This window comes from Apteryx rowi, unplaced genomic scaffold, assembly GCF_003343035.1.
Source record: "Apteryx rowi isolate R43461 unplaced genomic scaffold, aptRow1 scaffold_48, whole genome shotgun sequence".
Lineage (NCBI taxonomy): Eukaryota > Metazoa > Chordata > Aves > Apterygiformes > Apterygidae > Apteryx > Apteryx rowi.
The window spans coordinates 385,426-457,514 of record NW_020450738.1 but is presented as its reverse complement, the minus strand read 5'-3'; the positions used below and the strand labels follow the sequence as shown (position 1 = coordinate 457,514).

Here is a 72,089-nt window from a genome sequence, read left to right as displayed (position 1 = left end):
CAAAGTAAATGGGAAGACAGTTGATTTTGGTAACAGTCTTGCAAGAAATCAAACATAAAGAATCTTAGAGCTTTCTGTGTTTGTAACCTGGTAATGGGAAGTTTTAGAGGCTATTTCTATCTTGGAGACCATGGTCAACATTGCCTTACTTTTCATTTAAACAGCCATTTACAGTACTACTCAAAGCTTGCATGCACTCAGATACATGGTGTCTGGGTAGGGGAGCGTATGAACTAAGGCACCTGTGTGCTAATGATGACTTAGGTGTTTGTCCCAGCAGAAAGAGTCCTTGAATAGCCCAGTTAGTTTAATGATTTGAGGATGAGTTTAACTAGAGATTAGACTTTAACAGAACAAGATCCTTAAACACATGTGTGTATAATAAACTCAGTTTACTGAACAATTAAGACTCAAACTTCACATCTGTTTCTGTGTGGTTACCTGTGCGCTTGGTTCTGAAGATTTTTCTGGCCCATAGGCTAACACTTTTCAGGTGCAGTGCTGTTGAAGAGGGCCCATCTCTTTCCGGGCAGTTTGCGCGTGAGCCAACAGTGTGCACTGGATCACTGAAATGTTCAAAACAGAGGGAGAGGGTTTTAATTCTGCTTAATTCATCTCATCTGTAGTAACATGGAATAAATAGAAATAAGAACCTAGTAATGCCTCAGTGCTCAGAGTATTGTTTCCAAATGTTTTTTTTGTGGAGGCAAAACTGGTTGACTGTATCAACTAAGGAACACGAGTTGAACAGACRCCAAATAAGGCTTGCTTAAACCTAGCTTGCAGTGGTAGGAAGGGAACATACAGGGAGGTAAAGGATCCCTGTGGCCAAGAATCAGAGGGGTTTCAAAGGCATTCCACACTGCATCAAAGATAGCAAATACATTGGTAGCCTTCAGAGTGGAAGAAGGAGGAAAAAAATTAAGCTAAGGAATAAATCACAACACACCACCTTGTTGCTGTCCTTTTCAGGATCATGGAGGCCATGCCCAGTAAATGCCCGCTGTTGGTATCTTTAGGAGGATATTTGCCAGGGTCCAGGACAGTCAACTGAAATCATCCTTACTGGGGACATTTTATATGACAGCAATCTAGTTTTGTGCTCACATGTGGGGTGGGGGAGAGGGGGCACCTCTGTCCCTCAGGAACCACAAAGAGCTCATACGCTCCTGGAGAACGGGTCCATGGTGAATCCTGATTGCAGCCACAGGTCTCCCTGCAGAGCCCTACCCAAAATCAAATGAGGAGCCCAGGGGGAGTCAGGGGTTGGCCCGTGTGATTGTAAAGCTCTGGCCAGCATTTGTGCTCAGAGCCCCTTTCCCAATAGCTGACCCTGACGCACTGCAGGTTGGGGGGGGGGGGGCCATAAGCAGTGGCCGTGTCTGAGCCTGCACTGGGGAGCTTTCAGGTGAAGAGCCAGGAGCCCCAGAGGGCTCCCCCTCCCCCCACCACCCCCGAGCACCTGGACAGCCTGACTGCAGCTCCCAAGCTCTCTGCCTCCTCATGGCCTTCAGCTTGCTCCCAGCTCACACCATGACGTTTCAGGAGACAAATACAAACTGTTTGGATTTGTCAGCAAACGGCTACATCCATGGCAGTCACTGCTGCCAGACTGTAAGCTGGAAAAGGTATTGCTTAGTGTTAGAAGGAGGGTGCCTACTCCTATGCTGCAATCACAACACATCATTAAACAGCAGCTGTTACAACTTAATGCCAACCATTGCTGCATGTTGGTTTGGCAAGATTAAAGTGTTAATGATTATGTATGTGCCCTGAGGAACTTGTCTTCTCTTAAACATGTAACATAGCCTTTAGCCTCTATAACTGTAGAGAAAAGGTTGAATGCCTTATCAAGTTCAAATAAAAGCAGCCATGCAGTCAGGAGCAGCTATCAATCAGACATGGTTAGGCAATAATTCACAAACAAGGGGTTGGGCTGTTTACCACAGGCAGAACAGGCCAACCTCATGGCAGCGAGCAGCAGTTGTTAGCTGAGGGGAAGCACTGGGCACACCATGCACCCCTGAAACACGGATTTAAATGCACCATGTACGGGTAGGCAGTTATAGTGCCAGGTGCTCAGTTTCATGACAGGCGCACAGCTGATTTTGGGAGCAAGGGCTGGCCATCATCATGGACATGATGGGTTAACCGGCCGGGCTGGGCTACAGGCTTCCAGCAACACTTCCTGGTGGCTGAAGCTGCTGCCACCCCTCAGGGCCAGCCGGCCTCAGGCAAGAGCTCAGCAGGGGTCAGCAGTGCTGCCCTTCTGCACCAGGGACGCCTGAGCCAGGCCGGAGGGATTCAGGGAGGCAGGAATTTYGGCCTGCCAACAGCAAACAAGTGCTGCTGCTGGCCTGCTCCCCCACCCCACAGGACAGGGCTGATCCACACCATGGCAAAGGCCATTGCAAAGCTCACCAGGGATTCCCCTAAATACATAACCCTGGGGCTGAAGTCTCCAAAAGTGTAGCAGCAGCTCCCAAATCTTAGGGTGAGCCAAACAGCTGGCGGGGGGGGGAAGTGTGCTCATCTTATCCTGGTCCCATTCTTCCAAATTCCTATAGATTAACTTGCTAGATGCCTCATGTGGAAGCATACCTGCGAGAACAGAGCATGGAGTGTGACTCCCCTCGCAAAACAGGTTGTGATGTTACACACAAGTTAGTTAAACAAAAGCGTCCTTGGAAAAAAAAAAAAATCCCCTTTCTGACACACTTGCTCCTTTTGGCTGGGGTGCTGCTATAGTGTGCTAGAGGCATTAAGGTGAAAAAAAAAAACCCGCAACACCACAGATGATGATACTTAAGTTTTATTTCTACCCTTCAAAATGTTCTGCATGTCTATTCACCATAAGACATTTTTTCACTCTGTGGAATCAGGAGAGAATTGGGGAGGAAAGGAAAGGAAAGGAAGGGGGGCACACAGGAGATGTGGTACGCAGCAGACAAAGAGCACCACCCTTTTGCAGCATGGGTAACGAGCTAGAAGGTGAAGGCCAGACAGCTCGTTCCAGCTGCACGGGAGCGGAGGGAGTGATATGAAGGTATCACAGTCCACCCTTGACTGCAAAGGGTTGCATACCAAAAAATAATTGCTGCTCACAGACTAAGTGTTGACCTATAGTACCTCCAGCCTCATTATCCCTGATTACCATATTAAAAAACATGCCCTTTGCTGCATAGCGATAGGTAAATAAGGGGGGGGCATACCCCCAACAACCGCGCAAATGGCAATCTAGCCAATGAAGTATGACTGCTGCGCTTCCGCATCCCACCTCAGCAACTATAAAGGAGAGGACAGTTCACTGAAGTTTTTGGAAGGGAAGAAAAGTGAGCCCCCGACCTGTTCACTGGAGACTGCTGACGAGCGAGCCACCTCCTCCCCTCCCCCAAACAGGGACACCTCTTTGGTAAGACTCGCACCTCCGACAAATGTCGGACGTTACCCGGGGACAGATATTACTATTGAAAGTGCTTAATTGTYAGTTTGAGCTCATAGAAAGAAAGTTTGTAGCAGCAAGCGCATTTATCAAGGGCAATTCTGAACCTGTTACCAAGATAAGGAAGGGCCTTCCTTCCCTCCCTTCATGCAACACACTCGCTTTAATTTTCTTTTTTTTTAAATCCTTTTGCAAATATCTTAGGCACTGCCAGGTCAAATGTTACTTTTTGGCAATGGGTGGACTCCAAGGAAACCCAAGTAGTGCCAGGAATCTCCCCCCCTGCACATGGCCCTGCAGCAGCTGGAGGAGAAAAATGTCTCCAAGTGCTGTTGTGCGTTTCGGGGGGGCGCAGGGGATCCTGCCAAAAGGCGAGCCAGCAATAAAAGCCTCCTGGGCAGATTTCCCCTGGCACTCTGTGGAACATGACTGCCTCCCATCAGCGTGTCCCTGTCACAGGCGGGCTACTCTGCTCAAGGCACCTTGCACTCRCTGCTGTCCAGCCCTGGACACAGATTCCCACTGCTCCCAGCTCTCGGGTGACGCTCCTGCAGCGGCTCRCTCTGGCCCCACGCCAGGACTCTCACCATGCTCCCTGTTGTCCCTAACAGCACCAGCCTGCGGGTGTTCAGGGTCCACAACTGGGACTTTTTTAATACTGGGGCTCAGCCAGACTGAAGGCGGCTCCTCTCAAGCCTGCTGCAGCACCTGCAACAGCTCTTCTCAAACTACATGGCCACCTCCGGAAAAGTAAGCACAATTCATTTACTTCTTTTCTTTCAAAAGTATTCTGTTCTCGGGGGAATAATCTTGAAATGGCTCACGCTGCAAACCTGTAGTGCTTACGGTCCTTTTCCTACACTTACTCCCCTAACTCATCCAAATCATGCTGAATTACAATCCTGTGCTTTCGTACAACTGCAGTTTGTCAGTACGTACGTACTGGATTCCTCTTCTGCTCTATCATTCAGCTCACCAGTGAGAATAGTGAATAGTGCTGATCTGAAAAACAGACTCCTGCTGAATCTCGCCTTGTGCCCCCACTTTGGCAGGGAAACACAGCTCTTTAGTGGAAGGGTAGCCTACTGCATATTCCCTGATCTGATAACAGCTTCATATTGACCTGCTTTCTGATAAACAACTGTCACAGGAGACCGTTTCTAAAGCCCTGCTACAGCCAAGACCCAGGGCATTTCTCTCAACCCAGCACAGAAGGGTATTTCATTTGATACAATTCATTCCTGACAAATCCCATTTTTACTTGCAAGGTGACTGACTACAATTGCTTGTTTCTGACCACACATGTCCAAAGGAATCTTTTCACTCGGCTCCACTGAGGCAGGGGTACGACAGCCACCGTCTCTAAAACAACACAAACGGCAACGGCAGCTGCTGGAAAAGGGTCTCCTGCCTACATAAGCTTACATGTGATTTTTCTAAGAAGTCCCATGTCAGCACTTGTGGCCCAGCCCTAGCACCAGTGCAAGCGTGACGGTCAGTGGGAAATCCAGGCTCTCAGTACTTTACAACAGGAGCTGGAAAGACAGCCTGGTAAACTTCCGAGCACTTTCAGAGACTTGAAGACATYTGCCTAAATTAGATTTGAATTCTGCAGCAAGCACCTATTTACCTGCTTCCCTTCACTGCCAGACAGGGCAAAGYTTCCTTAACATGCGTGAGCTTTCAAGCAGCCTTCTCAAAGAGAAAATTTTGTAGCCAGTTTACTATGAATACTCTCTAGGTGACAGCAGCTCCTCTGCTCCAGCCACCTTCACTAGAAGCAGGACAAGGGATTAAGTTTCCTTCCAGACGAGCCGTGGCCCTCTTCTCGGACTGGAAATATCATCTGGGAAACAGCTTGCAACAGGCTATGGTGCAGCATGGAGACTTGCAGGATTCCAGCAAAAAAAACCCCACCCCACTATGCTTCGCACACAACTGGCAGACAGGAGGCCTAGGCAGGATCACTGCTGAGTCCAGCTTCCTTAGGGTCTTGCCCTAGCCATTGCTCCCACAGGCCAGGCCCACAGATACAAGGTTGCTGGATAATTTCAAATCCAGACTCCTAGGGAAGGCACTAGCCAAATCCTCAGACTAAGGGTTCGCTTCACAGTTTCACAGCTAAACCCACTCACGCCCACAGCTGACGAACCAACCGCTATTGACTGCAAAGACCGTCAGAGGTTCATAGAGCAACTGACAGGCATTAACCGATCAGATCTCACAGAGCCCAAAGGAACGAGAGAYGGAGGGGTCCTTGCTCCAGGAAGACACACAGGGACACGGAGCTTATGCTGTTCCCCACCTCTGCTCACAACAGCAGCAATAAATCAAAGGAGAACCAGCCGAGCCCTAGATTTATGCTACAGGTGCCAGGCCAGGCCCCAAAAGCAGTGTGCCTGTATTAGCTGTTCAGCAGGAGCGATCAGCCCAAGCTGACCCATTTTGGTATCCGACTTACTCATTCAGAGCCGACACAGGTCAGTGCACCAGCACGGCTTCGTGCCACTCCACTGCCACCCGAGGGCACTGACGCACCCCCCTGGCAGAGAGGGTTGTGCTGGTGAACGCTCCTGGGGCTGCCCTGCGTGCAGCTGCCACCAGCCAGCCCTGCCGGAGGCACGCACTGTGCCAGGGCATGGAAAGAGCCCGTACACGAGTCTCCAGTGAGTGACACTCGCCATTCACGGCACCTTCTGCTTGTTACACCAGCCGTGTTCGGCTGGGACTCCTCATTTCGCAAGGCAACGCTAATCTTTCTGCACTCAGCACGGCAGGGAACCATTCATACAAACACCCATGAAAGGTGATTTCACCAGATAATGCTGTAAGGGTTGCATTAATAATGAGAAAAGCTCATAAGCTGCTAGACAACAAGTCTGTTTGTTAGCACATGACAACACTATGAAAAGTCCCCAGAAGCCAGTAAAAGTCCAGTCATTTCCTAATACTATAGCACATACTCTTCTTCCGGCAAAGGAGAAGTGGCATTTCCTCAGACCTTAAACTATATCTGTATTTATTGACCATCACTTGGTTTCATTTGTAATTCAGCACTGCCATGTTTCTGCTCTCCCACCTCATCCCGCATATACAGGAAGACCCCCATGAAACACCACAGGAAGGTTGTCCAGCACCTGTAGCTCCAGCCACACGTGTGTCAGTGGGGGGATGCACACAGTATAGCTCTATTTTATACAAGTGTCAGAAGCCCTACCCTGCTTATACTTCAAAGGCAAACAGTCCCACACAGCATAATCCCCTCTACTGCTTCCAGGTTATCAGATGCAGAGCTGCTGTTGCCTGGGCAGCGGGCAAACCACTCTCTGTTGAGGAGGTGGAGGTTGCACCTCCGAAGGCGCAAGAAGTTCGTGTCAAGGTAAAACCCAAGTTTCACTATGTTCCTTCTCCCTCATGGGAATTATTGTTCTTGTGGGTATGCATTGGATATACCATTTCATGTGTCTTAGTAGGAGAAGATCAGGGTTTTGGAACTGAGTCTGGGTAGTCAAAGCTTTACTTGACATTAAAAAAAAAAAAAGGCTAAAAATCTTCTCAGTTCATCCTACCTGATAGCTGTTGAAATGGGCACAGACATCTGCTAAATGCACAGAACTGGGTACAGCAGTGCGCTGAGAGGGTGGACTAATATGCCAGAGTGCTACTGGCAAGTCATATGGAATAATAAATGCAGAAGAGCTACTTGCCTATGCAGATATCTGAATGACATAGCCAGTTTATTTAGGGACGCCATTTTAGCCTTTATTGCTTTTTAAGTGGACACTTAATCTCCTTGAACTATCTTTTTTACACATCTCCTACAGTTCCTGGCCCTGATGCTATTCTGTTCAACAGTAAAGGAAATTGTGCACTGGATTATCAAATTATGTGGCACACCAGTGGACAGCAAAACTCTGCTCTCACCTGCTAATCTACGCCATGTTATTTTAGATACCTGGGATTTTTGATTTTCAGAACTCTAAAAACCAGTGATGCTCCATAAGTTAATTTCCAGTCCCCTCCCACACAGCGCAGAGTACGATGGGAAGCATTCAGTGTGAGCAAAAGGGAAAGGCTGGTCTGGGCACAGACGTACTGGGATGAGGCAACAGCGCAGACCTCTGGGAGTCTAAACACACCAATGAAAATTACTCCCAGAAACAGGGTTAAACAGAGTCCTGAGAGTTTCTTAGGCTAATCTACACCTTCATCTCCAAACAGATCGTGGCCAGTGGGATCTGTCGCACAGATGACCATGTTTTAGGAGGTTACTTTCCTAATATAGAATTCCCAGTTATCCCAGGCCATGAAGGTGCTGGGATTGTGGAGAGCGTTGGAGAAGGAGTGACCTCTGTGAAACCAGGTAAAAGCAAACACACACACACATGCACGCACACAGAGGATTCAGCACCCCAAATGGACAGAGCAGCCCAGAGCTCAGAAATTCCTGCCTGTAGTCTGCACCCGTGATTCAGAGTCTGACTGCACGCTAGGACGGTTACTTTCTAATACCACAAAAACTTTCCTAGGTGTTCTCCAAGCACATGAGTGTGGCTCCAAACATTTCCTACCGACAGAGAAAGCAAAGAGCTCTGTAGGAGGCTGCCACCTGAAAGCTCAGCCGAGACACTCCAGCAGGCAGCACAGCACCCTCAGGGCCTGCTGAGTCAGAGGGGCGTAAGGCAGTGTGCTTTCTTTCAGGAGACAAAGTCATCCCTCTTTGCCTTCCTCAGTGTGGGGAATGCTGCTTCTGTTTGAATCCTGACTCTAACTACTGCATAAAGTCTCAGTGAGTGTGGTTTACTGTCCCCTTTATCCAACTGCGGTGGGCTGCCTAACAGTTCTGCTTGTGCCGCATTGCTGAACAATGCACTTGTCTCTTAACAGCTTCTCTGAATCACAGAATCTGATGCCGGACAAGACCAGCAGGTTTACTTGCAAAGGGAAACAGATTCACCATTTCCTGTGGACCAGCACCTTTGCAGAATACACCGTTATGCCGGAATATGCCGTTGCCAAAATAGATGCTGCTGCACCTCTGGACAAAGTCTGCCTGTTGGGCTGTGGTTTTCCCACAGGGTATGGGGCTGCCATCAATACTGCCAAGGTTGGTATTCAGGGGTTTCTAGGACAAGCGTTACAACAGYTGCCTTAGCACGCTTGTGAAGGCTCTGTGACAGAAACCTCCTCCTCACACTGGAGCTCTGTGGATTCCAGCTGGAGGCTAACAGGGCCTCATGTTGTGTAGGTAAAACCAGGCTCYACCTGTGCGGTCTTTGGCCTCGGAGGAGTTGGCCTCTCTGTTGTCATGGGCTGCAAGGCGGCTGGAGCTTCCCGCATCATTGCCATTGACATCAACAAGGACAAGTTTGCCAAGGCCAAAGAGCTGGGAGCCACCAACTGCGTCAACCCTAAAGATTTCACGAAGCCCATTCATGAGGTGTTGATGGAGATGACTGGCCTCGGCGTGGACTACTCCTTTGAGGCCATTGGGCACAAAGACACCCTGGTACGTGACCTTTTAGCACATGCCCTCCCAGCTCATTCACAGTCCCCTGTCAGGGCAAATTTCTCCAGAGTGGGTAGTTTCTTGCCTTGTGCCTGCATTTCTGGGCATGTCTTTGCATAGGAAGGCAGGCTACTTGGCTTTGGGAGAAAATTATGTGTGAGGCTTGAAACAGGAACAGAGCTTTCCGTGCCAGTTACAGAAGGGTGTAAGTGCTTTTAAATTACCAGCAAGGGAGAGAGAGCTGCATAGATGGAATGCATTATTGACAAACTAATCAGTGTATTTTCTAATTCACCTACCTGTCCCATCAGACTGCTGCCCTAGCCTCCTGCAAAGTAAGCACAGGTGTCTGCGTGATGGTTGGGGAACTGGCTTCTGGATCCGTGGTTTCCTTTGACCCTATGCTTCTGCTATGCGGGCGTACGTGGAGAGGGTCTGTGCTTGGAGGTATGAAACTAAAGAAAAGATGATAGCTATTTCAATCTTTGCAAACTTTTCCTTTCACTGTAATTCCCAAATGCGTGTGGAACAGTTACCCTTCAATGTATATGAAAAACCTCCCCTTGACAATTCATTTTCCCATGTGAGCAATGTATTCAGCTGCATACCAAAAGAAACATTTTCTGATAGTTGTTATACATTAACCTCCTAGTCATCAAGYATGTTTCAAGCTTGGCCATGTCCCAGGAGGTCTGTTTGAGAGACTTTTGAAGAAAAAAATATATGAAACTGCAGCTAAAAATGAGCACTGCATTTCCAGAATATGTAAGCATAAACATGCTAATAGTGTCTGTGATTGATACAGTTATATACACACAACTGTCTGCCCTAACTGTAGACTAAAACAAGGACAAAACCACCTTCCTGCCAAGTAGGGGCAAACTTCTCCTGAGACAAAGGCTCTGTTACTGATCGCTCAGTCCTGATCCTCATGGCAAGCCCACAAAATACCTCCCAAATGCCAGCCTGGGGACCTTCCCCCTCTCTCCCCTCTTCCCCTCCATTTCATGCATACCTACCACCTTGTCTTCCAGGGATGGCCACCCTCAAACACACTCCCCTCAACTCCAAGCAATTGGTCTCAACCTGCATTTCACTTCAAACCTGCTGCATCTGTCTCATGCCAGAAGCGGGTCTGGTGTGCCTTAAGGATCTTCTAACTCTTTTCAGCTATACCCTCAGCTCTAAGAAGAGACCATCTACCTATAAACCTCATCCTATTAATTATGACGCATTCAGACAGGTGGAGATCACATCTCTGGCTGAAATCTTTAGAAGCAGCTATTTTGGTTTTCAAGGACACAGTCTGACATATCTTTTACATGTGAACATAGCCTGGTAGAGATGCCAAGCCACTGACTGGCATCTATATTCATCTCAAAGTACTGCTGTCAAACTTCAGCACCAGSCAACAAGTATTTATGTTACTTTACCAATACAGCATTTCTTTGATTATTCACTGTGTGTACTTTTTCCCATTTCTAGGTTGGAAGACAAGGGATTCTATTCCCAAATTAGTTTCTAGCTATTTAGAAAAGAAATTGAACCCGGACTTGCTGATCACGCACACATTGCCGATTGCTGAAGTGAACAAAGGATTTGAATTGTTACGTGCAGGAAAAAGGTGAGATTTTGACCGACTGAAACTAGGGGTAGCAAATACCACCTCCATCTAAAGTTCAAAACAGTCCAAATACTCTGGCAGCCCAAATAAGGCAGCAGCATGAAATACTGCCCTATCAAAAAGCATCAAAGTGTACTGAGAAAGCAGGGCCCAGACTCGATGTTAGTGTGTTGGGAAGATCTGCCATAACTGAGACAGAAGAGCCAATACTCAGTAAAGGAATTCTCCTATTTATTGTTCAACTCATCAGAGATCCTGCAGCCCCCAGCAGCGGACTTAAGCCAGTGCAGACCCTCAGACACAAGATCTTATTTCAGTGTTTGAAAGCACAAGTGAAAGAGAATAAGGAGTAAGGGGCATCCCTGTGGTCAGAAGTATGAAAACAAGAGAAAAGAAGGATATATCTTAAGACTGCAGTACAAAAAAGCTTCAGGGAAGGGCAAGGTACCTTAGCTACTGACTGATTCCTTTCAGCAGATTTTTGAAGACAGTCCATTTGCTGCATGTCTCATTCAGCTGAGTTAAAACAGGCTGGATGAGAAACAAGGTCACCAGTTCTCAAATGCACCTGCCCTGTCCTTGTAGCAATTCATGAAAAATTTCAATACCAGCACTTGTAACTACTCACTTCCTTCCCATTTTTCAGTATTCGCAGTGTCCTACTGTTCTGAAAGACAAAGCCAAAGGAGGCAGAGTGGAGTTAACAGCTCAGCAGACCTCCTTCTGGTGCAGGCACGTCTCTCCTTGCACCTCATTTTGTGRGGTGCAAGGAGAAGAGGACGAAGAACTCGCTGACGATGGTATCACTGCCAGCATTCCCATGCCTGGGTGAAGCCTGAAACAACACCTCTCCACTTTTATAAATAAAGGGTTTCTTTTCAACTCATCCTACAGAGTGCAATGAAATGAYAGAGACCCCATGGGGCAGGAAGAGCTCTTCCTCATACCACAAGACCTTCCATTGCTCCCTCCACTGCTACTTCTTCAGACCTTCTKTTACCTTGCACAATTATGCACATGCATCTTCACCTTCGCCACAATCTCAGCTGTGTTATTGCTGCAGCCTAGACCAAAACTGCATAAGGAAACACAGTGCACTGCTCCTGCTGTTGTTCTTTGATCTCTCTCTGGGGAGCACCGTGTGTTTTGCTATACTCTTGCTCCAGCCCCTTCATCATTTACCTGACTGTCTGGAATCTCCCACTTACTGTTAGTGAATTGCATCCCATTTTTTTCAGAACATCCCCTCAAACTGTCAGAACCATTTTCTAATCCTCTCCTTCAGTGTGCTTGTGGCCCTACCACTATCTGCAGATTTAATGAGTATACTCTGTTCCAACATCAGAATTGCTCAATACAAAATACTAAGTAAACCTGGACAATGACAGAACCTTGAAAGACACCACTCAACGTATCCTTCAAGTCAGACTAGCCGATATTGAATAACTGATCTCTGAATATGGCTTACGAATCATTTCCCAAAACAGCTAGACTCATGACATAGGAAGCACATGCAGAGTCTTGACACAAGAGAGTACACAAGATGTACGTTAGGATGCAGATTACAGCACAGGGAGACACTTTGACTACCGTGTATCACATGAGAGGGTCTGATGGTAATTTCCCTTTGAGTTTTTGTAAGTCCTGTCAGAAAGCAACCTCACATTTGGTTGATCTTTTGCCAGTATGTAAGTTTTAGCTTTGGTTTTAAGTTAATACGTATCTCTCCATCATATTACATTTCTGCCAATTGATATAAACTATAATTACTATAACATTTCTTTATTAATACTTACAAAATTGTATATGTATCTGGACGAGAAAATTTAAACACAACATTATCAGAATATTCAGAGAAAACTTATTTCACATATTCTTACACATTTGTAAATAGAAGTGTTGTTTTTTTACTTCAGTATATTTGCAAACACTGCAAATAACGTTCCATTTTCTTAATCTGAAATAAGTGAGGAAGGCAAATACAAAAACACAAAATCTCCTTTAGAGAGCAAATTTCTCTTCTTTCCTGTGAAATCACCCATCTCTAACTCCCTCAGAGTCATAAGATTTAGCACATGTGTTTCTACTTAAAAATCTTAGCACAGAAAAATAATCTTAGTAATGAACTGGGACAAACAGTCCCAATTTTGGATCTGAAGTCCATTAGTTCTGTTCCCAGTGCTCTGCTTATCRGTGCTACTGGTCTGAACTTCAACTGGGAAAGCCTGGACCTACCTTGAGAGGCACTGTACTCCCAAGTAATTATACCATTAGCCTGCAAAACAGCAACTTTCTGCTGTCAAAATTATATTACTATTTGAGCAGGGCTTTTGTTCTTTGGCAGAGACTCACAAGACTGCTCAAATATAAAAAACAATAGAGAAGCATGCAATTTCAATCATAGATGCAATATGCCAGGCAAAAAAATAGATAAGCTTTTTCATTTGTAATTATTTCACCCTATGATCATCATGCCTTAAAATCTCTGGTCAGAGTTCATAAAGATTCCATACTGTACAGAGGTAGAAATTAGCTGAAGACATTAGAGCTATAACTCCATTCAGCATTTCACAAACGTTCAATTAACTGATGGCCTTACCAAAAAACTGCACTGTTTGTACATTAAGTATCAGACAGTTGCTGCACTTCAGCACTGGCTGCCTGTCTTTTTTATATCAACACAGTCTGTAGGATGCTTGCAGAGGAAAACATTTTCAAATGAAAAATAAAAAGGAATATTGGTTTTTAGTTATCACAGCCATACACTAAAACCAAGAAACAAGCAATTCAAAATAAACRCTATATAAGAATTTGTTGAAACATGGCAAAATTGCATTGTACAACCTGCTAGACCTTATTTACATAATCTACATACTGCTGTAATGTCTAATTCTCTAGCCTTTTTCACATCAGCAGGTCGAACGTGTGAAATTCGTTAACTGCTTGGATCTTTTTTACCATATTTTGTCTTCAAATTGTTCAGCTTGCGGAGTTTTTATTCATAAGATTTTTGAGCCACTTATCCACTCAAACATACTTCAATCCATTTCCCCCACTTAAGTGCTGGGCCCAAGTCGGAACGTCTAAATTCCTTGTGACCCTGCACCATGCCATAGGATAGGCTCACTAAGAAGAATATTCATCTCAAATAAGCAATCCTTTCTATGACTCAGTTTCAACAGCTTTTCTTCTGATTTCTTTCAGGGAGCACAAGTCATATAGTGGGAATATCTTGTTATCTACAAACTTTCAATGGGCCTTAACATTGAGTTCTTATGGTACCATTCAAATTGAGATCTCTCCTCTACAACTTTCTTGTTTTTTACAAAAAATGATCTTAGAAGTACACTCAAAACCATACCACTTCTCCTTCTCATAATCAATTCCAGGCAGGGAACCAAGGAAATCAATATTGAATCAACAAATAAAGCGTTAAGTCTTACAGCATACTGGACACCAAACCAGGCAATCACAGCAATTAAAAAAATCCATCTGAGTAAATAAGAGCAATATTTATAATAAGCACATTGTGACTGTGTTGCTACAGCAATGGCTCTCACGCCCTTCTCTTCATATACTTGAACAACAATGTCAGATGTCTCCATTCACATGGCATATGATTTGGTTAACTGCAGTGAACTACACCAAAGTATCAGAAGAGACTGACGTGTTAGATAGTCCCTATTTTATACCCTCACATCCCAATTTAAATTCCAAAATGCTACCAGTCACCCAGCTTATTCAGTAAGTGTATGTCATGACTGATGCAGCACTCAGTTCAGGGCACTATCATGTCAACATCTACTCGAGTTACGATTTAGTTGTTCACTCAGAGTTTCTCTCTTACACCATTGTAAATCTGAAGCTGAACTACAGTCAGGGAGAATGTACTACTGAACATAAAATGTGAATCAGTCTCTTCATATTCAAGTCTGTTTGCGGAGACAGCTTAGGAGGCAAAATAAAATAATTTAAAGCCAGGGAAGTTCAGTGGTCACTTAGCATGTATAGATTAAATTCAACTCCAGCAGTCTCATAAATATTCAACTGCACAGGGCTTGCCTATACAAGAGAACTGACTTACAGACACCTTCTTTGCTGTAACTATCACAGCTCTCCCAAATAAATGTTCAGTTTCAACTTCAAAATGTGTCACTGCTTCCATGTGGCAAAGGATGTGCTTCAGCATACRCACTCAGCATAGTAGCCGGGTAACCCACCAGCCTGTAGGCTGCTGCTGAAYCCTGTTGTGCTGTGCGATTGTTTCCAGAGTCCACAGTGGAAATTTTACTAGAAGTCACTGTTGCCTGCCATGGAGAAAAAGACAAAAGGTAGCAGTAAAAGTCCTGCAACCCCTCTCTCATTTCTCCACAATCCTATTCCTTTCTGATCCATGGCGCCATTTCACACTGCCCACATCAGTGTGATTGGCACTCCACCTTCCACGTTGTCATGCCATGGCAGGTATCTGATGCATCACTGCCAGAAAATCAAAGCTTTGCGAGATTAATGTTGGTATCTCCTTTAAAGCCCCTGTTACTGCCATCCTGGACGACTGTTTGCCTCAGATCTCTCTGTCAGTCCTCTTCAAGTATTCCTGGAAATGACAGCCACCCATCCCGCAACCAAGTCTGAGAGTCTTCTCTCTGACCTAAAAGTGCCCTGCTATCTGGCACACACATGGTATGTTGACAGGATAACTGAGGACATGTTGCAGAAAGGGCTATAACAAGTACTCGTTATCCAAATTTTCTTTCCTTGGACTGCATGATTATCAGGGTATTAAAAATTACTATTGTCTGTTTTGCACAGTATTCCCTCCCAACTCATAGCTGTGAAAAACAGACATTATCAGATCACCTCTGTCAAAGAAGTTTGCCAAATACTTGCACTGACTATGGATTGTGCCCAACAACTTTAGGGAGAGGAAAATACAAATGAAGTATGTTTCATAACAGGATGCTGATCTATTTTTCAGTTTTAGCCAATACACTGTGAACTGGATTTCTTATGAGAAATAAGTTTTCCTACAAAATACAAAAGGAGAAATACTTTTTATCACTTTTCTCTTTAAACACTAAACCGAGAGCTTGTTCAATATTACGTCTCCATGTGGAACATACTCAAATTTATTTTTTCTGTTTGTAATTCCAATAAATTAAGGCCCAGAAATGACAGATAAAAGAACCAAAATTACTTCCTAGCATAAACTGATGCTCTGCTGCAATCCCAAAATCCCCCAGCAGAAAAACAGATGTCAGTGGAGCAGCACCAACTTACATCAGTAGAAAAGTTGGCCATTGGATCTCATTCACTACTTCTTTATTAATCCAGTGAGTGATATCTCCAATGTTTAAGTTTCACACCACTAAATTAATCATAATTGGTGAAAGATTAAATATAGACTGGACAGCRGAGCATTGAAACAGTATTTCACCATAAACACTTCTGTCATGGTTCCTATAGGGAGGACTGGGTGCCTRCAGCTATGAGTAAAACTGGGAGAAAAACCCTCACTGCAGACAACGTCCATCTGATGTTGTGAAAGCTGTCAAAACCTGTCATGTCCACTCTACTTTAATGCTGTAAACTGTCAGTCTCTCCTCAGGGAATCTGTTCCTCAGCAACAACTTACCGACTGGAGTATTGCAGATCGTTCAGCAACAGTGAGGTACCTGAGATCTAGCAATCTTGTTACTCAATTTCTAATCCTCTTAGCACAGTCAAGGATTTTAAAACTACTGCTCCCTACACATGATATTCTTCTCTGCATATTATGAACCTGAAAAGTGATCTGAAATATGAGTGATGTGATGGAAACATTGGCTGTAATAGTTACTTAATTCTTCGATTTGGAAACATGCCTGGCTAAGAGTACACCATGCACAGAGCCAGAACGCAAGCTGCGTATATCCAGTGCATGTGCAGGAAGCACTCCTCCACAGCAGAATTGCATACCAGACAAAGCAGCTGGCTGAGAAAATTTAATGGAGCTTCTCTTCCAACACTTTTCCAACTCCCATGCCTCATAGTTAGCAGTGCTGCCTGACCCCATCTCTTCCTTCTGAATACGAACCTTGAGCACCTCTATCCCCCTTTCCTCCCACTCTGCCTTTCAGAGCTAGGGACTGCTTGCAACAGCAGAGTCAAAACATTGCCAAAATTCTCCCTCAGGAGTCTCTGCTTCTGAAAACTCCTAGCTGTCATAAATTAATTTCAGTCTTCTACAGGGGAAGAAAAGTCTGCTTGCGACATCCAAGTCATAAGCAAGAAGTTACTGATTGCATGTGTACACGGTATCTGTTACACAGAGAACATTTATAGAACAGGACCACAGAAACAGCCACATTATCTATTTTACAAAAGCTTCCAGAGAAAATGCTCCTGTGGAAATCCTTGGATATCTTCTTTTACATTTCATTTGTATGTAACATATTTTCTTCCCTGTAGAACAGGCAGCAGAATCCCTTTGCCATGCCTACTACGAAAGGCACAGCTTGGCAGCCCCGAGGGGAAACACAGGGCTTTATGCTCCAAGTGAGGGAAAACATCTCCTAGAGACAGAAGAATTCCCTTGTTTACCCAGCACCATTACCAGGCAGCAATAACAACATTAGTATGGAAACTGAGGCAAACAACATCCAAATTATTGTTATTATATTGTGCATGGATGGCTCACAATGCAGCTTCTGTCAGGGCTGCAGATAAGGCTCTAACTGGAACTGGTCTATCCCCAGCTCCTCCACAGTCTTCTGTGACTAAACCTCTAAGCCCAAACTGTCCAGAGGAATGAGATGCGCTGTGGCAGAAAGGCACCACAGGACCACAAAGATGCCTTTACAGAAGCTTTAAAATATCTTCAAGGTGCTGAGGATTTCCTTCTCAGTGAGGGTGCTCTGTGCCACTTTCTTTCACCTCAGACCCACTGCCTGGTTCAAGTCCCAACCTAATCGAGATCAGCCGCWGGACTATGATGCATATGTCCACACTGCAGGCTTCACAACAGCACATAAATGTGAGATCCAGGTGCTAACTGATCTTTAAGAGACAGACTCATTCCTGTGTTTTACTTCACCCTTCATTTCTCTTATGCTAAAAAGCAGCAAAAATTATAGCATTGTACTAATCCAGCAGAAAATCTAATGAGATTAAGGACAGCAAATCTTTTCAAATCTAAGAAATATCAATTTCACATTAGTTTTTACTTAGGCACCTTGGCACCTAGTATTTGAAGTGAACTCAAGGGAAAAAAATAGAAACTCACACTGAAAATACATTTTGCAATTACTCTGGAAGTACTATGAACCACAACGTTTTAATGAAGCTTTATTCTTTTCCTGTAGTGCCTGATTCCAGTCTTAGATATACTACTGTAAGTTGAGAGTAATTTCAGTGAAGGCATTACTGTTGTACCATTATCAGTCTAGCGTGAGATCAGACTGTGGCCAACAGTCATTGATACCATAACACCTTTTTATATGCTTTCAGCAAAACATGAAGGTGCATATTGTAGAAAGCATCCAATTAAAGCTAATATGATAAATACATAGCATACAGAAAGCACACAAAGCAGCTCATTCAGCTAGGTTAGTCATTATGCAAAGCAACAGAACAAGATGCATTTTTCAGTAATTTATTTCTTGCACAGACAAGTTAGCTTCAGTTTTCAGTTATCTGAGACATAGCTAACAGGATGAACAATGAATAAAGAAGTTCTGGATAACTATGTTCAAGGATGATGAATTCAAACTGGAAGAGATGCAAAGGGAGGCTACTAAAAGGACCAAGGGAAAAGATAGCCTACAGTGATAAAAGAAACTGTAAGTGCATGGCTCATCTAGCCTAACGAAGTGGAGGGTGAAAAGATACGTCTGTCTTCCATAAATATATTAACAGTACAAACACTAGACAAGGTAAGAACATTCGGAGGTAACTGGCATTGTTTGCATACGAACAAGTGAGRAAGAGTAGCCTAGAAATTAAAAGATGACTAATCAGACCAAAGTTTTGTAAGTGATCTTAATGGCTGTAAAAAAAYTATTTTTAAAACAAAATTTGACAGGTTTGTGATAAGGGCTACACAATACAGTTTCTACAGTAGCAAAAGATTAGACTCAGACTTATTGCAATTGCATCTTGCACTCATATAAAACATTTCATATAAGAAATCCAGCCAGYCCCCAGAAGCCCATCACTTGGTGCACAACACTCATCCAGAGATCTGCTGCTGTTCCAGGCACTGCCTCATTGCTCTGATCCTGCCTAAACAGCTTCACAGGATGACACATCCCTGGGGTACATGTGCCCCAGTGAAGGTCATCTCTGATTCCTGTGAGTTCAGGAAGGGAATATACTAAGGACACACTTATTTCTCCTTATTTCCTTTCCTTCCTTTTGTATTTACTGTGTGATTCAAGTTTTACAAAGCCTAAAATAAAGAGAAGCCTAACAACCACCTACATAATCAGCAGAAGCAATTTTTCCATCAACAACCATCTAAGCTGTGTATATGTGAATACACCCTTTGCATGTACACATTTAATGCAGATGGATTTCTCTAAAGGTGTCAGTTGCTCTATCTGGGAGAGYCCAGGCAACTTGTTAAATGAGCAATGCTTGTATGGAACAGAAGGAACAGAATTAAAAAGAATTAAGAGCAATCATTTGCTAACTTACTTAGTGGTACCAAGTTATTCTCACCAGAGTTTGTATTCAAAAATGCATTTGTTATGTGACCGATRTCTAAGCCAATGATCTGGATTTGGGTCTACAGCAAACAAGTCAAATTATAAGAGTTGAAATCTTGGCAATGTTTATACTTGAACTGGATTTCCTGCTCCAAAACTTAAGACTGCTTGGTTTGGATTTTTGTTACTGATTGTTACAGACAGTCAGAAATGAATTCTACTCATAGCCTGGATCATACAGTTTGAAGAACAGGATGGCACAGTGGGAACTGAATTCCTGGTCAGATCAGCACTCATTCCGAGCAATTCTCACCATGTGCTGGAAAAAAGTTTCTTTAAGGAAAACARTATCCTATGATGGTAAATATTTTCTTGCAGCATGGATAAAACATGGCACCATTGGGGGAATGGAAGGATGCTTTTATCATCATATATGAATTGCATGAAATGTATAAATAGTCACCAATTTCACTGGGAATTTACATGAACTTGATTCTTACAAGTACAATGAAACTATTCCCCATATATAATTACTCATAAGTATTTACCAGATTAGGACCTTGGCTAACAATTTTTTTTCAGAATTCTCCATTTCGTGTTTTGACATGTCCCTTAGAGGTATTCAATTATCTCCATCTTCATATTACTTGGAGGTAACAGTTCTTTTTCTCAGCTAAAGGGCCAGCATTTCAAAGAGGTGTCAGTAACAGCATTGCTAACAGCTTTAGGTTAGTACTAAACCAATAATACGAGCTTGAATTAGTCATTCTGTCGGGGTCTTATTTTGGTTTGCACAAACTGAAATGGGAGCCATACTCCAGAACAAACAAAACACTAATACGCTTTGAACATAATTAAAAAATTGCAATAAAGGCTGATTATCTCTTGAAAACATCCTTTGTAATAAACCTGCTGAGAGATTTTCTGCTCTGTAGGGTTTAATATGCACACAGGGTCTTTATTTTGCATTCATTTTTGTAAGAATTACAGGAACATACTTATTTCTGTTTTGGCTTTCTTCACATCCTTTTGGCTTTGCTTGCTAACACAATATTAAGACTTCTGTTTTATATCACAGTATCTGCTTTAACAAACATTTATTTCAATAGAAATACACATAATTTTTATCATCTTATCCTTGTTATCAACAGAATAGCATTCACTGCACCTCTTGCCAAACAGTATTTTGCTATTCAAATCTCTTCATTTGTAGTTCCTTTTCCTGCTTTGAGTAAACATTCATCCCCTTTAGAATCTAAGCCCTGAGGCTTATACATATGTACTTTATCTGTGTACACTTGGTGATAAGCACATGCTAATGTTTTAACTTTCAAATGCAAAACTTATTTTTCCATTACATTATATCTGTGCTTACTTTATTGAACCAGCTAATACTTTTAWGTTGGCTTGTATACATTTCTGTGTTTCTCACAAACACTAATTCTCAAAGAAATCATGGGAATTTTTATAAAGCCCTAGATTATTAAAAAAACTGTCAGAAGAGAGAGTTGGGTTACAKTGCCACACTCCAGATTTCTCAGGAGAAATCTGTACTGAGAAACTCAGTTCAAATGGAGAAACCTGTAACTGGCATCTCACTTGCAAAAAATGGCCTTTTCTCTGTTCTGAAGGACTTAATAGTAATAATAATGTATCAACAGCACACTAGAACCTAGTCATGTGACAGCCTTATTCTAATATTTACAGTAGCAATTTCCAGAAATGTGCTTGAGATAGCGTCATTCCTCTTGCATTTCTCTGTGGTTTAAACTAGATGTTTTTGTTAGTAAAGTAATGCCACAAGCTATCACTGACTTAGGATGAGATCCAAAACAGGATACATGCGGATTTTAGATACCTGCATTTAAAAACAACATCCAAAAAAACCCTTTATTCCATAATAAAGGATTCCACAATATTCAGCAATAAAGATTGGAAGAGCAGGTACCTAACTTCAGTAAACCCTATTCCAGTTTTCACCTGACAGTTCCCAGGTTCCCACAGTTGACAGAACTACCCCAGCTCCACAAGTACCACCACTGACTCTGATAAAGTATTTCTCTACCAAGATGATGTTATTCACTAGTACCACACAATAACTGCCAGGCCTTGTCAAAGACCAGGAGCTCAACCCGCTGGGCACTCTAAATACAGAACAAAAATGGATGCCYTGCCCTATGGAGTTAACGGTGTAAAACAAGAGATGACAGATGAGCACAGTCAGGCAGGGGAATGACCAAGAAACAGCATTTAAAACAGCTTAGTATGGCAGGCAGCAGCAATGGTACCTTGACAACCAATATGTTGTTGAGATTTTGTAGGCCTCAGAGCAAAGGAAAGTTTTAGAAAGGAATTTCAAGGACCGCAAGGTAGCACTGCAGACATTGGCAAGGATCTACTGCAAAAGAGGCAATAAGTCAGAGAGGGGTCTGCCTGAGAAGCTGGCAGGCAGCTGGAATCAAGGACCAGACACAGGTAGGAGTTTGCTTTTTGGTACTGAACAAACGGCAAAGGAGTGTGAAGGGCCTTGAAAGCACAGGTAAATCACTTATGTTTAGTGCACTGAGAAAAAGAAATCAACAAGTGTGATGGAGAGAGAAAGAGATGATTCCGTCAAAGTAAAAGGATTATAAAATTATTTTTGCAGCAGCATTCTGAAAGGCTCCCAACGAGTCAGGTCACATTTGTCAATACTGAGATGGAAAGGCCATAAGGTTGTAAAAATACTCCTGGTGCTACCCACTCTCATTCTCTCTTTTTTGGTCTGTAACAAACTACTGTAGTTACATATCCTAGATGGTCTGGGAAGCATACAAACCATGGGATAGGTTTAACAAAGTTGTATACATGCATTAAATGTTAACATTTGAGAGTACATGCTTCCTAGTCTGAAGGCTGGCTCTGTTCAAGTCAATGAGAATTTTATGGAGTAAAACTGGATATATGGATATTTAAAATTGGATATTTAATCCAAAAGAAATAGTACAGGACAAATAAAGCAGGCATAAGTGTTGTGAAATACCACAGTTTTTACACAGGATACAGTATATCTCTGGCATAACTAAATACTGCGATGACATTTACTGGGATGCAATTTATGCCACTTTTCTCCAGAATAATGTAAAGCAATCCTTACTTATTGGTAAGCTTTCAGAATATGCTCTCAAATAGCTGAATTCCACTGGCTGGAAAGAAGGGAACGAGAGGGGAAAATCTCTTATGTCTTCAATCATATTTTCTTCAACCGTGAAAACAGAGAGATTTTCCTAATACTTGCTTTTCTGTCAAGTTACTGAGTTTTGATTTGAGATTCTCATCTCACAGACAGYATCTTGATCCACAGTCAAATTTCCTTTAGCGTTCATGTGACTGTAGCAGTAACAACTGATTAAGAGCTCAGTTATTTGACTGTGTAACAACGACGAGATTGCCCTCTCAATCTGAGCGTGTTTTGTCTTTCAGAAAGCTGCCTTTGAAAGCACTACAGTAGGCTGGGGAACATTTGTGATTGCTGGAGTGGCTGTTGGTGAGCAGTCGCTCCCCGGCTCCCCGCCACCTTCTTTGGAGGTCAGTTTTCCCACACAGCTTAGGCAGAGTCAGAGTCTCTCCCTATGAGTCTATCAGCGGTTAGCCRAGCACCACTTCCAGTGATATGCTGATAACAGATGGATTTCCTTAACTAACTTCCAACATCTTAGAGACTGTCCAAATACACATCATTGTATTCCTTAGGTTAAACATTAACTATAAGCACAAATTTTCATGAACTGAGTAAGCCTGCTCTTGAGGTTCACACACATTCAAAACTTAGAATCCATTGGGCCGATACTGGTAAAGGAGCATATGTAAAGAGATCCAAGAGAGTATACAATACCCAACGGCTTCTGGGTATCGGACTGCATCTTCCACTCATTACAAAATATGCTTTTGTTTATTTAAATGTTTTGTTGGCAATGTATAAAGGGATGCAGTATAACTGGCAMTGACTTCTAATGATTCTAAGATCTTACTATGATGAGTCCCAAAACTGATTTTTTTTTCCAGGAACCTCAGAAATTAAACTTCTGACTCGAAAATGTGCAAATCTTCTACTAAAAAATGAAAGTAACAAAATGACACATGCTTCAGGAATAAATCTAATTCTACATAATCTTCAGTATCTAGGAGAAGGAAACACAGAAAACAATTTGAAAAGACGTAAAAGAAAACGCAGATGCAAAAAAGAATATTTTAAATAGTCCTTCATGACAGTATCTCAGCAGAGTTAGGATACTTGGTAAAGGTTTGAAATTTCTGGAAGTGATTATCAGAATAAGATCATTATAAGGCTCTATCATTTGCCTCCCAGTTACTCAATATATTGGATACAGAAAAATGTGATAATGCATTTAGACTTGAAATTTATTAAAAGAATCATAAACTTGAACACAACAACAATAAAGAGATTTTTTTTCAGTGTAACTGGATGTGTAACAGCATTTAATGTCCTAAATATCCTTTTCACAGAATATTACTGAAGTCATTTGGGCTCACATCTTATTGAGCAAGAACTACACAAGCTAATATTTAAAAAGAAAATATACATACTTCTATGACTTTGCCCATTCCTTACAAATCAGCAATTTGTGGAGTAACATTTGACTGCTAACAGAACAGTTAAGGTTTAATGACCAAACACTTCTATTTAGCCAAAACTCTTAGCAAGGACAACCAAAAAACCCACCAGAACGGATTTGCCATTCAACTAGTAATACTTCTGTTCAGCAAAGCATACTTCTGTTCATCGAAACCAGATTGTTAGAGCACATTTTATACAGTGTTCAGGGTATTCGGGGTATAGTATTTACTGTATCAGTGTATCAGTGCTCAGTGTGGAGCTTATATTTAACCTGAACAGATACAGAATGTTCAGCAGCAATTATGCACTTGACAAAYGTTATAGTTCAGTGAATTTCCTGTACCCAAGAAACATTCATCAATCACACTTAAACTTAGTTTTTGTGAAATACGTATATGGCTGATAAGCCAGAAAAAGCATCAGTAAATAATGTGTGACCACTGGCTTGAAACTTAAAATAAGAAAKCAAGTGTCTAATCTTGGATCAAACTGATCTTTCTTGCAAACTATTAATTAATTTTAGTTTGTTCACTGTTAACTCAACTTGGTTTTATGGACTTTGTTGCAGGTTAAAAGAGTGTACCGAAGCTGGTGTCTGATTATATGGCAAAGAAATTTGATTTGGATGCCTTGGTGTCACATACTCTGCCATTTGAGAAAATCAGTGATGCTTTTGACCCTACGATTGCAGGAAAGAGGTAAATTATCAATAAATAAAATCTGCTTATGCTGTTGATGAAGCATTTTTTAATTAYATAAGCTGAACATTTTGTTATCCTATCCTATGAATATATCAGTTTGAACTCATTTAAAAAGGAAAAGAAAAAAGAAACATCTTCAACTGTTCCAAGAAAATCTCATTCCTGACATTAATTCATATCTAAACAGGAAAATTAACACACCACCAAGGAGGCTGTGCATTTCCACAGCTTTAGATACTCTGCGCTGACTATGAAGAAATCTAATGCACACCAGAATTGTTACACTTTCAAACTAAAGTATGCACCTGGGCACACAGGGAACAGTAAGCAAACCTGAACAAGGAGTCAGCCTGCAGAAGCTAAAACTTTGTCATCTCATACCCCAGCTGACTACAGTAGCTTCTGGCAAACTTCTACCTTTCTGGAAAAGTTTTATCGCTGAACTATATAACCATTATATATTGACAGGATAGAGTAATAAAATTTTCAGCTTATATATTATAAAATACGTAAAAATGAAGGAGAGAGAAGAAGCCTGGGGTGGGGGGAGTCATTTAATAGGCCACAGAGGTCTCTTTTTTGGAAGTTGTTTGAAAATATTTTGTCTTCACAAATGCTTTGGGGATATTCTCTTTTACTGAAACTTTATTTGTGTGAGAGCAAAGTGCAAGTGATCCCATCCAAGCGAAGACAACTTCCCCAGATTCCTCTTCAGTGTGATGACAATTCTAATGGTGATACTAAAAAGCTATTGAGTCAAACATTTAAGCTATGGCTTTGACAGCCTGCCACACAAAAGTAAGGCTGCTAAGCTGATGAACAGCTCAGTAATAGGACTGCCTGAAGCTTTAATGCAACAGGAAAAATCTGACGATAACTAGTGGATATGATCCATATCCAAGTTCCATATACAAATGCTTTGTTTGTGGATTGGGTTTTTTTCTTTAAAAACAAACAAACAAACAAACAAACAAACAGTTTAAAACAAACTGGTTGATTTTCTTTGTTACAGCAATCAAACAATCGTGGTTTTCTAAGGATTGAGCAGAAATTTTTGAAGACTCTCACTTGAACTTAAGATTTATTTTCGGCATGCCTTTATTCAATAAATTGATAATTCTCTCAATAGATATTTAAGGGAGTGCAGCTCATGCAAATATGGAATGGTTAGAAGTGAAAGGTCATAATGGACAGTAGCTAGTATTACATTATTTAAAGTACATTATATAAATCAGCATGTAACTGTTTTTTGTTATCATGTAAGTAACATTTATACAGGCATACATGGATGTGGTTTAATTTATGCTAATGTTCTTTTGCAAATACTGTTGCACTTTTTGATATATATTCAGCACCAAGTCATTACAGCACAACTGTGCAAAACCTTCCCCAGAAAAGAGGACTGTCAATTTGAGCAGACCAGTCTGCTAAACAGACACTTCAYAGGGAGCAGAACTTTGGACCCATAAGACTAATGCCTTTTCACCTCTTTTGAGCAACTCTTACCCCAGCCTACAGCCAACACACCTCCTTTGAACTTACTGTGACCCCCTCAGCAGGATCACCAATTACACAGCACATCATGAACACACTAAGAGTCACCAGTGGTTAACAATCTTGTCTGCCCATTTGCAGTAACTTCTGCACATAGAAGTTACTTTGCCCTGCTCTAAAAGTTTACCGTAATTCTCTTAATTACTTTCTAAGTAAAAAAGAATAAGATTACAGATAATGAGGTGACACCAAAATAATTTGTTTCCCACTGTAAGCAAGTTCTATACTTCCCCACCTAGAAAACACTAGAAGTTCCTCCCACAAAGTGTACGTGTCCCAAATCCTGCAAATATGTATGTACAGCCTTAATTTTATATTAGTTAGTGGTCTCAGAAAAGTAGTCAGATAACTCTGTAGTAAATATAGACACAGAAATAGATTTGTGGACCAAATAATTATACATTAACGCCATACTAATGTCTTATAAACAAACCACTTCCTCCATCTGTGTCACCATGTATTACTTCCAAGTTTTGCTAATTTGACTGATTTATTTTTGATTTAAGAAAAAAATCTAAACCATGATTAAACAAAATTTGATTGTTACAAAATAACTCTGCCTTAAGTCAATTATAACATGCACTTTACCAGTTACTTTAAACTTCCATTTGACAAATTGTGTAAGTACATCTGATTACAGTGAAGTTACAAGTTCTGTCATTATTGCAGTGCCACCCAGTGCTTATTTTTTACTGCTTTCTCTGTATACTGTTGATCAACTTTCTGAACATGCAAGAAGAATCRGATTTTTGCAAAGATCAAGCATTTGGTTCTAGCAGGCATCTCCAACAGGTTTACAGTGTGCAGAGTGATATGTGTGCACAGTTGCCAGCTTCACGGAAAATTCTGCAATCTTAGTTTCTATGGTCTGCTATCATCCACTACAAGGTGAGTTGCTAAAGAAGCTGTTCAGCTGCCCTTTCCTTTGAGCCACAAATGTGTTACTGCTAATTTTCCATCAACTTGGAGATTCTCCTGCCTTTTTGATACTGATCACTGACTAGGCAAGACTCTGAATTTCAGCAGATAATTACAAGGCTCCTCAATTTTTGTTTTGTTCCTAAAACCTCATCTTGTATGCCAAAGCTAAGGTACAGAAAACGCTCACTAAAACTACTGCCCTCTGGAGGTACATACCAAAAAGGAGTACTGCAGATCCCTGCAATAAAAAGCAAYGTCACGCAGTATTGGATAAAAGCAAAGGTTGTAAAGCAGGGTTACACGGAAGACAAAGGATACTCACCTTCTACGTTTGAGCCCAATTCCTCTACCTGTTGCATGCGATAACCAGAACCCACCCATCCCACCTTCTGTTTTATCTATCCCCCTTATTTTGCCCAGGTGCAGCCTCAAAAGCAATCCAAAATATTTCCCTTACTATGTTTTTGTGCTTATTAAGAACACTATGAAAAGCCTTCAGGAGGTTTTGCACAAAAAAGGAAGTCAAATAATGATAAGATATGTCAGATCAGAAAAGTACTTCACAGTACTGCTCCAGAATTACAAACACTTYTTTTGGATCAAAGTCTTTCTAGTCTCTCCCACAGCCCATGATGAAGCCTTGGCTCAAAAAGGGATAAAGAACAAAAAAGCCTTAAATACTACTCCACACTGAAGTCTAAACAATAACATCTGCTGTAAACACAACTATGGTAGAAGGGCATCGACTGCACAGCAAATTTGCAGAAGGTAGAGTAGAATTTGACATACTGAACTTGGTCTGCAGCATTGTAATGCTGCTGGATAAGTAAACTTATCTTCAGTTTCCAAATTGGTCATGATCCCTTCCACACATGATACTACAATAGTAACGTCCCTCTAGCAGAATTTCCTCCATCCTTCGTAAATAGTTGTTTGGGGCTTTTCCCCGCCACTTGCCACACGGAACAGAGAACATCTTCCAAGGCTAGGCCTTCCAGCAAAAACACAATTTCCAGGCCTCTCTCCCACATGCTCACAGTGCTTCCAAGCCCTTCTCTTTTCTCAATCCAAACTGATATTACTGACTAGCACTTTATATTTGCTAAAACAASAGACCAAAACCAAGCCAATGTTAAAACCAGAGAGCACAGTAGCACCAGGAACCTTCACCTACAGAACTTTCCTATACAGAACTGAAGCACGCATGACAAAGCAATAGACAGTTCAATCAAAAGCACACTGTGGGAACTAGATTTACTTGCATGGTACAGAGAAGAGAAAGAAAAGTTGCAAAATCACTTACCATGTCCAGGGGTTTCCGGTAGTACAAAGCAACATTGGAGATAGCATGACAAAACTACAAGGGAAGAAAAAAAAATCCACATTAATCTCTGAAATTGAACAGTGAGTATTAAGGAGTTATGATTTATGTATTCATATTTTTGCCCACCAGAATCAGTGCCTGCAGTTTCTGGAACTTCACAGATATGGCCACTAACAAAGCAGAGTATCTGTGGAATTTAGCTAAGGATGAAAAGTTTGAAGGTCTTTTGGAAGCACTGACAAATCAGATGACCAAGAGCATGAAATTCAGAGGGGAGGCAGAGTTTAACCAAGGAAATGGACAAAGCCTACTTTGATTTGAACAACAGGGTTTTAACAGTGGCCAGTGAAAGCAAGAAGAAACACAAACAGCCCTTACTATAAGAGAGCCTCAAGAAGGCCGTGGGACAGACAGCCTGATCACATCCCCTTTCATTCCTTCTCAACATATTTCACCATATGTGAAACCTATACAGCACTCTCACTGCCCAAATTACCCTCCAGCTAGGTGTCAGCCTTCTTGAGCCTACAGATTTCCAAGTTTCTGATATTTTTACCCCCAAGTTGGTGCTGTTGTTTAACTATGGTATTTGCTGAGCTTCGTTAGCATGTCAGTGGAAAATAAAAATTCTGTGCCTTACTGAGGAAAACTTTGTAGCACCCTGCAGCTCCTCTGGCACAATCCAGCACCTCACATGTACAATCCTTACAGCCAACAGCAGAAGCGTTCACTTGATTTTGATGTCTGCAGATCCCACAAGAAGCCCTATCCATCCTGCCCTGGAGAAAAATGGTCCTTCAGAAAACAAAAGAAAAGTGTGGGCAGGTTAACAAGCCCAGCAGGGCCAAGATGGCAGCAACAGGACCCTGGCTTCAAAGATTGCCACAAGGTATCACAGCATCTCAACCCAAACTTCCATCTCACTGCTTTGACACTGTGAATCACTTCACCTGCATTGGAAAGGGGCTGCTTTCACTCAGCTCAAAGCCTGCCGCTGCCTAGTAGAAAAGCCTCCACCACTATGGCCTAGTTGTCCAAGTATAGACTCAGGTACAAAAGATCTACACTGGAGACGTGAGGGCAGCTACTGCCTCCAGGATTACTGCCAAATATCTCTACACTGGGTGCAAGAAGGTGACTCCTCTAAAAATGGAATATCTCTACATGCACACCACATCTTTAAGAGAGCAGGTGCAGAAGTGGTAAGTTAGCATCCCCTTACTGCTGTACGTTCAGGAAAAAAAGTTGATAATGTCATGCCTGCAGTATCAGGGGACTGGACCCCACCACACAGGACAACATACTTGTTCCTTTACAGGCAGAGTAACATAAATCTGYCTGCTAGACTGACGGGACTGTGTTGTGAGGTGATGACGTAACGTAAAAAGCCACAAACCCAGCAACCTTGCAATGAAACACTGGGGAAGGTGTGAGAGAACAGCTAGACCCTCGCTCACACCGAGTACTAACACCAAGATTTGGAGGAAGAAAAGGGTTGTGCCATGGGACTGTGAAAAACAGAATTAGTGGCTTCCTAACCCGCCCCACAGCTTCTTAATAGCAGGTGTGACTGCAGCCTCCCACGGGCCACAGGGGGACCCGGGAGGGGCGCCAGCCTCGCGGAGGCTCCCCAGCCCGCCTTACCTGGCCGCCCCACCGCCACAGCCCGCCTCGCCCCGCCCCTCCGCCAACGGCCCTAACGGCCGCGCCGGCGCCGCGCGCATGCGCCGCACCAGCTCCGCCTTCGGCCGGGCAGCGGCGCGCCATGGCGAGCGGGGTGAGGCGGCGCGGCGCGAGCGTTCCGCGCACGGAGCGTTCCCCGGGGCGCGCGCGGGGTTCGCGCGCACGGAGCGTTCCCCGGGGCGCGCGGGGTTTGCGCGGGAGGCGCGGGGGGGAGGGGGGGCGAGCCTTGCGCCCCGCCTCCTGCGGTCCCGGCTTTGGGGCCTGGGGGTGCGGGACGCTCGCCGCCTGCGCAGCGCGCTCGTCGCTGCCGGCTCTTCAGTACCGCGGTGCAAGCCTGCCGCGCTAAGGTGATTTGGGGTGCGCTGCTTCGTTTTGGCTCTTCTCATCTCCGCCCTCTGGGTATAGCGTTTATGACAGAAATCAGTGCAGTTATTTCCAGGCGGGAAGTTCCTGCTGTGTTTGCAGGATTAGGAGCTAAAAATATGTGTGTTGCTGCATTGTGTGTTGTAATTAAGCTTTATGCACGTTCTTCTGCATTTGGGGATTCCCTTTGTGTGCTTAGTTTGTTAGTCGTGATGTTGGGAGAACGACCCGCAGAGCTTGAGCTGGGAAAAAGGAGAAAGGGGGCCTGTGTGGGGAGATGCTCCTTCCCCCTCGGGGCTGCTGGCAGCAGCCGGGCGGGACTGCCGTGGACACCCTTCGGAGCCTGGCAAGGCTGCGGCGCTGCTTTCAACGTGTCGCCGTCGTCCAACCTTATCTAATACCGCTCTAATTCCAGCGCAGCTGTCCAGTGTCCTGGGCCGCAGCAGGCCGGGTTGCCCGACTGTCCGGGCGCTGAGAGCCGCTCCAGGCTGACAGCTGTTTGAGGAGGACAGGGCTGCTTCTGTCCTCGCGCAGAGCTTGGTTTCATGTTGCGTGGGCTACAGCAACTCTACAGTTGCGTTTTCATGCTAATATATTTAATAAAGAAAATGAAGAACTGAACAAAGCCTTTCCATTTTTTTTGTTTCRGGATTCTCAGCAAAGCAACAACATAAAACTTAAAAAAGTTTTATGAACCTTTATGAACCTTTGGATATTCTGGTAGCCGCTTTGAATAGCAAGGAGCCTTTATGGATATATTAACTGATTGTTACTTGAAAAGTCGGTTTAACAGAGTTTCTGAATCATGAGTTATTACTTTAGGATGTGCTTTAGGATGTGTAATATCAGTTTTAGGAAGATCTGAGACTATCCTATAAGAAGACTTTTCTTTTTCCCTTCTTTAATCCTTCATTTAAATTAACTTGTGTGAATTCAAATTTTGGGAACACCCAAATCTCCTTTGAGGAAGCAAGTGACTTTGTAAGGAGAGGAAGAGAGATGGGTTGAAAAACAGTGAATGATTTACAGAGTGAGGGCTCACCGTGTACTTTGTGCCTTGAATTTAGATTTCCTGGCAAATTCTTTGGTACATTTTGAGATTACAGCCAAATGCCCGTGCTGTGGCTCCACAGCTATTTTGTTATATTTGGTGCATTTCTATAATATTTATGTCGGTAATAAAAAGCAGGACAAGAGAAGTTCACAGTTGTAGGTTAAGGACATTTCTGTCCAACCTAGGCCTCTGCAGCCTGTAGGAATGGGTATCTGTTTTGTCTTGCTCCAGGCCACGGTTATAAAGCTTCAGGCCTTTTAAGGTTGGCTGTAATTATCTCAGCAAGTTTGAGCCAAGTTAAATATCTGTAGTTCTGCTATTTCAGGTACAGTGAGGGTGTTAACTGGTTCTGGCAAGGCCCRATTATGTTTACTGTAGGACAAAAGTACTACAGAAAATCATAAACTACTGTTATTTTATTGTATACATGCAGGTGATGAATCAGAGCTGGCAAGCTCAGCAAGCGGGTCCTGGCGCTGTTATTCCTTCCAGGCAAAGAAATTGCAAAAGGCTGCATGGCTGAATGTTTGGTTTGGGGAATTTGCATTAAATCCCATTTTGGTGATTCCACAGGAACATCACAGCCTGCTTGAACACACAAACACACGTGACACCTTTTGTCTTGGTAACATCATATTTTGTATTGGTATATAGCGCATGCTAGGAAATGCTTCATGCTTCCAAATGTCATAGCAGTGGCTTAGGCCTTCTTTGCATGGAAGAAATGCTAACAGTAATCCGTGCAGGCTCTGCGGAGGTGCTAGTGCACAGTAACTTGCTGGCAATAACCGTACAGCAGAGTCTCTCCAGTCCCTATCCATCACTGGAGGGCTCTGCATGTTAGCCACATGCACGCATTTCTCCTGGCAGAAATCCCGCCCAGCAGCTGTCCTGATAAGGACAAGCAGTTCACTCCTAACGTGGGTCTCGGACGATTAAGTGATCTCCACTTCGCTTTCTAGATTTCTTGAATGTGAACACCCTGTGCTCAAGCAACGCATCTCAAATGAATGCCAGTCTCTCCTTTTAAGCCACCACTTTTATTATCCAATCTATTACTATTGCTCATTTCACTGCAGTATTCAAGCATCTCCCGAGCACTCCTGGCTTTACTATGTTTTTGTTCAGTAAGAGAGTAACATTCAAGTCTCAGATCTTGGTTTGTTCATTCTTATTTAGCTTCCTGAAAGCAGATGTAGGGCCATTAAGCCTTTGCGCTGAAATTAGGAATTTCAAATCTGGGATTCTTTCCAAAAGCAGTAGCCTTTCTCTTGCTTCCTCACTTGGTCGAACAAGAATTATTTTAAATGAACCATACAACAAATGTCCTCTTTCTTTTTTTGTTCTGTTTTAGGTTATTAAATGCAAGGCTGCTGTCGCCTGGGAGGCAGGTAAACCACTCTCTATTGAAGAGGTGGAGGTTGCTCCACCAAAAGCTCATGAAGTTCGCATTAAGGTAACTAAATTAATTGTTAACTGCATGCATTGTATTTTGGGAGACTGAGTATTAAAGCTGAGTAGTTTGTTTACCGACCAAATTGTTAAATGGATGGCATTAGTTCTAGTGTCCTAGCTGGCTTTCCAGAGAAGAAAATTGTGGTATTTCGATCTTTTGTTTATGAAAAACATGTCTAAATTTTATTGGTCTCAGTCCACACTCTGGACTAAAGGTCTTGGCTAGTCTTGGGGATCAGTTCTAGTTGTTACAGGCTAAGCGTCCAAAAAACATCTGAGATAGAAACATCTTTGATCCTGTTTGAAGGACTGCAGCTTGTCACCTTTTGCAGTTGTATAACACACTGGATTTTACTTCATTCAGGCCGTAAATTACTGATTGTTGAAGTGTGATTACTCTCTTGATTCTCCAAACCTAAGCTGCTGATTCAATCAGGACTTTTTAGTAGCCCTTATCTGCCAAAAAGTATATGTTAAGGTGAAATTTATCTCCATGGAAGGGTCTGTGCATGGTCTTTACATGCTGCTTAAGACTTAAACTGGATTTATGCAATACTGAGAGTTTGGTGTGGACTGTCTGGTAATTTTACCTTTGAGAGACTGACTAACTTCAAATCTGGGACACTGACCCGCTTTGAGATAATTTAGAGTGCTGATTTCTAGTGTCGTCTTCTCCCAATTTCAACATCACAATTTAGTCAATGGAAACGAGAAAAGATATACTACCATGACTTTCCTTTTTCAAAGTATGATATACCATGTACCTTGTCAGGAGTGAAAGTAAGCTGGCAGCATCGCAAAAGCTGCTGGGATTGGCAGACTTGTCCCAGCAGTAGTCCTGAATTACTGACCACAGGGAAATATTTAAATCCATGCTACTATTCCATTCTTCAAGACATCTCAGATTATATATTTCTTTATAGATAGTTGCCACTGCTGTCTGTCACACTGATGCCTATACTCTGAGTGGTGCTGATCCCGAGGGATGTTTCCCTGTGATCTTGGGTCATGAAGGAGCGGGGATTGTAGAGAGTGTTGGAGAAGGAGTAACGAAAGTAAAGCCAGGTAAGAAAACATCTTGCCCATCTTACTTTTGCCTGCAGTTTTCTCTTCTCTTTGAGATACAACACTCATCTATCTAATGTGCTCTTGACTGAATGTTTGAAAGATCCCAGCTTATAGAGTTCTTACTTGAAACTGGGTCAATATAATTTAAAAAAAATTTTTTTTTCAAATGATAATTGTTACTTGTTGTTTTATTTAAAGGGCTTAAGAGATGTTTAAACGTGTTTTTTTCACTATTGGTTTTGGGTCATTTTGTTTTGCAGTAACGTTCCTATTTGTTCTGGAATGTTTAATTTCTGATTGGCTGTCTGCTCAGACATGAGAAAAACAGCATTTTATCTAGCACGCTCTATAAACACTGCTGCTTTATTCTGTAAGCAGTTTTTAATACACAAACAAGGTTTTAAATGAACAGGCTCACATAAAAGCCATGAAAATCAAAGAATTCTGTGTTTTTCCTAGTGCYTCGCTTGATTCAATAACTAGCCGTGGATTTTTATTTTTTTTTCTAGGGGATACAGTTATACCTCTCTACATCCCCCAGTGTGGAGAGTGCAAGTTCTGTAAGAACCCTAAAACTAATCTGTGCCAGAAGATAAGGTTTGTATGATTTTTGTCTTGACACACAGCATAGTATTTGTTCAACATGCACCTGATTTAGTTATCAAACGTAATTGATGGGAGTTGCCTCTGAAGAATAAATCTCTTGATGCATCATTTAATGACTTGGAAAGTGCATGCATTAGGGACTTATGCAGTATTTTCTATTCTCCTTAACATTTAGTTTCTTTTTTGACCTTACATAAATCTGATTTGTTTTCCTGTATTTGAAGGTGTGAGCTGCTAGCTTGCATCCACAGCTTTGGAAACACAAACACTCTTACTCCATATTTAATCCATACTTAAGGGAAATAGTTCAGGAAATTTAACTTGTGGAGTAAACACCAAAGCTATTATGTGGTACAGAATTGTATGGGAAGCCCTTTTTTCCTTCAGACCTGCTTCCCAGCTGAATTTCCAGCTAGGTCCAATAAGCAGTAAAGGTGGTGAAGAAGGGAAGGATGCTCTGTGTTTGGGACTGATATACCATAAATACTGTTTGATGGCTGGTCTAGCTTGGATGCATTGAGTGGATTTAAGTGGTAGTAAAAATGATGAATCTTGGTGGCTGGGGAGAATATCTGGCTGTAGTCACCATCTTCAGCCCACAGGAAGTTAGTTCGCCTTTTATAAACTAAGAGCTGCAGTTCATATGTTTCAGCCTTTAAAGTGACTGTGCTGCAACTTCATTTGGAAGTTCTTGGTTTAAACCCAGTTGTGCTGCCACTCTGCCAGCAAAGGGCCACAGGAATAATAGTAGCCACTATTTTTGGACACACTGTTTAAATTGCTGCTCAAAAATTAGCTTGATTTCATTGCAGATCCCACTTGGAAAAAAAGACCAAACACCCCCTCACCCACCAGTGACATTACTGACAGGTGCTGCTCAAGGGAACGGGAGTGAAGGAAGTGAAGAGACAGGAGTGTGATACTCTGGCACAAGCAGTTAGCATTGGTGGCTAACAGGGGCGGCATATTGATGGCTCCGATTCTTTCAGTGCTTCTGGGGGGGCACTACAGCACGAAGTCTGCACTGGTTTTCATAGCTGTGAATTATGCCCATAGCATCTAATTTCTGTAAACTCCTAGGTTCACTGGAATGTTTCAAAAATTAAGGTGCAGTTATGCAGCTGTACCTCTGGGTTGCTTAAAGGATACTTACTGTCTGGTGAGGATAGTCACTGCTTAGATTCTGACTTTAATTTCCTGTCTTTGCTTTAAGGGTCACTCAAGGGAAAGGACTCATGCCTGATGGTACCAGCAGATTCACCTGCAAAGGAAAGCAGATTTACCACTTCATGGGCACTAGCACCTTCTCGGAGTACACTGTGGTGGCTGATATCTCAGTAGCTAAGATAGATGCTGCAGCACCTCTTGATAAAGTGTGCCTGCTGGGCTGTGGCATCTCAACTGGCTATGGGGCTGTTGTTAACACTGCTAAGGTAAAGGCTGTGGTTGCCTCTTGCTTTTCCCTGTAATCAAACTGCTTAGCAACACTACACCTGAGCCAGAGGACGCAGACAGCTTAGGGACTAATTTAGAACCATAACTGTGAGGTACCAAATTTCTGCTGCTTTATTCTCTTTAACTGCTAAAGTTTAGCTAGGAATTTCTAGTCTCTCCATAAAGACCAGAACAGCTTAGAAGAACCTGATGCCTTGTAGAGGAAGTCCAGGCAGTGAAAAGATTCTGCATCCCATTTTGAAGATCAGAGTGAGACAGAGCTGGTAGATAAGTGTGCACGAGTCCAGGGCAGGTTATGGGAGTCAGATGCACAGTCATTTTGGAGTGTTTGGGGACTTAGAGTTGGGTACGCTGGTGTGTGCATGGGCAGAATTATGGCTGAGACATTGCAAAGCTGCTGTAAAAGCACTGAGTATTGAGTATTTCGTCCACATCTGCTTCCATTCCACTCTGTGTTGAATTACTCCACAGCAAACCCTCACCAGATTAGTTCTTCCCCATCTTTGGGCAAAAAGGAAGGCTTAGCACTTGAAGAACTTTTGGGATGAAATTTCTGCATAGTTCCCCTTATTTAAGTGATGAAGTCTTGTAGCTTTATGTATTTACTCACACATTTCCTCCATTACAGACTTAGTAACCTGTGTTTCACACTGACTTGGATGAGTTTTCTCTGTGTTGCTGATGCTCTTCTCTTACTCTTTCAGGTGGAACGTGGCTCTACATGTGCTGTCTTTGGTTTAGGAGGAGTTGGGCTGGCAGTTATTATGGGCTGCAAAGTAGCAGGAGCATCCCGGATCATTGGCATTGACATTAACAAGGATAAGTTTGCCAAAGCCAAAGAGTTTGGAGCTACTGAGTGCATTAACCCTCAAGACTTCAAGAAGCCCATTCAGGAGGTGCTGGCTGAGATGACCRATGGTGGGGTAGACTATTCATTTGAATGCATTGGTAATGTTGGAGTCATGGTGAGTGTTTGCATAGCTACCACTTAGAACTGGTTTAGCTAAATAGGAAAATTAGTTGCTTTCTTGTTACAGAAAACATGCCATGCTTTTTTTTTTTTTTTGAAATAGTAATGATAACCACTATGACTAAAAAATGCCAATTTACAACTGCTCCTAATTATATAATGAAAGCAAGTGCCACTTAGATTGAAAATGGCTTTCTTATACTTCACAAACATTTTCCTTAATGGGAATTATTTAAAACCCTGAGTTTTCATATGTAGACAGTGGAAAAATTTACAAAAATCACATATAAAATATACTGTACAATGAATAATAAAATCTCAGCACCCAGCATCCCCTTCCTTCCCAAAATAATGAATTTAATCTTTAGAAATACAGAGAAATAAAGTATTGCTAAATGTAAAGTTAGGCTTTCAGGAAGGAAAACAGCATTCCTAAACTGTCAGTAACAAGGTCTACATTGCTTCTGATCTCTTTATTATGCTTTATCACAACTCCCCATGTGAGTTCAGAGTGACTTCTCTACTAGCCAGATGGGATATAAAAAGAGCAAAATGAATCTTTAACAGTATAGGGAGTCTRAACCAATGGAAAACTTAATGTAGTTTTCAGTGTATTTGTTGTTCCTTAAATGCTGTTGTGGTGATTCATTAACTGGAGGGGGGGGGGGTATAACCTGTACCAGTGCATAACTCACAGTGCATATGKGCAGCATAAACATTAGTGATAAATGCTCTGCTTTGTCCTATCCRTCTGTGAAGAGGGCTGCCTTGGAAGCCTGCCACAAAGGCTGGGGAGTCAGCGTGATAGTCGGAGTCGCTGCTTCCGGTCAGGAGATCTCTACCCGGCCATTCCAACTAGTAACTGGGCGCACGTGGAAAGGCACCGCGTTTGGAGGTAACTTAGTTTTGGTATGATGTTACAGATAACTTAGTATGGCTTAAATGTGGGAGGAACATACTGCCTTGCTTTTGTTTGTGGAAGGAACTACTGGCAGGTTATTAAGAATGCTGTGTTGGCTTTTAAAATCGTATATTCCTACAGACAGGCTACAGATAAACATCTTGGTATCGTATCTCTCAAATTTCAAATGCAGAACATAGCCATACACTATTCAGTTGTAAAAAAAAGTGCTATGGAGTAGTTGCTTTATTACCAACTGAAAATTTGGGATATGCAGGAAAAGGACCTGATCTCTGGGGAGACTGAAACTTGCATAAACATGTTTTTCTTGTCACTAAGCAAACTGTGGGGCTCCATATGAGAAAGAAGTGCCACTTAGTCACTAAAGTGGAAACTTGTTGCTTTTTATTTTAAAGCTTCCTTTATAACAAGTTCACAATCAGCCTTTCCTGCTGCCAGACCAGAAGCAGGTAGAGACTTCTACAGCCAGCAGTAACTTGGGGAATTCAGTAACTGCTGAAGTTCATATAGGTATCCAGACTTCACACCATTCTTATGCTGCTGTTTTCCCTAGTACAAAGATCACATAGAGGGGCTGGTGGAGGTGCCTAGGGCATGCTTTCTGAGGCGAGGGCTGCTGTGTTCAACACTGAAATACTAGTGAAAGGTTAGTGCGCTAGTGTGTTTGGCTAACATGCGCTCTATTGCCAGATCTAGCCTGTCCTCCTACATTCCTTACTCACTGCCCTCCTAGAGCAGGAGGGACAAACATGTCACTGATTTCAGGCCTTCAGTTTCTCAGCATATCTGTCACATAAGTACCCCTGTGAGGGTTGTATGTTTCTCTTCGTCTCTTTGTTCTGAAGTGGGAGGACAGCGGAAAAACAAATGCACACTTGCTCTCTTTCAGGCTGGAAGAGCGTAGACAGCGTACCGAAACTGGTGACTGAYTACATGTCCAAAAAGATCAAAGTTGATGAATTTGTGACTCACAATCTGCCTTTTGACAAAGTTAATGAAGCTTTTGAGCTGATGCATTCAGGAAAGAGGTAATGTTCATAATATTTAAAGGGTGTAGAAAAGGCTTCTTGATGGGACAGTGTCTAGGCACATGTTCCTTGGCCAGTGCCATGTTTTAAACAGGGAGGATAAGGGTTGACATACAGCATGTACATTCATTCTGAGATGAAACAAATGCTTTCTCAGGACTTCTAGGCATGTGCTGAAATCAGTCTATATAGTGGGTATGAGACATAGGCAGAGGGTTAAAAGCAAGCAACAGTGTGCAAGGGAAAGATGAAATTCTGTAAAACTGAAAAAGGAAAAGGGGGAAGAAGTTGTTTTTAGCCTTCAGCTTCCAAAACTGATTGCTAGAACATTCTTCCTTGGAAGAATAGATGTAAAGATATTAAAGGAGAGTTCCTATGAATTAAATCTAACACTTTTACAAAAGTCATTAAGCTGTTAGTCTATTTGAACCAAATAGTAGATTTTTAAACAACAATTATTGCCTTAGGACTAGGGTAGATCCACTATAAACCATCATTTGGAATGATCTTTTAATGTGCTTTATTTTAAAATACTATTTTTTTTTAGTATGATATGTGTAGAACGTTAACATGACTGGTTTGTACATCTTAGCATGGTCAGTTAGCTTTACAGGAATTTTTGCCAGGCAGTTTTGACTATTCATATTGCAGACTTGTACCATAGCTGTGATCTGTATTAAAAATTCCCAGTGAAGCTCTGACCCCACTGCAGAATGAAGCAACTCTATTTGCTAGTGAAAAATCTGCTGGATGCGTGAGCCTTGCTGCCCCTGAAAAGTGGTGAGCAGCAACTGGTGATCAACCTGCAACAGCAGCACAAAGCTCAGAGAAGGGTATATTCTTACTAGAGGATGTATTAGGCAGTCCTTGGGAAGCYCCCTGCAAATGTGGGCATGGATGCCCTTGAGGGAAGATAGGGACCAGCATGGGGATACAGTGGCAAAACTTGAAACTGCAGGTTAGAAATCTAAGGCACTGAACAGAACAGGGAAAGGAACAGTCGGTTTTAGCCTCAGATGTGTTAGACCTTGTCCTGCAGTGTATTTTCATGTGTGGGCTTGTGATAGAGGCCAGCTCACTTAGTGCTCACCTCTTAAATGGGAGTTTTAACAAGATGCTCTTTAATTTGCTGAAAATTCAGACTCTTATGAAATAGCTATCAGTGCCTCTTAGAGTAGCAACCAGCTTATTAGCAGTGTAGGTCACATACTTTTTAAGAACATATATTGAGTGAAGGGAAGAATCAGCTGATAGATAAGAAGAAAAGTGGAGAGGAAACATTCAATTAGAAGAGACTCTCTTCCTGTGTATTTGCACTAATGCAGGCAATTCTGTTTATTCATATTTAGGCTTATCTACATACAGATAAACAAAGTTGCCTGCATTATCCTAAGAACTCATCTTCCTCATTGTATTTCACCTCAATCCATACTGATTTTGATTTAGTGTATGTCACTTTCTCAGAAATAGTTGACGCTCTCTGCTTTATCTGATTTTGGATAATTCAGGTGACAGTAATTACATTTGTACTTCTTACAACTGGAAACACTGCATCAACTATGCAAACTTCATCCAGCAGTTGATCTCTCTTCCCTGTTATGAACCTGTGCATAACTTCAGTGCTTTATTTCTAAGCATGTCCTATGATACTAATAATGAATGTTAAAATTCTCCAGGCAGCAGAAAGAGGAGGGAATGCCTATAATGTYAGTCTTTCTGATTAAGATTCTTGGCTAGCTACTGAAAACTGACACTGAAACCACTACTGAAACTTCCAATTTGAGTAACGGATAGTAACAGGCATTATTACCTATTTTTAGGCAGGATTTTTAATGAATATTTATTAATTATAAGCATAAGCCGAATTTCATTCTTATGGGAGATGAAAGTTAAGCGAAAGTATGCCTCAGCAACAAATGGGAAGGGGAGGGGACTAAGGTGGAGAAAATAAACTTATTATTGATAACACTTTTTTTTTTTTCCTCTCCTTTCATTTTAAGCATTCGAAGTGTCCTAAAGCTTTAGAGCCAAACGTGGACCTTCCAGYTGGTCAGCAACATGGTAACTATCATTTACCCTCTGTCAGAAATTCCATTATAAATGGACCAGGTAAACGAAGATTCATAGGGACTAGGAAGACAAAGCATTTTAAGATGAGTATTCTGAATATTAAATAACCTGCTCTTTGACAAAACAATCAAAAAGTAACCACTAAGTAATATTACATAATTAATGCTGATCTTGAAACTCCTGTTTCTGTAGTTGTTCCTCAAATTTTGTTATGTACTTGTTCCTTAAATATAGTGCTTATCTCAACCTACTTAATAAAAGGTTATTTCTAAACACAGTGGGGGAATTCTTGAGCRTTAAGACACTGATTGCTGACTATTACCGTTTTCCTCTAGTGCTTTTACAGTATGTGCACACATTATGGARGAATAGCATTCTTCTGAGCCAATAGTGAACGATGTTGCGTGATTTGTTACACGAGGTAGTTTAATAAGCATTGCTTGGTTGGGAAGCAGCGTTGATGCACTATAACTGCAGTGAGAGAATGGCAAGAAAACAGCTGTCACACGTATCAGGCTATTCCAAGAATGAAAAAGGATATACCATCCAGCTCTACCTTGAAGCCAACCAGTGGAACAGGCTGTGGTTGGATGTATGACCTAAATGTCCGGATGTACCCTGATGTTAGTTTGGGAAGTCTATATTCTGCTTAATTTCCTGTTTGGTTCATTACAGTAGCTGTAGGTAGGCTTGTTGTAAAAAAACAATGGCATAAAACTACTCCGCTGGCTTGCCCTAGCGTTCTCTCCAAGATGCAGTAGTACAGAGAAAGTTTTGCCATTTCCTTAAACTTACTGGCAGCTGAAGAAGCCTTGGCAGCCACTGCAAAACTTATCTCTATTTAGTGAGAACTATGATCATGCCACTGAAACAGAATGATGTTACCAGTAGAGCAGTAGTCTCCCCTTGAGGTGCACAGAGGAAGAACAGTAACGGGCATGGTGTGACAAAAGCTTCACTCTTGAAGTGTTATAATTTGAGACTGCAGTGTTTTTCCTAAGCCCCTGAGTTTTGTCACTACTTCCTTACTGTAACTGAAGTGACCTAACTAGGTAAGATTTTTTAGAACTGAAACATAGAAGCAGTACAATATGTCCAAAAAAAAAAAAAAGAGGGGAAGGGCAGAAAACAGGCTGTGAAGCAGAGGCAGAAAGGCTCCCGAGTTAAAAGCAGTAAGAAATATATGCAAGTCAGTGGTTTTTGGTGTACCAAGGACACTGATCAAGAGAGGTTCCATGTTTCAAGCAAACACGATCATGCAAAAGCAACTGTTACAGTGAGCTCTCTGAATCCAAACACTAATCTTGTTAGTGGTGAGAGGCAATTTCTTCCAATAGTCATCTTACCCCATGATGCTGCTATACGACTGGGACAGCTTAGCCTATTCCATCTATCATTAGAAATATATCTTTAGAGCATTCTGAAAATAGATGAGATTTTGTCTRGCATGAAGTTAGAAATTCAGCAGAGTAAACAACAAAATCCAAATCATGTGAATGCCATAAGTCGTCAATTTTGAGTATCCAAAAGAAATACAAAGTGAACTTGTACCTGGAAAGTGAGCCATCTGAAACAGCAATGAAGTGATTCTCAGTACCTTGTAAGTCCAGAAACTCTGGTTGAACATTAGAGTGCAGTGAAAACCGCTCAATAACCAGTTCCAGCTATAGCACCCTGTAACTATAGGATGGAATCAATAATACATTAGTAGCTTTTAGCTCAACATCTCAGCAAAACTATGCCCTGACTGAATTTAATAGAATTAAAGTATTTTACACTGTAACAATTGGTTCTCTAGGTTGCACACACTAAATCAAGATTGTACAACCCCATTGTCTATTTTATATTACTGCATTAGCGGATCTGCAACTTTGTGTGGTGGAAAGCTAGTCATGTAATCCCAGGATAAGTCAACAACAATGAAAAAAAGGCATTTAATGATAYTGAAGAACTTGAATGAAAGACTTGCGACTTCTTCCTGGCCTGAAGCATTGATGTCCCAGGCATTGTACAGCTGAGTTTTCAGTCTACTCTGTCCTGTAAAGCAGCTGATTAAATACAGCATCTTTGAAGTTTCCTCTTTGAAGTTGTTCAGCTAACAGAGGGTTGTTCCTCACACCCTGTTCTTATTGTGAGGATATTGTATTAAACTACCATCTTGCCAGTTCTAAGAACTTCAAGGAACAAAATGTTTCCACCAAATGACAGTACATGAAATCACTTTGCTGGCTGTCATGTAAAAGATGCAACATCAGCACAGAAATTTCACTTTGCCCCTCCTCAGTACAGCCTTTTGGTTGTCTCATCTTCATGCTGTTATTTTTATTCAGCGTTAGCTATCAAWTCTCTCTTTAAATATTCAGGTCAATTTGCAGAAACAGCATGAAACACTTCCACACTCTTAGCTCCTACATGATTTTGGAACTGGAGATGGTAGTAAAGGGAAAACGTTCCAGGAGATTGCTTCAGAACAAATTGCACAGTTGTGTTTTTGGTAGGAGTGCATATAATTTTTAAAAAGCACTGTTAGAAAGTTGATACAGGCTCTTTTTTTAAAAAGAGATAGCACTTCTGGAAGAATCAAAAATAGACCACTTTCCAAACCCAGCCAGCACAAGTCCAATATGTAATGGTCAAGCAAAGCTATACTTGGATGGGGGTGGAGGGGGGGGGACAGGACTGATAAAATATTGGGGAACAAAAGTTCTGTTCTTCAGACTGATGTGTTATCTCATGTTCAGTAGGTATAGATGATGCCTGAACTTTTCACTTGTTTAAGTATACTGAAATAGTATTAACTCAGTAAACAGTTTTGTTACTGTGATTTCAATTTATAAGCAGAAATGCACAGCATCAGAGCTTAGCACTTGCAGTGCTACATATGGTTGTATTTGTGCAAAGACAAAGAAGTATTCAAATGATGCATGCACAGGTTTAAGCGTGATTTTTATCTGGCTGCATGCATCTACCAGTAGGGTTTGCACTAGTGCAAGCAAACCTGGATATAATTGAGAACACTGTGTCTGTTTTTGTATCACAAAAATGTAATTTCCATTAAAAGCAGCTGCAACTTTTATTTCATAGATGAAAAATGAAGCCCTCCCATCACACACACACATAGAAAATGCAAGACAGTTGTAACCATTCAGGTGAGTGATATGGTGGGCAAGCCTCCAGGATAGTCATCTCATTACACCTCATTCAACGCAAGTAATTCCACTCAAGTACTACAGTCTGTTTAGTTAAAATCTATACACACACACACACGCGCACGCATACACATGCACACGCACTCTATATGCATCATTTCAGGTCACTTTACTGCATAATTAAAAATAAAGGTAATGAAAATGTTACCGCACTGATACTCTTACAGCAACAGAGGTCTGAGGCACTCAGGGAAGAGAAGACATTTTCTGGCAAGTTTGGTATTTGGTAGTACACATAGTGAGTCCAGTTCTATGAAGCACTAACCCCTTTCCCCCATTCAAAATCTGCAGTGCCAAGGGGAGCCAAGGGCATGCAGTACCTCATAAGGTTAGGTCTAATGTGGCAACAGATTCACCAGACACCTTGTAAAAGGTGTATTTTATGCCCATGATTGCATGATTTAATATGTCTGCATTGGTTCAACTATTTCTTATGTTACAGTGGTGTAAGACCTGAAGTCTGCAATGGGGTCTGAAATAATTTTCATTACAGTTCAGAAAATAAAAAAAATAGACTCCCTCAGCAGACACACCAAAGATTTTTTGAAAGGAAGTGGGCAGGGGAAAAAGAAGGGTAGGAAAAAGACAGAGGCTTAATCAGCCCACAATCCTTAAGGTGACAGTTTCCAGCTTGGCATGACACATTAACAGAAAAGAAAGTGGTATATGTACTGTYGTTGCCCACCCTATACCCAGTCTGAGGGAAACGATCAGTTTTCACAGCTGTCCCCCTAAGACTTTTCAAAAGCATGAAACTCACTCAACTGTTTGAGGAAAATACCTTAACTGTTTAAAAATTACAAAAAAGAAATTTGAAGATGCTTCCTCTTCTCACACTCAGACTTTTTCTGAGATACATACTTATCTCATTATAAGTCTTGCAAATCCAATCCCCCACAGCTACTGTGGATGTACCTTTAGAAAATGCCCCACAGTTAACTTACACAGGGATCCATCCCATGAAGCGTGTTTTTTTTCTGGTTCTTGTTTCATTCCTTTCTCTAGTCAAGTCAGATATAGCAGTTTCACTGAGCTTTCTGAGCAGGAGACTCCCAATCACTGCTCAGCAGAGAAGCAGCTTGTTCCAGGGAGCTGCACTTAAGACAGAATTTAGTAATTTTCCCAGTAGGGAGTYGGTACCATCAATCCCCAGCAACAGAAGTCTGTCCCGCCATTAACACAGTGTGTCACCAACAGTCACAATTATAACAGAGGCAATCAGCAGAGAAGGGGGACAGAATTAAAGGTAAGGGTAGACTATTCTTGGAAACATGCATGTCTTTTTCCTTCTCCCCCCACAATTCTTCTCAACCGATAAACAAGGCCCAGCCCATTACAACAGTATCTGCAGAAGCAAGAGCAGGTCTTTGGAACTAGAAATGCTTAAAACTCAGGTGCCACTCACACACCAAGAGAGACAGGGCACACTGAAGTAGTGAAAAAACCTGGATCCCAAAATATCAAGTCCCAGTGGGAAAGGTAACCCACACTTTTCTAGCTAGTATGATGGCAGCAACAGAAGCAACTGCAGATCTATTTGGAAGAAAGATGCTAAAGAAGTAGTTGAAGAAAAAAAGAAAAACATAGTACGAGTGTTGTAGGTAGGAGGAAAGCAGAAAATATTTTAAATTCTTCTCTGCTTTTCCAGACATTGGGTCAGGTTCTTCAAGATATTCCTCTCTTATCTACAGTCAATGAGAACAAAATAAATGATGAAATCCCCCTCTATTCTGTACTCTTAATAAAATGCATAGTACAGAGACAAAAAATATATATATATCTTTCAGATCCACCCACTCAGTCTAGACTATCACTGGGACATGAAATGCGGACGAATGCTATCCAGCCGCCGGGTTAAGATCTCACAGCCTGTATCGGTGACCAGAAGAGTGTGTTCAAACTGGGCAGATCGCTTTCCGTCTCTTGTTACCGCTGTCCAACCGTCAGGCCACGTTTCATCTTGCCAACCACCTAAAAATATAAAAATAGTCAAAAAGTCATTATTTAAGTACAAGATACCAGTTCTACAAAAGAGGGGGGAGAGGGGGGAGAATCAACCAACTATACTAAATAAGATCGATATTTCCATTACATCTTTATAGTATAGTAAAGAAGAGTAATTATTTTACCGTAATAACAAGCACTGCACAGAATGAGTTTAGTTTATCACTTTTTGGAATATCAGTTGCTTACCTTCACAGATCATTGGTTCAATTGTAAATACATGACCTGGCTTCATTACTCCAACTGCCTTATTTTCTGCAATAAAAGTAACAAGTTAGAAAAAGCCATCCTATCTTAGAAAATGAATGAATCCTTCTCCTACGAGAATACAGCACAATCATGTAAAGTCAGAAAAACCCTTCAGAGAAGGCTCAGTCACACTTGTCCATTAGTCTGCTTTCCTCCACATTAAAATTTCCTTTACTTCTTTCCTTCTCCCCCGCCTCCAACATTGTAAAATGTATTCAAGGAGCTTAAAGTTAATTGTTCAGAGTTCAATTCCAGTTCTGCAAAAACACTGAACAAGTGTAATACAAGAATTCCTGCAGACTTTTATGATGAAAAACATCAATAAAAATAAGCATTTAAGGTATTCAGAGAAGGCCCAAAAACTTAATTACTTCTTAATTTGGTTTCACTGAACCATTAACTCCAATAAATTGTCAAAATAGGCTAGTGGTCAAGTAATCCCATGTTTTGATATACAAGAGATCTTTCCTTTTGTTACTCTGGAATACTAAAAGTGTCATATTGCTATGAGGATGATAATGCTGTATTTCTTTAGTTAGCATACAAAGGTGGAGAATTTCAAAGCATCTAGGACAATAATACCGAAACTTTTTGATGTTATATACCAAAAACATTTATGTGGAGGCATGTGAGCTGATGTATAGCACGTTTGACTAACAAAGGCTGTGGCCTTTGAACAGCGCTGCAGCTTAGATCCGACTTAGCCTGGCATGCGAGAGCTGCAGCAAAATCYAGTGCTGCATGGGGACCACTAGCTCCCAGTTACTTTGCCGCTATGGACACCTTGCATCAATTCTGACATACAGATTCATCGCCCCTCAGTTTACTTTTATGGTGTAAATCTATTAAATTGTCTAAATCGCCTACATGCTTTAAAAATCTTGGACATCAAGCTGGCACAATAGCAACCAGAACACTTTTCTTATACTTGAAGGGACTTGCTTCTGTCCTCATCATCTGCTGGTATTTTATGTTCTCAGCACTTACATTTAAGTTTTCAATATCTGCACAGATTTCATCCTCTTTTCCTAAAATTTTCACACAGTTTTGTTAAATAGTTTAAAGGCTAATAAAATAAGCTTTTTCCCTTTTAAAATTCTTTCATAGTTAGCCAAAAAGAAGCAAGAAGCTTTTGTATTTTTTCTCAAATAGGCTTTAAGTCCCTTAGATCTTTCTATTTTGCTTTTGTTGCCAAGCTGTGTTAAAATAAAACAGCATCTTCCTCCTTGGGAATAGCTGTCTTGGCTCAATCAAAAAAAGGGCTCAAAGTTCCCAACAGCCAGATAAACAGATAAAAATTCCCTTTTTTTCAGACTCCATTTTTAATGGTATAAATGCCTCCATCTCTACAGAGTACAGATTCTCTTCATTTTACACATCAAAAATAAATACTTGGAATCGATACCCTTCCACCCTGTGAGTAATAGATTTTTGTCTGTTTGCTGAAAAAATCATTTACAGAAATGACCAGATGAAAAGTCAGGGATTGCTACATCACGATCTACAACTATAACCAGTGTTAAAACTTGTTAAGAGATGGAAGATGGAGGCATCTCTCAGCTCTGAGGAAAGAAAGGTCCTGTCAGGGAAGCTTCACAGCTAAAGTGGGTTTGAATTGTTTATCACTGCTTTACARAATTTATTCTGTCCTTGGTTATCTGACCATCTTTAAGCTTCTYTCCTTTCCTCCTAAGGATGCCTTCTCTTAGTCCAGCTGCCAAAAAATGTTGTGGGAAAACTGCCGTTTCCCAAAGCTAAAGCTGAGAACCAGGGGTGCCCCTCATCTGCCACACACTGCAAAGAAATGTCTAGGAGTGCCAGATCACAACATTCAAATGGAGAAAAGTAAAACATAACAGGATCCAGATTCAGGCACAACATCTATCTATACCATTCAAAACAACATTTACATCTGGGAATGGCATTCAGGTTTTGCTTAGATCTTCTATGAATGAACAGAAATATTTTCCTATTCCAGACAAGAATGTCTAATGGGCTAGTTGGGAATTCATGCAAACAAGTCAAGCACCAACCCACTACAGATGAGAGCTAACTCTTAGTGTAGGAACAGACTGTCTCAGCATACAACATATGCAGCTAATTTATGTTCACGAAGAACTCTATGATCCAGAGTATAAAATATATATATATATATATATAAAATATATATATATATATATATATATATATTCTACAAGTGCAAAAATGCCTTGATGACTGCCAGGCAACGTGCTACTTTTTTAGAATATAGGCAAGTAGATTGGGTGTGTTTAGTGCAAACCATGTCCTGTCTACAAGACAACACAAAGCAAATACTCACTGGCATAATGTGGTACGTTGGGGGCTGTATGGAAAAGTTTATGGATTCCATGCCCACAGTAGCTCCGAACCACTGAAAATCCATTTGCTTGAGCATGTTTCTGAATAATGTTTCCGAGTTCTCTATACCGAACACCAGGTTTTACTGCAAAATTAAAATAATGTAGATGGATACAAATTTATACAATTTTCAACATACCCAACCATCTCACACCATTCAGGCAAACACCATCTCTGTAACAACTCTGTAACGCTGGTGGCTGGTACATCTATCTGTTCTTGCATGCAGCACCCTGCCTCCACCACGATCTCTTAATCCACAGAGTACATAAGTGAGTCTGATGAAGAGGGAGGAAACAGTCTCACAGAAAAAAAAAAAAAAAAAAAAGAGAGAGAGAGAGAGAAAGAGGGAAACTCCTCCTTCACAAAAACATCTCTTTTTTCCTCTCATGGATATAAGTGCTCATATATTAAAAGGATGTTGAAGTTTGAAGTTAAAGGCAACAAAGACGTTCAAAGTACTTGGCAGCCTCTCATAACTAGAGTACCAGTGCTGCTTTTGACAACTGCATGAACTAAATTTTAATATGCGTTTCTCTCCCCACTACTATGTGAAAAGCACACTCAAATTAATAGGAAAAATGATTACACATGGAGGACACAAAAGGGGGGGAAAAAAAAGACAAAATGGGTGTCTCTAATCTTAGACAAGATTGTTAGGTGCAACGTTACTGCAAATAAGAATGTTCATACTCAGGACTGACTTTTTTTGACAGTCCTCTTAGGAAACCCAAAAAGTTAAATGAGCTAGAAACAGATGAAAATGGTGTGAAAAATTCACTTAGACAAGGGGGTAATAAAACCATAAAAGCAACATTGCCTCATACATCAAACAATGAAGCTGCATTAAAAAAGTAACCCAGAGCCACTAAGAAGAAAATCTAAATGCTATTTCGAGATCATTTATTACTCCCTGAATATATGCTGTTCCTTCAGGAGCAAAATGTGTGGTTAAATGAAGCTACCTTAAGCAGAGTGAGTGAACAGTGAAGACAGCAAAAAGCTTTCATGAAACAAGCCATTTAGTTTAATTCTCTACTAATGCAAACAGCTATAACTTAAGTCAGGTAGCTGAATCTACATAAAATAACAAGGAATTTTACCTGTTTTTAAAATATGCATGCTTTTCCCAAAATACAAGACAGACATGGCAGAGATGAAAGGAAAATTAACCTATTTGTYTTGTGCTAAGTTGTTGTGAGGTAATGTAGATCATCTCCTTCAGGCTTCACAATACCAAGCAACTCATCTCAATGCACCAAGGAGATACCTGCTTCTATTTCTCTCACATTACTCTCATAGTAAGTGCTCTGCTGGTCAAAAGCCCAGAATTTAAGATGGTGTAAACAGGGAACAGATGACACCCTGTAACAACTGAGAAACTTGCAGCTGGAATTCCTATTATCAAGGAATGTCTAAAACCCATTAAAAACTGTTACAACATCCAAAAAGTTGCAAGAAGAGTTACACCGAGAATTTAAATCTCATTATAATGAACACAAAGATGAATCATTGTTACAGCTTACATATCTAAAGCAGGATATTAAAGATAAGAGACAATACATATATAGCAAATCTGCTATAAAAATAAAGCACAGGAACAAAGATAAACATTACTTTGATTTAGCTCCAAAAGACAAAGCGCTCATTTCAGAATAGTAAGCCTGTGTAAACAGGTAATCTGTATTCTTCACAGCTTGGTCCTATAGTATTTTCTTGATCACACAAAAGGTACACAATATATCATTTACAGGGATTTTTGTCTCAGTGAAGCTATCCTGAGTTATACCTAAACAATGTAATTAAAGTCCTGCAGGTGCTGAAGGAGATGGGATGGGTCTGTCTTCCCTGGCACATTCACACAGTTTAAAAACAAGAGCTTCTAATTAGCTTTATGAAATAACCGTCAAGTTGGGGGGGGGGGGGCGGGGGACAGAAGTGTGTTTTCAAACAGCGTTTTGCATTATGGATTCATTTTACAGTATCATTCAATTAAAAAAAGTAGCAAGCCCTTCTTTTGTTTCCAATATATACTTTATTCTTCACATTCTATAAACAACTCAGATCCGGGATTGTCTTATCTATCTTACTAATTCTCCAAACAGCTGTTTCCATTTAAATATCATATGTGATATTCACATCATCAATTACATTTTCCTTGTGAACACCTGTTTAAAATAAGAGTAACAACCACCATCCRCAAAACTGTAGTGTTTGAAGAATGACTGTATTAAACAATATACCTCATCTACTAGCGCCATACAAGAAGAACAGTTTTACAATGGAAGTCATTCCCAGATAATAGCAAATATAAGCAATTATGTTTGTAATAGCAATATGTTTGAGAACCAAAATGATAACGCTTTGAGCCTCAGCAAGAAGTTTTACCTGCATCAATGGCTTGCATTAGGCACTCGTAAGTTGTTTGGACAAGCCTCCTTGCACCCTCATCAACTTCTCCAACATAAAATGTCTCGTTCAGATCTCCATGGTAACCATTACGATAGACAGTAATATCCACTGCAAAGAATACCAGACATACCATAATACTACCACTGTTTCTCACTTTTTGTCTCTTGATTTGCATAAAGGACAACAAAAACATGTAAAAATGTAGTAGTATATTTCTGAAGTTATGAAACTATTTCAGAAGAATTCCAGATGTGAAAGTTCTTCCAGCAGTATCAATTTTCTAGTACTTATCCTGTAGATTTTATGGAATTAGTAAATAAGACAGTGTTTCACTGTTCAATGGCTTGATTTAAAAAAAAWTTTTTTTTAATGAAAAAACCCACCAATGTAAGCTTGCCATGGCTGTGTTACATTGGTGGGTTTTTGATTTAAAAAAAATTTTTTTTTAATGAAAAAACCCACCAATGTAACACAGCCATGGCAAGCTTACTGCTTATGATTGGTTTTCTGGTAAATATAAAATCAGGGCAGGGAAGTTATCTGCTCCATGATGATTTACCTGGTTAAAGTATGTCCTTAGAATCAATTCCAGCACCAACAGAGAGAAATTAAATTTAAGTCACTAGGTAATGATGTTTTAACCCATCTTTTAACTTCAGCAATTTCGGTACATGTTTAGAACAGTAAGCCACATCTCTGCAAAAATCAGAATGCCAAACCCGTTGTTTACAGCCAAAAAACTCAGTGTTTCTTACTGAACCTTAACCACATAGCACCTTCCCAACATTATTCCTGACTAACAAAAACATGCCAAATTAATTTGAAAGAAAAAAGTTTTTAAAAATTTAAGAAGTTCTGAATCAGGCAAACAACAAGAACGAAAAGGGCATGCTTAAAACAACCTAGATTTATGACAGCACGTAATCAGAGTTTAGAATTATGTTGCAGCAGAACTTATTTGCTTTGTGTGTAAAGTTGGTTGTGAACTGAAAGTGAAATAACTTATCGTTGAAAAATACGACCACGTGCACTTTTATTGCAATTTTTTTTGGTTTAGTTTAACCTATTTTGAAAAAACTAGGTTTTTGGATTAAGAATGTCCACACAAGATGCTCATTACAAATAGTCATTTTACAAAACACGGGAAACAGGACTGCCAGTTTAGACATAATGGTCATCTATTCTAGTAGCCTGTCTCTGATGTGCTCAAGAGCAAAAAATTAAAAATCGCAGTCATACAGTGGTTATAGATGGTGAAACCAAAATACTGTAGATTTGAGCTCAAGTTGATTTCCTGTGCTAGAATTGGTACTTTTGAGTCTAACAGACTTTGTCAGAAGTCTCATAGCTCTAATAGCTGCCAGAGTAGCTAAAATACTAGAATARTTATTGAACTGCTAAACATGAAGAAAACCATGTCTAGACAATCTCACAGGTAAATATCCATGGAGGAAACAGGATTGAGCTATAATAATTTAAGAATACAGTACACGAGCTGCCTAGCAAGACCAGTACAACCTTGATAGGAAACATGGGAAAACACACTAGTGCCAACAGTAAATCTGCACCGATGGCAAACATGGAAGAAAGCAATTAACACTGCACTAAAACAATACCGCCCGTTACAGACGTAGGCATGTACAGGGTCACACTATACTCACTGCATGATTACATGGAGCTACTGGAACATTTAAATCRGCATACATATCCAGTAGCCTAACAAAAATACCATTTAGAAACCAACACCTAGGTAAACGTATTCAGGTTTCTCATGAATTACATATCAGAGCTCAAAGGACAGCATCCAGACTACTTGCTGCAAAGAAGCTATTTCTACAGGCTGCTTGATTACAAGGCTTCTTCAGTCACTGCCAGACTTGGCCAAAACATCTCACTTTGCACAGAGAGCAGCGCTTGTCAAGAAACTGCTCACAGGGATCAGTATAGTAACAAAATGTTACTTTGCTCTGGCTGGAGAGGAAGTTGGACTAGATGTCACTGGTGGTCCCTTCCAAACTAGTTTTTTTCCTATGTTTTCCTGTGATTCTGAAATCCTGTTTCAGGATCTGAAATGGCATCCTTTTGCTTCCAGTCGGCAAAGTTTTAGGTAAAGAAAGAGATGGGTCTATCCCTCCATCATTTAAAGTACTTTCTCCATCTTCTCCCTTGCACCCTGCTTTCTTCCTCCTTTTAAGCAGCTTTTGGGACACTACTTTCCCAAAGGTGAGCCCAGAAGACTTTGAAGCCTTCTGAGTCTGTGGGGAAAGTACATTTGATCCACAAAACACACGACCTACTCTGCTGCAGAAGAGTCAGCAAATGCTTCTCATAAAGACAAAGCAGGAGGCTCAAGGCTTGCAGAAGCACACTCAGGTCAGGGACGTGAACAGAGATATGACTAAATTCTCTTATAAATAGTGTTTTCTAGTGCTGAGGTACAGCCTTGGCATGCAAACAGTGGAGAGCTAATACACTGTGTGGATGAAGCCAACCTAGTAAGTTTATTTGGGCTTCTCAGTGATGTGATAAATTAAGGTACAAATATTTATACAAATATTTATACAAAACAGGTGTTGCTAATTTTACTGTGAAATCAAGAAAAGAAAGAATGAGAAAACAAAAACCTGACAAAAAATTTATACAGGTATCCTTTAATGCCCCCAAAAGGCTTAAGCACCTTGAGTACCACAAGCAAAAAACAGCAGGCACTGTCAGACTGTGAGAGTCTCAAAAGAAGGATATGCTGTTTAATCTGCCCCTATAAAATGCCTCACTCTTAGGATTCTTTACAGTCATCACAACTGTAGTAGCAACTTAAGGATTTAAAACAATCTTACTAAGAATTTACATAGAACTAATCCAGACGAGTAATTCTGGCAACATTCAAAACACCGCCTTTTTTATTCCATATTTCTATAGAGTCTGGAACAATTGGAATCTAGCCCACAGCTGGAATACTCGGGCACTATGATAATACACAGACTAGGATAGGAGAATTATAAAGCTATTAAAACTGACCAAACTTCTCCAATTGTTTTAACTACTCAAATTCATTATTTTAAATATATAAAGAGGTTGGTTAATTAGCAAATGAGAACAAAAGGCTTTTTTAAGAAGCTACTCCAATCATGTTGCCTGCTACTGAAACTTTACCTTACTGAATGGTCTAACTGGATAGAAGGTAGAAATGTTGAAGGTTAATTTTCTTAACACTTACCATTAACAATATCTCCTTCCTGCAATGGCCTCCTATCAGGAATTCCATGACAGATCACTTCATTCACTGATGTACAGCATGACTTAGGGAAATTATAATAATTCAGAGGGGAAGGATAGCAATTCCTTGCAATACAAGCCTAAATCAGATTTAAAAGAAAACAATTTATACTCTGTATTAGCAAGCTTTGTACAAAGAAAAAAATGTAAGCACAACAGCTTTACAATAAAAATGATATTCTGAAAAGCAGTGACTCCTGAAAATAAGTTTCTTCAAGCGTTCCTCCTTTTTTCGGCATTATGATATTTTGTAATGCTTGGCATTTCATATCAGTTTTGCAAGAAGAAAATTAAGCTAGTTTAATGCTTTTTCTTACTCATTTTTATGTTCAACTACAGATGCTGAAGTATTCAGGTTCAAAATAATGCATGGAAATACATACTTGATTAAAAAAACAGCCATTTTCAATGAGTGCCTTTAAGCACCTGTTCTAAGGCTTTAAATAACTGTTTTATAGGAGATCAGCTAGACAAAACTACATTTGGTATCACTCTTTTATCCCCGACTTTAAAAACATAAGCTGCTTCCTTTGCTTTCCTCTAATATTCTTCCTGGGATTTCTGCAAAACCGACACATACATTTTAGACACACACAAATATACAAGCACACTAAGTGGCATATTGAGCAATTCTGGAAAAATAATACTGTTGTAACATTTTTTTATATTTAAAAAATAATACTATTTTAAAACTGCTAAATACCAGTTAGGGATATCAGTTGATATCAATTATCTTCTGTGCAAAAATTTCCAAAAGCTGCTTTTTCTAGTGGGAGGCGGGGGGACACATTACCATTTTAACTGCTAGCTGCTTATATTAGACATCATGCACATAAGTGCATAATTTAGTGCTTATGTGTTAAATACAGTTTAGTATAAACTTCAGGTCTAATCAAACCAGAGTAAGCTCCTTATAACCTTGGCTTAATAGTTCCACACACAGATAGGAGAACAGCAACCAGAAAGCTCTCCCAACAAATTTATTTACACCAGTGGCCTAAAAGATCCTTGCATTCTCCACAATGCACACAGGTATCCTGTCTCAAAATAAATGCACATATCTTAGAGATCAAAAAAAAAAAATTACACAGTTGAAGCACCTATGAATATATGAGACAGCAAAATACTGCATCACACATTTCAAATGCTTTGTTTGGGACTGGGGCCTTTGTTTGCCCGACTGCATCAAAAACTTATCCCAACATGAAGGAAGTTGTCAGCTCCTTTTCACTATATTTGTGGGCTTCACAAAAGAGACAATCCCCTCTCTACTCTCTCAGGCTCCCCAGTTCTGATTCCTGATCACAAAGAATTAAACTTTCTCCTCTGCCTTTCTCCTCCTCATCTTAACCAACAGGATGGAGCACAAAAAGTCTGTGGCCTACATATGACACACTGTATACAGCAGCATCTGTGGACCTCAGAAGGTCTAGAAGAAAGAAGATTATGTGATGCTAACAGAGAAAACAGATGAAGAAACTTGGAGGGAAAATCTGAATCTGAAAATTATGGAAGGAGCTGACATGGAGGGAGCCCCAGGAGTTCCTAACTGGGATTCAGTTTTGAATTTAACATCGTGCTATAATAGGTTTCTAACATCTGTGCTACCTGCTAGCTTCAAATTGGGAACCAGACAGTTCAGAATAAAGAAAAGGAATGCGCACACAACCAAAAACACATAGCAATCATACCAAAACAAAAAGGGCACTTATTAGAACCAAAAGAACAATAAAATAACCTTACTAAGTGGACAGCATGATCAATTTCTTCAGTAGTTACACCTGCTTTCACCATCATGGCAGCAACATCCAACACTTCTCTAGCAAGCTGCAAATGTGGAAAAAACAACAAAAAAAACCCTTATTTAAAATGAGACTAGGTCTAATCCTTGGAAAGTTAGCAATGCATTTGCTGGCGCTATATTGAGACTACTGGAAAAGTTGGGTAGACTGGGACTTTTAAAAGACTTTGAGATGTCTACAGTTTATATTAGTAAGACACATCAGGGACTCTTAAAAACATCCCTTTCTATTAAGATTTGGACCACAAATCCCTTGAATACTGCAAACATAAAACAGACTACCTAAATACATTTCAAAGTAGGACTTTATGCACAAGGAAATGATCACAGCTGAATAGTTCTTATTCAGGAACTTGACATAAGTTTTTTAAAGAATAAAGGCATTTTGTAATGAAAAACAAACCCCCCTTACCCTACACACTACTCGCATCCCTTCTATATCCTCAGATGAGAGGATTTTTATTTGAGAGGTTCCTTTTAAAGCCTGTTCTGATTCAGACATTCCTGAAAATTAAAAAAAGAAGAAAAAAAAGTTATACAGAGGAGCGATTGCTACACAGTTCCAGTCCAAGCAACTTCCTTAGCTTCCCAATGGTAATAAAAGTATGCCTCTTTTCACCACAGACTAAAATAATGAATCCACCAGTCATAGTATTATCATCATCATCTGGATTAACTTGAATTCATAAGCCTTCTACCACATTTCAATGCCCAAAATTGTTCAGGATGCCCATCCACTTACTGAATACAACCATCATGCCCAGTTAGTTATAAGCACTCTCAATGCTCAGAAATGGTTTGATCGTATTCTCAAATGTGCTGTCACAAACTGGTAAAATCACTATAGATTTTTAGAGAATAAAGGCCATTCACATAGTTGAATGACCCCCTAAAAACCAGCATTGTGTTGTTTAAATATTTACATTCTGTAAACAATAACTAAAGATCTGCTGAAGTTTTAGGAATAATTCTAACAGACTTAACAGCTTCTTTGGGAAATGCAAAGCACCAAGATCAAAGTGAGAGGGGGAAAACATTAAAATAAACCAGCAAGCAAGTAGTTTTGAAAGTATTTTCTTTGTGTCCAGAAATAGCTGGAATTCATTTATCAGTCTGCTTTTGGGAGTTGCTTACTGGATTTTCTTTCATTTTGGAGGGGAGGGAGGTTATTTTATAACACATTTTCAACAGAGTGATGTCACTGAGAATGGCTTTAAAGAATTCATACATCGCAGCTGACTTTTGTGATAAGTTTGCAGTTTGTTATCAAGTAAGCCACAGAGGTAGGACTTACTGGGGKTTTTTTTTTGTCCTTCAAAGGTGTATAGGGAAGAGAAGACAACTCATTACAAATTCTGGACTTCCATGAAATAATTGTAACCATATTTCTGAAAAATCAGTAAGTTAATGTAAGGGAAGAAGAGGCCCAAGTAAGAAGAACAGATAGAAGAGAGTCCCTTTTCCAGCATCTCCTTGATGCTTTAAAGGCTTCTTCAATTGAAGGAACACACACGCACACAAAAGTAACACACTGTAATTATGATTTGTTTCAAGTTACCTAGTGGGTGATCAGCATAATCCGGTCTCTGAATATAACTTGGCACAGGTCTTGTTGGCGTCTAAATAAATCATAGTCAAAGCTGGTTAGATTGCAAGAGTACTTATTACAGTCATAAAAACAGAGACTCATGCAGCAAAATTAAATACAGTGAAACATGGCTAATTCCACCTAGAGAAACTTGCAAAGTATGCAAACACCCCAAAGCACTTCCAATCAGCATTTCTCAGCAAAGATTCTAACTCTTGATTGTTTTTATATTATACAACCTCTAATAGCCAACTTCACAGCTTTGTAAAACCAATTCTATTTGTCAAATAAACAAAATTGCTTTTGTAATGTATTATCCCTGATGTCTTGTAGTGTTTATTCTGATACTTTCCAGACTGCAAATGCTCTGGTTCCAGATGCACCCTTCCTTTTTTGGTTATTTGTATGCATTAGTGAGATTGTTATTTTTAATTATCACCCTATTTCTTAGGACTTTTTCTTATAATTTCATATACACCGATGCTACAGCAGGTGGGGGACAAAAAAGCAAGTGTTCAGCAATAGCACTGTTAACTACATGGCCAGTGAAATATCCAAAACACCCTTTCTCCAATGCTACCAATAAGCACACATGGGTCTCAGGCTCTGTAAATCCACTCACTCAACCTGTAACAGATGGAGAAGACTATGGAGAGGATGCTATAGTGACTGCATCTCTGGCACAGACCAATTAGAAAAAACACAGAAAAATAAGATGTCATTAATCCTGTCAAAACTTTGGCTTATTCCATGTACAAACTTGCATCACTTTAAAATACAGCTATAGGGAGGTCCTCTTCTAAATTCGCCTTTCACAGCTGAAGATCAGACTGACCACAATTACTATTCCCCAACCCAGTGTTAGAGGTTGCTGTATTCACTGTTCTTTCAGCAGAGCTGTTCACCAGTTTATTCACCAGGTTATTTCAAACCACTTAAGCAAGGTTCTATTAAACCATTTATTTAAATGCTAAATTAATCCATCTGAATTTTTCTGAAGCAGATGGCTCCATTACTGGTGGGAACAGTAAACAGCTAGAACAACATCTTAGCTAGCAACGGGATTTTGCAGAATGAATGTCAAAAGATACAGCCCAAACATATGATCTTAAACCTATTAGTGATACATATTCCCTCCTAGGCACTTCAGTTTAAGTATAACAAGGTAAACCAAGTTAAACCAAAATGAGCCACATTCAAGCCACTGTCACACATCTCCTTGCCATCAGGTTCAGACTATTCAAGAAGCTTTTGTTCCTCAGCTGAAATGTGGGAGCTGACCAGGCCAGGACTTCTGGTCCATGAGCTGCTACAGAACGTAATGTGGAACCTTTTCCTCCAGCGCTGAAACAGAGCGGCATTTGTTACTTACCAGTGGATAATGCGGCCTGAGTTTACCAGTATATCGATAACCAGACCAGGGATTTGTGTTAATGTCACCTTCCAGGGTCCAAGAGGAAACCTCACGTTTAGCTTTTTCATCTTCTGAAAAGAAAAAAAAAATTGCAGCAGCCTACCAAGAATAAAAAGTGTTGCATCCAGAGAGTGACCTAGAAGTACATAAATACAGATTTAACCCTGTTTGGCTTTTTTTAAATGCTACTGATAAATAAAAGTGTAATTAGTAATTTTCATCTTATTTTGTCCTTAAGTTTTTCACATTCAAAATTCACATTCTGCCAACCGCATCTTTACCCAATGGCAAACTGAGCAATGTCAGGACAGCAGTACTGAAGGCCCAAAGGAAACGAAATAGTTATTGATGTCATTGTTCATACGTAGTTCTAAAACATGGTTCTGTGCTTGTTTTGATTCTTGGGGAAGAACATATTTTTACTGAAAGACTTATCATCCCTTCAATTAWCAGTCTTGTACTGTAGCTGAAGGTTCCTATTCTGTGTGATTTCTCTTAGTATTCAAAGACAGAAATGATCTGGGTGGGAAAGAGGACATTTGACTATGATTTTCAATACACAGAACCTGCTACTATCCCCGTCCTGATGGGCAGAGTGAGGGTACAGCCTCTCCTGCATTTCAGAACAGGCGGTGTGCGTACTTTACAAGATGGTTTTAATCTACTGGAGGTTCCTGGCTCTCTTAACCTTGTAAAACTTATGCCTGATGTCCACTGACAACTTCCTTCACAAATAACAAATCTAAGAGTGGATTGATGGCTGTTACATGGAGAATTGAAGCAAGTGCATCCTGAGCATTATCAAAGGAAAAATGTACTTGGAAAGAGGGGGCAAGGGTTAAGGAAGAGCATGGTAGCATTAATCTAACTCAGAACCCATAACTTAAGTTTGTGTTCTCTTTTCAGAGCTCACAAGAATGAAGAGATGCAAAAGTTTGACCGTAGCAGCCCTCAACTTGAGTTCCTCAGAATCTGCATGGCTGAAGGGAGGGTGTCAAGAGGATGGGACCAGACTCTTTTCAGTGGTGCCGAGCGACAAGACGCGAGGCAACGGGCACAAACTGAAACACAGACGCTTCCATCTGAACATGAGGAAAAACTTTTTCACTGTGAGGGTGACAGAGCACTGGAACAGGCTGCCCAGAGAGGTTGTGGAGTCTCCTTCTCTGGAGATATTCAAAATGTGCCTGGATGCGATCCTGTGCAATGTGCTCTAGGTGGCCCTGCTTGAGCAGGGGGGTTGGACTAGATCTCCAGAGGTCCCTTCCAACCTCAGCGATTCTGTGTGATTCTGTGACATCTGAGCCTTCTGCTCACATGAGTTTAAATGAACCACAGAGAAATAATAAAAAAATCCAGAGTTTTAATAAAGTGATACTTTGGATTCTCTTGAGATGCTTCAGCACAGAAGACTGTGAATTTAGTGGTATTGTCAAAAATTTTGCTGTCAGATGAACAGCAGCATTAGAGGACTGCACCAGAGGATTACTAGAAGTATTACGTTAAACAAAAGAGAATTTCACATCCACAAGTGTGCAAAGTAATAGGATACAGATCACAAATGTAAACTATGAGAATTCTACACTGGGGAGGCAGAAAGAAGGAAAACACTTGTAATTGCCTATGCTACTCCCACCTATAAACTGTGCAACATTTATCATGGAAAAGGAGGCTTTATTGGGTTTTAGGAAAGGAGGAGGTAAATGAGTTGAGAATTTGGCTTTTTGTCATGCCACTTACTTTTTAATCCTAATTTCCTTTTCTGCAGAGCTTGATGGGGTTGGTCTTTTCTTGAGGGAGGTGGGGATGGGGGTTGAATTTAAACTCCTAGATTATATTTACTCCCCTGGTACCCCTTGTCTGTTGGAAGGGTTTTGACTGCTGAATCCAGTCAGAGCAGCAGCATTCTAATACAAGATTAGGACACAGGAAATAGCATACAGTTGTATCTATCAGACACTCATTAACAAAGTGCAAGGAAATGCATTATTGGACAAGGAAGACCACGGAGAAAGGGGTAAAGGAGAATCTACCAATTTTTCTGTACCAATGCTACCTGCTGTAACTAAAGCATACAATTATATTACCTTCAGATAAACTCAGCAAAATCCTAGCTACAATACATCCTCCGACCAATAGCAGCATCAGTTCATAAAAATATTTTCTTTTTTTTTTCCCCAAAGAGGTAAGCCTCAAGTATACAGAACAGCTGCATTCTCACTGCCTTGCTCATATTCAAACAAGTGTCCAATTACATAAAAACATTAAAAAAACCCTCCTCCACRTTACCGCCTTTTACTTTATCAGATATCAAAATACTATGATGGAACAAGCCTGGCAATGACTTATGGTCACGATTTATTCTCTTTGTCCTCTATCTCATCACCCCTCTTTCTCTGTTCATACACCTGGCAATTTAGCTCAAAGCAATATTTCAGACAAACAGAGATAGGAACAGAAATAGAGATTTCTGTACCATTGTCTCTGAAATTTTATATAGATCTGTAGATTACCAGGAACTGAATGCAGTCTCAGATATGCAGCATCCAGTGCCAGGTATCTTGGAAAAATCCATACCATTCTCAGACATTCACGTGTGTGAAGATAAAAAGCAAAGTGCACTGCACTGTTCAACCCAAAATATTATCCCTACCTATTATTTTGAAAATTATATTAAACAAAAAACAAGAATGCAGGATGATGAGGCAAAGGGGTGAATGCACAGAAGGGAACAGTTTTCAAAACAGAATATTAGAACTGAATAAAGAATTTACTTACTTGCTTTCTTGTGTAATAACTTGTGAGTAGCCCAGCTTCCCTTAAAACATTCCTAGAATTGCAAACAAAATATATATATATTTAAAGTAGCTTCATCCTGGACAGACATGTCATCCCCACAAAATAAAAGAACTGTTATTTTTAAAAAAAATAAAATAAGAATTTTATAAACCCTTGTAGCAACATGCAGTAAATGCTACTGTAACTGACAGTCTTAACACTAGAAAATACTACATTCAAGAGTTTATGAGCCAGAATAGGCAAAAAGCATAGCCAAACAGATGCACCCATCAAAGTGAAATGCATTGATTTAATCTTCTCTACTAAATATTGTCTCCTTATCATTTTAATGAGTAACCACACACCACGGTTGCTCCAGGGTGGCTGAAACCCTGTGCTGTTCATTGCAACRTGAGGGTCAGAGTTCACCTGCTCTCTCTCCATACCAAATCTCCTTGCATTGCAGTGGGCAGGGTGAGCCTCCCTTGGCTCCTACAAGAAGCCATCTCCTCCTGCTAGTTGCATCCTTCCTGCCTCCTTCTCCAGCATAAGGAAGCAACAGAGACCAAACAGCATCATCACAGGTGAACAAATGAAAGACATCAAGGTGGAAAAAAGGGTGAAGGCTACTGAATAGAAATAGGAAATGAAAAAGAAAGAAAGAAAGAAAGAAAGAAAGAAAGAAAGAAAGAAAGAAAGAAAGAAAGAAAATTGAAATGGAAAGCAAGGAAAGAGAGACTGTGAAGAGAAGAAGCTGATTTTTTTTTTCCTTCTTCCTGAGAATAAAGTTCATGGGAGAAGGGGAAAAAAACAATGAATCAGCAAAGGGGGAGATGGAAATGGTTGGCAGTTAAAGATAGATTAAGATGAGGGAAAAACAGGTGAGAAAAGGAGAGAACTGAGTCGAAAAGCTGCTGAAGAAGGCATTAAAGAAGATCTTTTAGGGTACTAAGTAGGTAATTTTTTGGTTTTGTAGCTAAAAGTCTAATTCAATGGCTATGTGTACTCACAACAACTGTGTGGAAAGGGGTAATTCCAATCATTTACAGCAACAGCTGAATTTCTGAAGTAAAAGGCAGGAAGCAAACTTTTTTCCTTTAAAAGGAAAGATAATACTAATGCTGAATCATCATCATAAAGCTGCTGGCCAGAGCCAGCAACTGATTCAACATAATGTATACAACAGTAAAGCAATTTGAGACAACAGATTTGCAAACTAAGCCCAGTATACAAGAGTCTACTCCTGCTTCACAGGTTTTGTTGTGCAGTCTTAATTGCCTATTCTTTCAGAGCCCTCTTCTCCCCATTTTCAATTTAGTCTGCCACCAGTGGTTACCAACCTGTATCCACAAGATCACAGTACACTGGTACACAGATCAACCATGTCTACTGTTTGGTATTTCCCTCATTACCAAACTCAGTTGTTGCTGTAGTCTTCTCCTACACCATATACCTGATTCTGCCATTTTGCTGAACTGGCACATGACAGGCCATGGAGCTACATAAGGGTTCAGGCAACAAGAGGAGAACATCATCTTGAACAAACAGTGGAAGGTTTCACCATCACACTTATATAACCCACTGCATACACAGACCTGTTTGCTGCACTGTTACTTTCTTTCTGTTGGAGAGCTGGGGGAAAAGGAACAGGTTTTAACGGAGGCTTATTTTAAGAAAAAATAAAAAAGCCAAAATCCCTATTTCTGGGACACTAGTATGTTTTTAATCCCCTTCCACTTCTGAATTGAGACCCGATGTGTAAAAAAATAAGGATTACACAACTCAGGACTTACAGGGTCACAGAATACATCTACCATGGGGAAACTGAGTCCGCAAGTCTAGAATCCACTCCTTGGGAGATAAGGGAGCATTTGGGGAAAGACGACATCAGTTGTGGTAACTGCTTGTTGTAGCTGATTCTCTCTTTCCCCGTGCAATTTGGGGATATGTTCTCCAAACCCATTCCTTTCTCTCCGAGGCCAGGAGTCTTTCCTCTCTGCTGGCCCATAACCAACCCACACTAGGCAAACAACACTGCTAGCAGTATCATAACCTGGCAGCCTCCATTTTGACTTTTTATTTTCTGCAGCTGCAAGCAACATAAGAGGATCCTCCATAAGGCTGCCATATGTTTGAGTTTTCCCAAGCATGTTTCCCAGATTTTACTTGTCCTGTATTTCCAGAGAAATAGCAATTCAGTCAGAACTACTATAGCATAGCTTCAAACAAGCTGCTGTACACCCAGACATCCCAGGTGTGCACTATATGTACATCAACTGTAATTGAGTACACAGAGCAAGTCCAAAGCAACGATTACACATGCAATGTACAATCAATAGACACCCGAGTCTTGGTCTGACACTTCCAGAAAGCACTCAAAGCACGTGCTGCACATCCATTTAAAATCCATGTATTTTGTGTAGGATCAGTCACATGCTTCTTGTGGGCACTGGACTTACCAGATACTCACAAACTCTTTTTACATTCAGTGACTTACTGCACAAGCACTCCATCACACATGTCTGCATAGCTCTGCCTGGGCAATTCCACACAAAAATATAGCAGCTGTAATCTCACAGGTTGGAGAATCATAGCTCTGGCTACAAAGCACTACCAACATACCGTTGCATATCTCAAACACCCTCACCTTCTCTACAGCAGACTTCCTGCCAAGGCATGGAAGAAAGCCACTCTTTCTCTCCATCCGGGCCACTTTCTGGAGAAAATTCTGCTTTCTGCTGAGCCTTCTCTGCTGAGCCTTCTTCTCTCAGCCTTCTGCTGAGACATTTACTTCAATCTTCCCATTACCATTCCTGCCTCTAATGATTCTTCCATGGTCCTATGCCATATACAGATCAGGATAAAAACTTTCAATAAATAAACAAACAAAATCCAGGAAAAATATCCAGGGTGTATTTTAACATTAAAACAAAGAAACAAAAAAAGTCCCATTTCTGCTAAAAAAGGAACACATGGCATCGTGTGGCTGTATTTGAAAACATTAGCTAGCTTGAATGAGAAAGTACACAGGAATATTGTGAATTTCTGTTCAAGCTTTTTGGAAGACCTCCTGGATTTCATTTCAAACATTATATTATCCATTACTGTGCTTGATATTAATATCCCCACCCTTCTCACCTAAAGCATTTTTCTATCGTGTGTGTTTTTTCAATAGCAATCAAGAAAGACTTGGTAACGCTGAAGAGGTCTGTACAAGAAGAGAGGTCAAAGATAAAAGACAAAAGAGAGGAACATAATCCTTAATTTTTGTTTAGAGCAATTTTGGGTACAACTGTTACATCGGCAAGTGAAATACAACTGCAATTTTTGGATAGAAGCCATCAATGGAAAGCTTTAACTACGATTTTGGTTTCAAAGCTTTCCAAAACCAATCACTGATTCTGTGTTTAAAGGCAAGCTCAACCCAATGTTCATCAGAGCCTATGCATTTACCAAAAGGTAACCAAAGACACAATCAGCCTTAAGATCTGGAATGATTTCTATTGGATCAGTTCCTGGAAATAAAATATTTCTCTCAAAGATTTCCACCTTAGGGACTCAGGCCAACGTCTACTGGTTGAAATACTGACAGAAGCATGCAACAAAGCAGAATTAGTTTTACAGTAGAGTGCATTTTTGCTAAAACCACAACGATCTCTACCAAATAGTGACCAGACTTTAAAAATCAACCCTTGAAAAAAAAAAGAAAAAGAAAAAAGAGAAAAATAAAAGAACTCCTTTCAAACAGTTCAACAGCAGTTATTGAGCTACTTAAAATGGACTTTCTTATTTTTATTGTCATCTTTGTGGAGAATTTCTTACTCTTTGGTTCACATATCCTTGCAACCTGACTGGGAAGTTGAAAAGAACAACCAGCTCCAAATTTCAGATGAGAAGGTGGGCTAAAYCAACAGTTTTATGTGCTTACTTCCAGAATTTATGGAACAAAGAATATTGCAAAGACCCCAATCACTTGTCAGCTAACTTCAAGGGCACCTAAAGTCTCCCAAGAGTAGAATATAACTACACTGCAAAGTTCTGTATAGCACAGACATATGCAAAGTAGCTTTAAAAAAGCTACTCAAGTACAGGAAGCTATGCAAGCCCCGCAACACAGAATTCAAGACATGCTCATTCATCCTGTCTCTGAACTGCTTTTGCAAGGTGGCAGCTCATTTAAAGTTAGCTATGCCAACTCTCCATTAATGATTTTCAGCCTCAGGACTGCCCCTCTCTCTTCTTCAGGCTCCCCTTCACCCTTGGGTACTGCTGCTTTATACAACCTGGCATTTGGCACTGTAAGTTTAACTGTTGGCAGGTATGCAAATACTGCCCAAATCCTGGCACTGGACAGCTACTGAAAACAACTCCGAACTCATCTCTAACCTCTGCAGAATTCCCCCCCTCCATCCACTGTGCTCACTGTTTTGAACCACCGAGTTGGATTTCCCAAAATACCTATTCTACCGCAAAAAAGACAGCTGGAATTGAGACTGTGCGGACAGACTGGCTGGCTGTCTACATGTCATTATATCGCAAATTGTAATAGTTAGGCAAACATCTGGGAAACTAATAGGGTAAAGCAGTACACTCCATTAAAAAAATATATCTATTTTAAAAATTGCTCAAAACATTTTTCAATGTCCTTTGGAAAGTAAAATTGTCTTGAGCTCAATCCAAGATTATGTGATTTTGCTTAATGAGAACTAGTTCTTACCTAACCACTGCTAGGGGTTGCAAACAGAAAAGAAAAAAAGCTTAAGTACGGCAACAGCTTAAGAAAAATATCAGTGTTATTAGTGATATATGTTTAATACAGTACAGCTTAACCTTACATTTTACCCATAAATACAAGTGTCTTGAGGAATGCAATTGTTAATACATTTGATGTTAAAATAAAATAGTTGCCTTTCTTAGCATACTGAACCCTATTCTTCTAGGTGCTGTACAAGCCAACAGAAACAGTCTCTGACCTGAAAAACTCAGGACTAAATTCATAAACTAGCCTGAGTGGTATATTTGACTAGCCAGTTTTTTCAGATGAGGGAAAATATAGGTTTGCAGATTCAAATTCAAGGGAAGCACCTACATGCAACACCTTGGTATCAGCAACATTTGCTTTCTCATTCATCTAAAGCCTGATCTCACCCAGAGACTCCTGGATCCCAGATGACAGAGTATTTCAGCTCTTCCTTTAAAGAAGAGGTATATTTTGCAACCCTTCAGTCAGACTTACAGAGCTATACAAGTAACCTGTGACGCATCAGTGAAGATGTGCCTCCCAGAAAGGAGTAAATCATCATACAAAGCCACCTGAAAATCAAAATAGTATTTCTTTCCCATCATTGGGATTTAGAAAGTCACACCTCATCTCAAATGTAAAGAGCCCAGCTGGTGGGTATCCACCATTGCCAGAGATAAGCCGCACAGCAGTGTACAGTTTAGAGTAACCATTTCCCTTCAAACACCTAAAACGCTTCTCTTCCCATTGCTCACACGCAGCAGCTTCACTGTCACAGTCTTCACTCTTGACTCTAAATAGACCACTTGATATGCCTGGGCCTCTTTGGGACTGACAACACAAGGGCATACAAAGCAGGAAGGGCTACTGTTCTTCTTGAATAAGTTAGGGCTACTGCCCTGCTAGCAGTCTGTGGCCTCCAAATGTCAGAGAAAAAAATGAAGCACAGGCCACTGTGATGTTATAATAAGAAGGGCTTTCAGTTACGTGGCTAGAAATACATACTTCTGAATTTGGCCAAGGGACTGCCCCAAAACCAGGATCCAGTCCACACCAAAGAAAATCTCTGACTACCTTGTTCAGGCTGAGACACTTGTACAGATACTATATGAATAGCATGAGAGAGGATGTTTTCATCAAACCAATACAAAATTACTAATAAAGGATCGTGAGACGGGCCTCTGTTAAAGATTTATAATTAAAAAGCTCATATGAAGGTGGTACCTGGAGTTCTCAAGAACAGTTACTACTTTTCCTGTGCTTATCACTCAGCAGATTGTAAAAGGCATATACCAAATGCAAATTGTTTGTGTATGTAAACACATACCGTTTATGTATACTACATATAATTTACACAAAAGTGGCATGTGTATCTCTAAAGAGCTACTGCAATAGCAAATTCATCTTAGTAATAGGAACAATACACTCGTGATGCTGAGCATCTGTGTTGTTTCTACATTCAGAAGATGCAGCAAGATGTAGTAATTCAGTCTAAGCTGACACACATGTAACACTATGATAAATCTCTACAGAAGGTGCCTGCTTATAAAAGTAAGACAGTGAAAGAAGGTAGCTGGCAGTGACAATATCTGATTTATTAGGCTAAATGAAGATGATATTGAAGGTTAATAGCTGATAGAATCACTCAGCAGAGTACTCCCTCTCACTACATCCTTGGCTGAAGGAAAAAAAAATAATGCTGAGGTTCAACACACCACCTCAACACACACCCCCAGAGCTCCTCCACCACTAAAAAATATCTTTGCCCTGCTCCCACTACCATTTCTAAACATCAAAGCTAGGCCAGAACTCAGCTGTCTTGGCCCCCTTTCCACCCATGACCCGCAGGAACAGCTGTAATTCAACTGTACCCAGTTTACAAGGTGCACATCACCCAGAAATAAAACTGTGTTGGCTTTATGGCTCAAAGGAATTTCAGAAGATGACAAACTACTTCAGAGTAAGCATTTTCAGGACACATTGTCACGACGTCCTCTTTTTGAAGCAGGGGAGAGGGGGAATATATGACCAGGATAATGCCCTTTACCAAGGAAAGGAGAAACACAAATGACAAAATCCTAAAGTTATCTCCTCACTACACTGGAATTCTCAGCCCTGTACTACCTGTGTTAGTAATATATAATTTGGTAAGAAAAATTATTTATAATCCAAACACATTTCTCCATATTGATTGCCCTTCTAGAGTAGTTTATTTTTCTATTTTTTCCAATGCTAAGAATAAACAAACTGCTATAAATTTGGGTTGGGCATTTAATGGAGTTCTGGCTGTATGAACAAGTTATCGTAGGCTTCAAGCAGATTAGTTAACCTGGCAAGTATGCCTGTGCAGATGCTCTTACCCCTCAAAGAAACGCTTGGTAACTTGCCACTCCATGAGCAATCCTGCAGTCATCCCAAGGTGAAAGCCTACAAACAGGTAGTTAACACCACTGCATTCARTAAGGATGGTTTGATTTTACAGCTACACCAAACCACAATATGACGGAAAAGCCTCCTCCTCRGCTGCACGCTCCTAAAGAATGGGTGTTTTCTGACTCTGCAGCGCACAGTTTCATGGAGCTAAACTACCAGAAAATTTAATGCAACCACTTTTCCTCCATTGAAAGAAACCCCTAAAAATCACAGAAATGCCTCATTAAAGAATCAAGATGGGCTTAATGGAAGGTGTGGAAACATGCATCCTTGGAGGGAGGGAACAGGACAAGACCATTCCTTTAGGTGATAGCCTGTTATAATGCAGGCTGTGCTGTGGGATGGAATAACATCCTAGGTCCACCCAGTAGTTTATCACAGTTATTCAGGCACTTAACCATGCCACAATGGAAAGAAAACCTCTTAAATTCAAGCCACTGCAGCTCTGCCTTTTGATGTCCATAGACAAAATGAACCAGTGTTAAATTCTCTCCACTGAGGAGATAACTTTGGAGAAGTTTCACTAATGCTAAGCATTCCGGTACTGCCAGCTGAAACCTGCTGGAAGTTCAGACAGAGTTTCCTGGCTTTTAAGACTCCTCTGCTCAGTGATGATAAGGCTGTCACGTGCTTGTGCTTGAATGAACAGACGGCCAGGTTGTCAGTGGCACCTCAGCTGCGCTCCTGACAGTACTTGGTGCTCACAGAGGCCAGTGGAGCACTGTAGTGAGTCCCCAGTTCCTCCATTGCACACACCAGATGCAGAGGGCTGGTACCTACGGCAGCCCTGCCCTGGGCCCTGGAGAAGGGCCCAGGGCAGGGAGCTGAAGCCCCTCACTACAGGCTGAACATAGGACTATCCTCTCAGCACATGCCTTGACACAAGATATTTTTTGTGCATGTCCTGAAAACAGGCTGCTGTTAATTTCCTTAGCTCTTCTGTAACACTCTTCATCCAAAATCCTCAAAGCACCTTTCATATGGGGAATAATAACGCTTACCTACTTTACTGATCAGGACAATGAGGCACAGTGAGGAGAAACAACATACTCAAGGTCACTCAGAACTGAGGAGACTCTGGGATTCCCGGTTCAGTGTTTTATTTTCTAGGCAGCACAGCTTTTGAAGCATGTAGTCAGTTACCCAGCAGCCTATTTTAACAAACCAGTAACTACTTCCTGTAAATCCCCTTTCATCTTACAACAGTAGCTGATATTCCAAAAGATTTTAATCTAACACACAGTTAATAAAAATCTCTTCATCCTATATAAAGCTAGCTGTGTTGGGAGGGGGGAGGTGAAGGCATTGCTAGAACTTCCCACATGGACCTCTCTGGTCCATCAACAAATGGTATTGTCATTACCAACTAGTATCTGTACACGCTGAAGAAGCACTTGTATTCAGTTTTACATCAGAGATGTCGAAATCAGTAGTAAATGCAGGGCAAATCCTGCAAATCACCTATAAACATCACACTGGAAAAAGGAACAATTTAGAGTTGCATCTAATTTAGCATCAATTCTCAACGTCCAGTATCAGAGGCTTCAGGGGAAAGTACCAGAAATTGTGCAGTGGGTGTGTTATATGCATGTGGGAAGTTTTTTCCCCTAGTCTTATGCAAGCACTAATGATCAGTTTATATCCTGAAGCAGAAAAGATTAGTTTGCCCAATTAATAAATTTATCTAGCTGATGTGACTGAATGCTCCTGTTAAATTTATCTACAATATTTTAATGATTTTTACCCTGAATTATAATTCTGACAGTGAAGTCCACCACTGATCTCAGAATTAAATATATATTTCCTCAGCTAACAGAAATGACACATACAAAAGGTTCAAAGTACTAGGCTATATGTTTTACTGTGCATCTTCAAGTTATTTACAGTAACAAAAACACTCAACAACCATCAAACGGTTCTTTCTATTTAAATTAAGGGCCAAAGTACATTACCACTGCTGTAGTAAATCAAGATAGTTGAGGCCTACAGAATACGTTTAGCAGAAGTTGATAGTTATATGACAACTGGCTCTACCTGAATCTCCTCACTTGGTAGCCTTAAAATCCAAAGAGAGAGAGACAGAGAGAAAGTAGAAAATCATCATCACTTTCCCCAAGAGCTCTTATTTAGTTAGAGGAAAGAGAAAATCTGCTTTCAGAGCAACAAGTCCTCCACATCTATCAAAGCCATGCGACTCCAGAGCCAGAGCTGATCCAGACACAGAAATACACGCGCTGGAATTTGATGAGCACATCTCATTTTGTCCCATTAAGCCCATACTAATAAATAAATAAATAAATAAAGCCACCGTCAGACAGAGGAAAAACGTGCTTCTCCTGAGCGATACTGCTACTGTCGAGCAGTAACACCCTGCATTACCTATAGGCACTAGGAGCAGCGGCGCTACCCCCGCCCCAGGGGCCGCCGGCCCGGCGTCCTTGCCGCCCCCCCCCCCCGCCCTTCCCGGCCCCCCGGCTCCAACTTCCCCCGGAGCGGGGTAACTTTCCGCGGGGACAAACGGCGGCTCCTCCCTCACCCCCGGAAAGGCTCCCGGACCTCGCGGGCCAGGAGTTAAAGCCGGCCAGGGAGGGCCGGGGGCGGCGGGCCCAGGCGCCGGGAGGGGAGCTGCCGCCTCAGGCCCGCCACACGCCCCGCAGCCCGGCCCCAGCCTAATTTGCTGACTGGAAATCTAATTACGCTCCCCCCCCCCCCCCGATTTCCTCTCTGCTAAAGGAAAGCACTCTCCAGAGC

The 72,089-nt window shown here is 40.9% G+C and overlaps 3 protein-coding genes across 9 annotated transcripts; 2 read left to right on the top strand and 1 right to left on the bottom strand.

Annotated features, from left to right (window-relative positions):
- Window positions 1-4,174: 4,174 nt before the first annotated feature.
- Window positions 4,175-11,246, top strand: LOC112972245 (alcohol dehydrogenase 1-like). Its single transcript, XM_026078479.1, has 9 exons — window positions 4,175-4,192; window positions 6,720-6,821; window positions 7,664-7,805; window positions 8,144-8,231; window positions 8,330-8,549; window positions 8,691-8,951; window positions 9,263-9,398; window positions 10,437-10,575; window positions 11,222-11,246. The coding sequence occupies exons 1-9, from the start codon at window positions 4,175-4,177 to the stop codon at window positions 11,244-11,246; spliced, it is 1,131 nt and encodes a 376-aa protein (XP_025934264.1).
- An 18,875-nt stretch (window positions 11,247-30,121) lies between these two features.
- LOC112972243 (alcohol dehydrogenase class-3) lies at window positions 30,122-60,311 on the top strand. 4 transcript variants are annotated; one of them, XM_026078472.1, is made up of 10 exons: window positions 30,122-30,157; window positions 32,835-32,936; window positions 33,859-34,000; window positions 34,513-34,600; window positions 35,823-36,042; window positions 36,769-37,029; window positions 37,794-37,929; window positions 38,846-38,984; window positions 40,985-41,045; window positions 60,293-60,311. In XM_026078472.1, exons 1-9 carry the CDS (start codon window positions 30,146-30,148, stop codon window positions 41,007-41,009), a joined length of 1,125 nt encoding a protein of 374 aa, XP_025934257.1. In that variant the 5' UTR covers window positions 30,122-30,145; the 3' UTR covers window positions 41,010-41,045; window positions 60,293-60,311. The 4 variants fall into 4 exon arrangements, with proteins under 4 accessions (XP_025934257.1, XP_025934256.1, XP_025934258.1 ...); XM_026078471.1 differs by lacking the exon at window positions 60,293-60,311 and adding an exon at window positions 46,051-46,133; XM_026078473.1 differs by lacking the exon at window positions 60,293-60,311 and adding an exon at window positions 41,390-45,504.
- On the bottom strand, window positions 44,109-65,003 carry METAP1 (methionyl aminopeptidase 1). 4 transcript variants are annotated; one of them, XM_026078474.1, is made up of 11 exons: window positions 64,812-65,003; window positions 62,165-62,216; window positions 59,345-59,457; window positions 57,943-58,003; window positions 56,797-56,888; window positions 56,327-56,410; window positions 54,525-54,663; window positions 51,284-51,415; window positions 48,837-48,980; window positions 46,457-46,522; window positions 44,109-46,234 (listed from the first exon to the last, which is right to left on the bottom strand). In XM_026078474.1, the coding sequence occupies exons 1-11, from the start codon at window positions 64,866-64,868 to the stop codon at window positions 46,074-46,076; spliced, it is 1,101 nt and encodes a 366-aa protein (XP_025934259.1). In that variant the 5' UTR covers window positions 64,869-65,003; the 3' UTR covers window positions 44,109-46,073. The 4 variants fall into 4 exon arrangements, with proteins under 4 accessions (XP_025934259.1, XP_025934260.1, XP_025934261.1 ...); XM_026078475.1 differs by having other exon boundaries at window positions 59,345-59,454; XM_026078476.1 differs by lacking the exon at window positions 64,812-65,003 and adding an exon at window positions 63,175-63,222.
- Between the last annotated feature and the right edge of the window lie 7,086 nt (window positions 65,004-72,089).

What these genes read in the sequence shown, in the direction of transcription:
- METAP1 (XM_026078474.1), bottom strand. Translation starts at nt 64,868, where the DNA reads ATGGAGAGAAAGAGTGGCTTTCTTCCATGCCTTGGCAGGAAGTCTGCT. An exon ending in GGATGCGAGTAGTGTGTAGG is followed by an intron (nt 56,411 to 56,796) that starts GTAAGGGGGGTT and finishes CCACATTTGCAG; the next exon opens with CTTGCTAGAGAAGTGTTGGA. An exon ending in GGAAGGAGATATTGTTAATG is followed by an intron (nt 51,416 to 54,524) that starts GTAAGTGTTAAG and finishes TATTCTTTGCAG; the next exon opens with TGGATATTACTGTCTATCGT.